At 58.5% G+C, this 67,704-nt stretch overlaps 3 protein-coding genes across 4 annotated transcripts; all 3 read right to left on the bottom strand.

Moving 5' to 3' along the window:
• Nucleotides 1–25,705: 25,705 nt before the first annotated feature.
• On the bottom strand, nucleotides 25,706–29,110 carry CCDC97 (coiled-coil domain containing 97). Its single transcript, XM_075070592.1, has 5 exons — nucleotides 29,053–29,110; nucleotides 27,859–28,761; nucleotides 26,979–27,221; nucleotides 26,589–26,718; nucleotides 25,706–26,304 (listed from the first exon to the last, which is right to left on the bottom strand). Exons 1-5 carry the CDS (start codon nucleotides 29,093–29,095, stop codon nucleotides 26,118–26,120), a joined length of 1,506 nt encoding a protein of 501 aa, XP_074926693.1. The 5' UTR covers nucleotides 29,096–29,110; the 3' UTR covers nucleotides 25,706–26,117.
• Nucleotides 29,111–31,868: 2,758 nt separating this feature from the next.
• On the bottom strand, nucleotides 31,869–56,664 carry HNRNPUL1 (heterogeneous nuclear ribonucleoprotein U like 1). 2 transcript variants are annotated; one of them, XM_075070584.1, is made up of 15 exons: nucleotides 56,561–56,664; nucleotides 53,794–53,928; nucleotides 52,637–52,946; nucleotides 51,545–51,618; nucleotides 50,492–50,631; nucleotides 47,738–47,837; nucleotides 47,089–47,201; nucleotides 45,280–45,546; nucleotides 44,206–44,328; nucleotides 43,524–43,652; nucleotides 37,498–37,666; nucleotides 36,445–36,777; nucleotides 35,605–35,807; nucleotides 34,186–34,350; nucleotides 31,869–32,798 (listed from the first exon to the last, which is right to left on the bottom strand). In XM_075070584.1, exons 3-15 carry the CDS (start codon nucleotides 52,942–52,944, stop codon nucleotides 32,682–32,684), a joined length of 2,241 nt encoding a protein of 746 aa, XP_074926685.1. In that variant the 5' UTR covers nucleotides 52,945–52,946; nucleotides 53,794–53,928; nucleotides 56,561–56,664; the 3' UTR covers nucleotides 31,869–32,681. The 2 variants fall into 2 exon arrangements, with proteins under 2 accessions (XP_074926685.1, XP_032651548.1); XM_032795657.2 differs by lacking the exon at nucleotides 56,561–56,664 and adding an exon at nucleotides 54,841–55,212.
• Nucleotides 56,665–59,340: 2,676 nt separating this feature from the next.
• LOC116833883 (olfactomedin-4-like) lies at nucleotides 59,341–66,371 on the bottom strand. Its single transcript, XM_032795661.2, has 4 exons — nucleotides 66,139–66,371; nucleotides 64,766–64,978; nucleotides 60,839–60,986; nucleotides 59,341–60,134 (listed from the first exon to the last, which is right to left on the bottom strand). Exons 1-4 carry the CDS (start codon nucleotides 66,265–66,267, stop codon nucleotides 59,341–59,343), a joined length of 1,284 nt encoding a protein of 427 aa, XP_032651552.1. The 5' UTR covers nucleotides 66,268–66,371.
• Nucleotides 66,372–67,704: the final 1,333 nt, after the last annotated feature.

Below are 67,704 nucleotides of genomic sequence, written 5' to 3'. Positions count from 1 at the left end.
CTTGTGGCGGATAGATAGCAAATAGATAGATAGCTGGTGAAGGCTGTGTGGGATATGATAGAATAGCCAGCAGGTTCCCTGTAGAGAGATAGATTAAGATAATACAGGGGCTGTGGGGGGGATACGATAGATAGATACAGGTTGTGTATGTCGGTAGATTAGGATAATACAGGATGGCGCTGTGGTAATAGATAGATGAGAACGGGTGTGTTGGCTAGATAATAGATGCGGGACAGGGGTAGTAGATCAGATAGATCATAGATTACAGGGGGTATGTGTCAGGGATATAGAGAGATCGAGCGAGTGTCTGTGGGAGTATAGATAGATACATGTTGCGATACGAGTATTGGAGGCTGTGAGGATAGATAGATACGCTAGATACAGGGTGCTGCGGATAGATAGATTATGGGAGAGCTGTGCTGGATGATAGATAGATAACTGCGTAAGGGAATGTGGTGAGTAGATAGATTACATGCTGGATTGTGTTCAAGACATAAGAAAAGATACATACAGAGTGTGTAGGGATAGAAGAATAGAATAACAGGGGGTGTGTGGGGCGAGAAGAATAGATAAGGGGCATAGATCAGGAATAGATAGAAAAAACAGCTGGGTGTTGATAGATAGATAGAAGTAACAGAAGTGTGTGGGAAAATAAAGAGAGAAAAAAGATACAGGGGAGTCCTTGTGGAGTGTGGGGATAGATAGATAGATAGATACAGGGGGCTGTGGGGATAGATAGATAGATACAGGGTGTGTGTCAGGATAGATAGATAGATACAGGGGGCTGTGGGGATAGATAGATAAATACAGGCTGTGTGTCGGGATAGATAGATAGATACAGGGGTGTGTGGGGATAGATAGATAGATGTGTGGGGACAGACAGACAGACGGACAGAGAGGTGTGGCTGGGGATTGCCAGACAGACAGGCAGGCAGTTGCGGGTGGCGATGGATACGTAGCTGGCTTGCTGGAGTCTCTATGGGGAGAGCCAGGCCCCAGGCTGACCTGAGGGGGACTTCCCTGCCCAGGGGCTCCCCAGCAGCAGGCTCTGGCTGTCTCACCCCGGGGCCAGCGGGCTGGGAACTCAGCAGCTGCCATGGACAGGAGCAGAGGGCAGGGAGGGGGCAGATGGGGACGCCAAGGGCCTGGGCACCAGAGTGTTGGTGCTGCGGGCAGGGGAGCGGGGCTGGCCCGTTCTGGGCACGTGGGACCCAGACCTGCCCTGCAGCCCCCTGGCAGCGTGAGCTGCCCACATTGGCTGGGGCCCGGCAAGAAGTTAGCTCCGCTCGCTGTCAATTATTCTGCTCCTCGGCCCATCCCTGGGGGGGGGCACATGACACAGCCCCTACCAGCAGCCCCCTCCCAGGCCTGCTGCCCCACAGCACATGTGGGGCACTGGCTGAGCAGTTCCAGGCTGGGTGGGGGCTGGAAAGTGGAATCCCCTCTCACCTTGAGGGGATACTGAGTCACACCCATGGGGTCACACGGGGGGGATCCACACTCCTGGGCCCCCCTGCGGGATTCCCAGTGAGGTCCCTTCGCCCTGCCCAGGCGTGTCAGGGTCGGACAGGCCGGCGCATGTCCCGTGAGTCACCGATGGGACCATCCTGCGCCCACCCCCGCACCTGCATCACGCTGGGGAATTTGGCCTCGGGGGGCAAGCGGGGCTGAGCCGAGACAGCCCAGGATCGGGCCCTGGGAGCGTCCGGTGCCCCAAAGCCCAGCACAGAGACGGGCCTCGTGCCAGCATATAGGCCCGAGGGGCCGTGGGGTCCAGGACACGCCATGGGCATGGGCAGGCCGGGAATGGGGGTGGGATTTCCACACCATGTGGGACCTTTTCATCAGCATTGCCCCCCGCCCCCCCGGCTGAATACCCTCCCCTCACCAGCTGCTGAAAGCCTGGGGGAGCAGAGCCATCCCCACTGGGAGGACGGGGGGGACACGGGCCTGGCTGTGAGCTAGGAACTGGCCCCGCAACCTCCCCCACCCCAGAGATTTAGGGCATGGAAGGGGAGAGGCCGGCATGTCACAGGGAGCTGGGGGCAGGGGGACTGGGAGCGAGAAAGATGAGTGGGCTAGAAAAGCTGGATGGAAACAAATAGATGGATGGGGAAGGTGAGAAAGTGTCTGGGGTGGGCTGGGCAGAGGATGTCTGGCGATGGATGGCTAAGGGGGGGTCCGGGGACAGGCGGAGGGATCGAGGGACGTCTGGGGATGGCCGGAAGGATAAGGGGGGGTCCAGGGACAGGTGGAGGGATCGAGGGGTGTCTGGGGATGGCTGGAAGGAGAAGGGGGGGTCCGGGGACAGGCGGAGAGATCGGAGGGGTGTTCCTGGCGGCCATGGCCGGAAGGATACAGGGGGGTCGCGGGCAGGGTGGAGGGATCGAGGGTGTCTGGGGGATGGCCGGAAGGAAAGGGGGGGTCGTGGGGACCGGCGAGAGATCGAGGGGTGTCTGGGATGCCGGAAGGATAAGGGGGGGGTCCGGGACAGGCGGAGGGATCGAGGGACGGGCTGGGGATGGCCGGAAGGATAAGGGGGGGTCCAGGGACAGGCGGAGGGATCGAGGGTGTCTGGGGATGGCCGGAAGGCGGGGGGTCCGGGACAGGCGGAGGGATCGAGGGACGTCTGGCGGATGGCCGGAAGGATTAGGGGGGTCTGGGGACAGGTGGCGGGATCGAGGGGTGCTCTGGGGATGGCCGGAAGGAGAAGGGGGGTCCCGGGGACAGGCGGATGGATGATCGGAGGGGTGTCTGGGGATGGCCGGAAGGAGAAGGGGGGTCCGGGGACAGGCGGAGGGATGAGGGACCGTCTGGGGATGGCCGGAAGGATAACGGGGGGTCCAGGGGACAGGCGGAGGGATCGAGGGGCGTCTGGGGATGGCCGGAGGATAAGGGGGGTCCGGGGACAGCGGAGGGATCGAGGGACGTCTGGGGATGGCGGAAGATAAGGGGGGTCCGGGGACAGGCGGAGGGATCGAGGGGTGTCTGGGATGGCTGGAAGGATAAGGGGGGGTGCCGGGACAGGCGGCGGGATCGAGGCGTGTCTGGGATGGCCGGAAGGATAACGGGGGGTCTGGGGACAGGCAGAGGGAACGAGGAGTGTCTGGGAATGCGGAGGATAAGGGGGGGTCCGGGGACAAGGCGAGGGATCGAGGGGTGTCTGGGAATGGCCGGAAGGATAAGGGGGGTCCGGGGACAGGCGGAGGGATCGAGGGGTGTCTGGGAATGGCCGGAAGGATAGGGGTGTCCGGGGACAGGCGGAGGGATGAGGGGTTGTCTGGGGATGGCCGGAAGGATAACGGGGGGTCTGGGGACAGGCAGAGGCATCGAGGGAGTTCTGGAATGGCCGGAGGATAAGGGGGGGTCCGGGACAGGCGATGGGATCGAGGGTGTCTGGGATGGCCGGAAGGATAAGGGGGGGGTCCGGGGACAGGCGGAGGGAGTGAGGGTGTCTGGGATGGCCGGAAGGATAAGGGGGTCTGGGGACAGTGGGGGATCGAAGGGGTGTCTGGGATGGCGCGAAGGATAAGGGGGGTCCGGGGACAGTTGGAGGGATCGAGGGGTGTTGGGGATGGCTGGAAGGATAAGGGGGGGTGTCCGGGACAGGCGGAGGGTTGAGGGTGTCTGGGAATTGGCCGGAAGGATAAGGGGGCTCTGGGGACAGGCGGAGGGTCGAGGGGTCGGGGATGGCCGGAAGGATAGGGGGGGGTCCGGGACAGGCGGAGGGATGGGGGTGTCTGGGAATGGCCGAAGGATAAGGGGGGGTCCGGGGACAGCGGCAGGATCGAGGGGTGTCTGGAAATGCCGGAAGGATAAGGGGGGTCCGGGACAGGCAAGCAGTCGGGGTGTCTGGGGATGGCTGGAAGGATAAGGGGGGGTGTCCGGGGACAGGCGAGGGATCGAGGGGTGTCTGGGGATGGCTGGAAGGAAAGGGGGGGGTGCGGGGACAGGGGAGGGATCGAGGGGTGTTGGGGATGGCCGGAAGGATAACGGGGGGTCTGGGGACAGGCAGAGGGAACGAGGGGTGTCTGGGGATGGCTGAAGGGATAGGGGGCACTCCGGGGACAGGCGGAGGGATCGAGGGGTGTCTGGGGATGGCTGGAAGGATAAGGGGGGGGTGTCCGGGGACAGGTGGAGGGATCGAGGGGTGTCTGGGGATGGCCGGAAGGATAACGGGGGGTCTGGGGACAGGCAGAGGGATCGAGGGGTGTCTGGGGATGGCCGGAAGGATAAGGGGGTGTCCAGGGACAGGCGGAGGGATCGAGGGGTGTCTGGGAATGGCCGGAAGGATAAGGGGGGCTCTGGGGACAGGACGGACAGAGGGTGTCTGGAGACCGATGGATGCTGCCTAGGGACGGATGTACAGACATCGGCTGGCAGAGGGTGGAAGGGGCTGGACAGACAGACAACTGAGGCCTGCCTGCAGTCCCCGGACACCTGGGTCCCCTCTGACTCAGCCTGGGCTCTGGGCTGTCAATCAGCTGGACTGAGTGGTGGGTGCCGCCTGCCTGTTATTCTTTCCCTGACTCACCCGCCCAGGCCCGTCTCGGGGCGACTCCCTTATATTCCTCCCCCGGCACTGACACAGTGACGGGCCTGTTCGGGGCAAGCAGCTGCTGGGTGGCCTGGTGGGGCCTGTGCCACGCGGGCGGGTGGGGTCCCGGCTGCTGGGGCCGGTGCCAGTGGGGTGGAGACGGGCTCTGGGAACCTCCCCTTCCCCCAGGGGCTCCCGGCGCCCTTTGCCCGCATGGCAAGTGAGCAAAGGACCCAGTGGGCCTGAGCCAGGTGGCTCCCGGGGCCCGGATTTGAACCCAGGACACAAGACTGAAACATTCGTCCTTCAGAACCGTGTGAGGGGTCCCTGTCTGACCAGTCGCCCCATCCCAGAGACAGTCACATCTCAGGGCTGGGTATGGGAGCCCTGTATAACCCCCACCCCAAGTCCTCACCCGGAGCTGGCGCCTCTGGGGTAGGGCACAGGGGCTGGTTCTCCAGGGACCTCTCGCCTGGGGCTGAGCTGCAGCCACCTCTGGGGTGGGGCACGTGGGCTGGTTTTACAGGGACCTTTCAGCCAGCACTGAGCTGCAGCCACCTCTGGGGTGGGGCGCAGGCGCTGAGTTTACAGGCAGTGTTTTTTAAAGGCCCCCACAGAAGAAGAGGGGTGAAGGCCTTTCTGGACCCTGCTCGGGTCAAGCCCTGCAGACCCACAGACCCTGGGGGCTGGGGTGGCAGGGGAGGACTCAATCTCTGCTCAGTTCCCCGGCCGCCCAGTATTGCCACTGGCTAACGACCCCTCAGTGATTAAGATGCCAAATGCACCAGGGTCTTTCAAGCCCTAATGAGCTTTGTCCTCCTTCCGTGGGGCTAACCCAGCCCTGAGCTGAGCAGGAGCCCTAACCGGGTGAGTGGCGCCCCCCTAGAGGGGACGGGCCCCGGGACCCATTCCCTGCCCCCCCTGAGCCAGCCCGTCCCCACCCCGTTACTGGCGCCCCCTAGAGGGGACGGGCCCCGGGCCCCATTCCCCTCCCCCCGAGCCAGTCCGTCCCCACCCCGTTACTGGCGCCCCCTAGAGGGGACGGGCCCCGGGCCCCATTCCCTGCCCCCCGAGCCAGTCCGTCCCCACCCCGTTACTGGCGCCCCTAGAGGGGACGGGCCCGGGACCCATTCCCTGCCCCCCGAGCCAGTCCGTCCCCACCCTGTTACTGGCGCCCCCTAGAGGGGACGGGCCCCGGGCCCCATTCCCTGCCCCCCGAGCCAGTCCGTCCCCACCCCGTTACTGGCGCCCCTAGAGGGGACGGGCCCGGGACCCATTCCCTGCCCCCCGAGCCAGTCCGTCCCCACGCCTGTTTACCTGGCGCCCCGCTAGGGGGACGGGCCCCGGGGCCCCAGTTTCCCCTCCCCCCGAGCCAGTCTGGTCCCCACCTGTTTACTGGCGCCCCCCTAGATGGGACGGGCCCCGGGCCCCATCCCCGCCCCATGCCGGGATGCTGGATGTCTGTCCAGCAAGGGGGACGAGGCCGGCCCAAACGTAAAGCAGGCGCTTGTTTCTTATGGTATGGGGACGGGGAGGGGGCACCAGTGACTCACGACCTGGTGCGGGGAGGGGGGGGCGAGGCTAGACCAGGCCATCCAGGTTGCTACCGCCCTGGTGGGGCTACGGGGGGAAGCCCTATGGATTACCACTCTGCGAATCTGCCCACAGGCTGGGAAAGGCACCGGCGGTGGGGCTGAACCGGCCATGGGGGCCCAGTGGCGGCCCCTGGGGATTCCATCATGCCAGGGGTGAACCAGGACACCTGCGGGCGAGCGGGGGGCTGGGGAAGCCCAGAAGAGGGGGGCAAGGGCGGTGGGTTGTAAGAATATTGGAAGATCATGGGCGGTAGGCAGAAGGTGGGGCCCAGTGGTTAGAGGGTGGTGGGAGGTGGAGCCAGAGGCCTCAAGGGGAGAGTGGTGCGGGGACCATAGGCGATCATTCTTCCATTGCGATGCCCTGTTTCCCATATCTTAGCCGCTGACCCTGCCAATCCGCGATTGATTGCAGTGTAGGCGTCCCGCTCGCTGTGTGGGCCATTGGCCCCAGGTGTTAGTCTGGCAATTTTGACTCCCTGCTGGTAGCGTCCTGCCACTAGAAATAGCAGTGCTGGAATTGATGCGTCCTGGGCTCGCCGAGGGGCCCCGATCGGGAATAGTCCGCACGCGCGCTAGGCCCTCCAGGCGGCCAGAGTAGGACGGTGCCGCTGGCACGCCCGGTGGCCAGCTCCGTCCCTCAGCCAACAAGTTACAGTAAACGTAATTGACCTAATGACTCCTATCTTAGCCTGGCTTCCCGGTCCGCGCCCTCCCTGGTTTAGCCTGACCATTATTGTCGTGGTCCTGGTCCCATTTGTAACCTGGCATAGGTAGGCAGGGTGAGCCTAGAAAGAGGTACTCATGGGTGATAACTGCTTATTGTCCTGCCTTCCGGCTTCTCGAGCCGTGTCGATGGAGGTGATCTGGCGCGTAGCAAGCTACGAACAAGCACGCTCTGCACGGAGGACAAGCCAGGCAGGCTAGTATCTCGCAGCTGCGTTAGAATGCATCCAGGATGACGGCGGTTATGAGCCTCAGGTCGCGTCAGAACAAACCGTAGCCCACCTCATCTAAGAGCGGTCCGTGTTTCACCACAAAGCACCTTGATGCTGAAAACGGGGTCCTGTAAACTACTTGCTACATGGTACTCCCAAGCTATCATTTGGAGCCCACGTACTCTCCTTGGTAGAGCATGGTTAAATCCGATGTGTACTTCCACACCATGTACATCAGACCTCGCAAGCGAGAAGATCGATCTGAGATTCTCTGCAAATGTGAACGAAGGTGGTACTGCTGCGCCAAGGGTGGGGTAGAGAAGAAAAGGTGCAATTGCATCGTTGAAGTCCTGCCCATGATACCCCGGGATACTTCACCCCACTCAAATTCAGTTCACATGTGGCGAAGTCTCTGCCCACCCATATACGGAATTTCCACTTAATGAATCTGCCTCCTGCCTGCCAGTGTGGAGAGAGAGACAGATGATAATGGTATGGAAGGGGCACAGTCCCCCCCTAAGTGGACTAGTCCCCAAGGTATCTGATGAGGGGTGGCACTCGCCCCAACCCTCGTCTCTACGCGGTTCTATTTCGCGCAGTCGAGAGCCTCCTGTCCCGATAGGAGCAGGTGTCTTCATTGAAGGAGGGGCAGCCTAATCTAAGTACATACTCCTCGGCCCTCTGCCCTGTGAGTCGAAGGTGGCGGATGCTCTCAGGGACATGGCAGCATGGCTGCGTGCGGACAAGAGTGTATATCCTGGTCCTGTCGTTCAGAATGGACAAGGCTACAAGCACATAACATGCGTGTAGGGCTAAATGGCCCATCATCATCAGCCCACCTGCCTGTCTTCGAGCCAGGTGAGCATGCCAAGGACCTTCACTGTAAACTGTCGACCGTACGAGGCACAGATGCGAGAAGGAATACGCGATGTGTCACACGTTTCGGTCCCTGTGCGAGCGTGACTCGGAGATCCATGCGTGTGAGGCGAAGAATTCACATTTCTACAGTGCATTTCTCGACTTCAAATGCGGTCGTCATCACACCTGGTTGTTCTGCGCTCGACGAAGGTTCCTGTCGCTACAAACCTAGGTGAGTGTCCGGGTCAGACCTCATTTCTCCAGTATCCAAGGTTTCACTCATCTACTCTTGAAACAGGTACTCTGGATTTCCTTTTATTTTTCAACACCTCACTACCATTGCTGCTAGTTCAACTTTAAAAACATAAAACACATAGCAAAGCGTTCTCGCAGAGTCTGATCACATCTGCTATGAACTGCTCCTGTGCGAAACATTAATATAAGATATTGCTAATAAAAAGCTGCAAACATCTGGATGTTAAACTGATAGAGATTTAAACGGCGGACAGCAGGATAGATGGTGCCAGATTCTGTGCAGCTTGACACTCTTAAGTAGGTGCAGCATAAACTGCGACAAGCTCAGGGACGAGGGGCGGAGGGAATGCTAAAGTGCGGTTGAAGATGCTTTCTGTGGTCCCACAAGCCGCATATTTAGCTCTCTTGGGGTCTACATTACGACAGCCTCCTGGGGCATGGCCCTAATAGGTACCAATGCGGATCTGAAATCTCTGAGTGCCTTAAAATCTTCCTATCCTACTCCAGCCAACGCACGCGATCCACTCCCTACACACGAGCTTATGGGCCAGTCCCTGGTGCCTGCACCTAGGGCGACTCCTACCCCAGGAACACAGCGCTATGCTGCATCGGACATATTATTTCAATTTACTACAGCCGGGGCAAGAGCACAGCTGCGCGAATCTCACCCCAGGCTTCCTGCTTGCAGCCCACTCCCTTTCTTTCCAAGCTGTGACCAACTCCTGCATGCATTTGCCTCGACGAGCTATTCCGCCTAGCTATTTTATTGCGCTTGGTTTCTTTGTCTGACTTCAGTAGGGGCCAAGGATTCCACCTCTCTTTAGTGAAAGCCAGCTGCATTTATATACAGGAACCAAATATCTTTACTAATGAGCTTTTCATTCCTTATGCGTACTAACAAGTTAGCTGGGTAAAAACTGAGTGAGTGGAGCTCTGGCTCTAGCTCTTGGTTTGTGTATATTCCCTGCCTGTTTCAGTCCGCACGCTATGTGCCCTACTCATCTTGGATTGTCCTGAAGAAGCATGCAGGAGAGGACACAGGACAATAACTCAGGAAAAGAAGCTCTACTTGCCCTTCCCACATACCTGCCCCTCTAATATTTTACCACAGTTCCTGAGGAAAATCAGTGACTGTTCAGCTTCTTCCCCCACTTTCTGGCCCCAGAAGACTGCTGTGCCTAATCTTGAAACTAGTACCCAAGAGGAGCAAGAAGGGCAACAAGAAACAATGGTGACTTCATAACGCAGATAGCTCAGATCCGGAAAAGTGCTGGGGGCCGTGGGGGGGGGGGGGGAGTGAGGAGAGACGAGCAGCGAGGAGAGAGAGAGACGCCCTGCTCGTCAGTATTGCTTGGTGCCAGGAATGGGGCCTGATCTTCTGCAGCAACGATGCCAGCAGCCGCGTTTTGTCAGTTTCTGCGGCAGGGGGAAACTCCTGCGCACCTTTACTCAGTTATCTCCTCAGCGAAGTCCTATTTCAGCCAGTGACCTTGCAAACAAGGGGCCCTGACCTTGCTGCTGCCCCAGGTGCATGCACTACAAATAAAAAGTTAAATACCATGATAAGAGTTATGCCTGCCATTAAAGACTGCCAGGACTTAGGAAATCATAGAAGATATAGGTTGAAGAGACCTCAGGAGGTCATCTAGTCCAAACCCACTGCTAGAAACAGGACCAACTCCAACTACAAATTCATCCCAGCCAGCGGTTTGTCAAGCCCGGCGCTTCAAAAATCCTCTGAGACTGAGATTGCGACCTTCAATTAACTTTCATTTATGTGCTAGCTGTGTCTTAACTTGTTTTCCATAAACCTTATCACCTCTTTTGCCACTATTTTAATTGTCAGCCTTACTCAAGCACCTCAACAGGCTGGGACATGAATGGCTTATCACTATCCCGCATCATGCTTGCTTTCCAAAGGAAGTGGCTTTTGATGCCTATCAGAGTACAGGACTGGTCCTCAGGGAGACCTGGGTTCTAGTCCCAGCTCTGCCACTAGCCTAATGAGCGGGTGACCCGTGGGCAAGTCACTCTATCTCAGTTCTACCTCTGATTTCCCTCCTCTGTAACAATGCCGTCGCTGACGATGCTTCATCTCCACTGACATGCCTTAGCGGGGTGGGGGGGGGCGAGGAGCTGACCAGGCCATCTGGGTTGCTACCGCCCTGGGGGCTACGGGTGGGAGCCCTGAGGATACCACTCTGGAATCTGCCCCCACAGGCTGGGAAAGGCACCGGGGTGGGGCTGAGCCGGCCATGGGGCCAGTGGGCGGCCCCTGGGGATCTCAGGGGCCAGGGTGAACAGTGACACCCTGCAGGGCGAGGGGGGGCTGGGGAGAGCCCCAGAGAGGGGGCAGGGTGGGGTGTAAGATATGAGATCATGGCGGGTAGCAGAGGTGGGGCCCAGTGGTTAGAGGGGTGGGGTGGGGGCTGGGAGCCAGGCCTCTTGAGTCCTATTCCCACCCCTCCCTGAATCACGACATAGCAGCTGGCTCTGTGGGGTTGCAGGATCTGGCACTGGGCTCATGGCCAGCGTGTTCCTAATGAAGTGAGGGGCTGGGGGGCCATGGATGCGAGCCAGGCCCTGGCCGGGGGCGGGAGCTGGACCCCGTAATGGGCCACAGGCTCAGAGCTGCTTCCCCAGCCCTGGGAGCGGCTGCGGCAGGGCCGTGGCTGGCAGTGGGAGGGACAGGAGCTGGCTCGCTTCGCCCTGGGCTAGGGGTGGGTCGATCACCCAAGGCAGGCTGGTACGGCTGGCACCGTGTCCCTGGTAGACACCAGGGGAACAGCAGCCGCGAGCACCTCAAAGGCGCTTTTCACCACAAAGCACCTGATGCTGAAACGCAGCCACCTCTGGGGGGCAGCACGGCTGCTGTTAACACACGAGGTCAGACCCGGAGCTCCGAATCCTGCATGTGACCGAGGGGTGCAGGATGGAGTCACATGACTGGGCCAGAGCCGGGATTCACCCACAACTCCTGGGGAGCCAGCCAGGAACTTTCAATGCCCAGCACGTGGAGTATGGAAAATGGGGCACAGTGCCCCCTAGTGCTGCCAGGGAGGGTGCCCCCCACCCCACAGCGCTGTGCCCGGGGCTCCGTCCGTGGGGCAGGCTGAGAGGGAGCAGGTTCCTGTGGCTGGGGTGGGGACTTTGGAGCCAGGCCCATGGCCTCCTGCTCCAGGGACTGCTCCTGGAGTGAGGCAGGGCCATGCAGAGGGGAGGCCCAGACACCCCCCTGCTCTGACCACCAGCCCCGACTCCCTTCCCAGAGCTGGGGACAGAACCCAGGAGTCCTGGTTTCCGCCCCCGCCTCTGGCCAGCACCAACATCTGGAGACCACAGCCTGCCCCTGTTCTGAGCCCCTGCTGCCCACCCGGTCCCACTGCGGTCGGGGTGAGCAGGGCCGGAGCCCCGGCCCGCCTGTGGGGGCCTCACAGACCAGCACAGGGAGGCCGACGGCGGAGGATCCTGAGCGCCCCCACAATCCAACGGCTGTTCAACTTTACTGGGGGCACCATCCAGGCTCACAATGGGCCACAGAGACTGAGCCCCCCCCCGCCCCTGAGGGGGGCAACCTGGAGTGGGCCCTTTGGGTGACGCTATGACCCTGGGCGCCCCCTTCACCCCCCCCGGCCCCACTCTGCGTTCCAGCCCTGGGACCCGCTGCCACGTTGGCACATAACCACCCCCTGCAAAGCTGGCTTCATCCCTCCCTCCTGGCTGGCCGGCCGGCGCTGCTCCAGGCCTGCAATTATCCTGCCCCGCCCTCGCCAGCCTGCACAACTCACTGCCCCCGGGGAAGCCGGGCAGCGCTGGCACTATGGGCGTGGGGGGGCTTGTGGGTTTAATCACAGGTCCTTCTTCCCCTGGCGCTGACTGATACCAGCGGCTTCAGGGGAAGGGGTTTCCCGCGTGACCCCAGTCAATCACTGCCTGGCCCTGTGCCTCAGTTTCCCCATTTGCAAATGGGGATAATCACCTTGCCACCCTTGTGTGTTTAGACTGGAAGAGTTTAGGAGCCAGGACTGGTTCACACTCAGTCTGGGCAGCGCCCGGCACGATGGGGCCTTGATCTCGGCCGGGGTCTGGGCAATGCCCGGCCTGACAGGGCCCCGATCTTGGTCGGGGTCTAGGCAGCGTCCGGCATGACGGGGTCCTGATCTCGGCCGAGGTCTGGGCGGTGCCCAGCGCAATGGGGCCTGATCTCAGTCGGGGTCTGGGCAGCTCCCAGCCTGTTGGGGCTTGATCTCAGCTGGGGTCTCGGCGGCGCCTGGCCCGACAGTGCCCTGATCTCGGCTGGGGTCTGGGCAGCTCCCAGCCTGATGGGGCCTGATCTCAGCTGGGGTCTGGGTGGCGCCCGGCGCAATGGGGTCTGATCTCAGCTGGGGTCTTGGCGGTGCCCAGCGCAATGGGGCCTGATCTCAGCTGGGGTCTGGGTGGCGCCCGGCGCAATGGGGTCTGATCTCAGCTGGGGTCTCGGCGGTGCCCGGCGCAATGGGGCCTGATCTCAGCTGGGGTCTGGGCAGCTCCCAGCCTGATGGGGCCTGATCTCAGCTGGGATCTCGGCGGTGCCCGGCGCAATGGGGCCTGATCTCGGCTGGGGTCTGGGCGGTGCCTGGCGCAATGGGGCCTGATCTCGGCTGGGGTCTGGGCGGTGCCCGGCGCAATGGGGTCTGATCTCAGCTGGGGTCTCGGCGGTGCCCGGCGCAATGGGGCCTGATCTCAGCTGGGGTCTGGGTGGCGCCTGGCGCAATGGGGTCTGATCTCGGCTGGGGTCTGGGCAGCTCCCAGCCTGATGGGGCCTGATCTCAGCTGGGGTCTCGGCGGTGCCCGGCGCAATGGGGCCTGATCTCGGCTGGGGTCTGGGCGGTGCCTGGTGCAATGGGGCCTGATCTCGGCTGGGGTCTGGGCAGTGCCCGGCGCAATGGGGTCTGATCTCAGCTGGGGTCTCGGAGGTGCCCGGCGCAATGGGGCCTGATCTCAGCTGGGGTCTGGGTGGCGCCCGGCGCAATGGGGTCTGATCTCGGCTGGGGTCTGGGCGGCTCCCGGCCCGACGGGGCCCCGATCTCGGCTGGGGTCCGGGTGGTGCCTGGCCCGACGGGGCCGTGACCTGGGTTGGGGCCTGTGGCTGCTCCCATAACGCACTGAGCAGGTGAATACAGACGAACCCGTGGTTGTTACATCTGTCCTGGTGGGTGGCCTCAGACATGGACCCTTTCAATCCCTTTTGGCTGCTCCTGACCCAGGTCAGATCCCAATTGGCCCTGTGTCCATCACTGGGGTATCTGAGCCCCTCAGGCCTCTGGGGGGCAGTGCCACCCTCTGCCAGATGGGGAAACTGAGGCTAGAAGCAGGGAGTCCTGGCTCTATCCACTAGACCCCGGTCAGAGCCAGCCCTGGCACCCAGCAGCATGGCTGAGGCTGGGGGGGGTCGCTGGTGTGAGGAGCCCCCTCCAGAGCCCAGGTCTCTGCCGCTCCCAGGCTGCTGACCCATGTTGCAGGCATTTCCTGCAGCTCGCGCCATGGGAGGCCGGGGGAGGCGGGAGGCGAAGGCAGAAGTTCAAAGCCGGCCCCAACCGCAAGGCAGCTTTCCCAGGGCTGAGGGAGGCCCAGGAGCCTGCCCAGCTGTGAGCGAGCCAGGCCCCGTCCTAGCAGCAGGGTCCCCCACCACGGGGTGGGGGCAATAGTGAGGGCCTCCCCCCAGGCAGGACCCTGCTGCCCCCCAGGTTCTGGGGCTAAATCCAAATCCAAACTCAGGGTGCTGGGAATCTTTCAAGGGCTGCAAATAGAACCCAGGAGTCCTGGCTCCCAGCCCCGCCCCCCTCTAACCACTATCCTCCACTCCCCTCCCAGAGCTGGGATAGAACCCAGGAGTCCTGGCTCCCAGCCCCCCTGCTCTAGTGCCCCCACCCTCCAACCCTCCCAGAGCTGGGATAGAACCCAGGAGTCCTGGCTCCCAGCCTCCCTGCTCTAACCACTATCCCTCACTCCCCTCCCAGAGCCAGGAGAGAACCCAGGAGTCCTGGCTCCCAGCCCCCCCCCCGCTCTAACACACTATCCCCCACTCCCCTCCCAGAGCTGGAGAGAACCCAGAGTCCGGATTCCAGCCCCCCCCCCGATCTAACCACTACCCAAGTGGCTTTCCACCCCAAGAACTCCGGCTCCCAAAGGTGAAGTCACTGCCGCGGTCAGGGTGTGGGCTGGCCGTGCCTGCCCCCGGGAGCCGCGTGCGGGTCCTGAGAGCTGGGTCAGCCCTAGGCGTAGGCTAGGCCTCCCCGCCTCCTCTCTGGACTGGGCCAGGAGCCCTGTCCGGAGCCCCGCACACTCTTGGGTGGCTGCTGGCCGGTGAGCCTGGCCCAGTGGGCCCACGCGCCTTCAGACCGATGCCAGGTGGCTCCAAGCAGGTGCAGGGGGAGGGCTGGGAGCCAGGACTCCTGGGTTCTCTCCCAGCTCTGGGAGGGCAGTGGGGGATAGTGGTTAGAGCAGGGGGGCTGGGAGCCAGGGCTCCTGGGTTCTGTCCCCAGCTCTCAGAGGGGACTGGGGGATAGTGGTTAGAGCAGGGGGGCTGGGAGCCAGGGCTCCTGGGTTCTGTCCCCGGCTCTGGGAGGAGAGTGGGGGCTGGTGGATAGAACAGGGGGGCTGGGAGCCAGGACTCCTGGGTTCTCTCCCAGCTCGGGGAGGGGCGTGCGGGGGTCTCACTTCAGTCTCCCTGCAATGGCCCAGGCCCAGTCATGCTTGCCAGACAGGCTCAGACAGACGGGCTGGGGGGAGGAACCCCGCCAGGGCCTGACTCGTCCCCCCAGGACACGAGTAACCCCGGCGGGAAGTGAGTGGGCTGGACGCTGCTCATCTCCCGGGGGTGGTAGGACCCAGCCGGGCTGGGGGCGGGGGGCGAGCCAGGGGCCTGGACAGGACTCGGCCCTGGGGGTACAGACGAGTGGGTGGGGGACGCAGGCCGGGGGCTGTGGGAATCACAGTGACGCCAGAGCAGCTGACCCAGATGTTTGGGTATTTGTGGAGCCCAGAGTCTCGCCCAGGGCACCCCCCTCCCCTGGGCGGGCCCCTGTGCCAGGCCGGGCGGGGGTTCCCCACAGGCCCTGCAGCCGAACGGACCAGACAGACCCGCCTGGGGTGGGCGGGAGCCGCAGAGGAGGAGCCTGGGAACGGTTCCTGCCACAGTCCCAGGATTTCACTGCTGAGGGGCTGTCCCCTCAACATGACCCAGCTGCGAGGCTGGAACTGCCTCCCAGCTCTGGGAGAGAACCCAGGAGTCCGGGCTCCCAGCCCCCTCCCCTGTCACTGGCAATTCCTGCGTCACTCCCCGTTTTACCCACCTTTACAGAAGTTGCAGGACGTCTAGTGGGGCGGGGCGGGGGGGGCGGAGTGCCTTGGGGCAGCTGCTGGGACCCACCCAAGGAGGCCCATGGGAGCGCAGCCCGAGGAGTCTCTCCACCAGCTGGTAGCAGTAGTGGGTTGTTATCCTCCCTGTGACCAACTACTAGATGGCAGAACAGGGCTCAACTTTCACAGACGGATCAGGGCCCCTCAGAGGGGACAGGCCCCCTGCCCCTCCCAGCCAGCCAGCCAGTCCCTGCCATGGGGCCGGATCGGGCCCAGCGCGAAAAGCCCCAAGCTCCCCATCCCCAGGCCAGCCCGTCACCCTCAGGCCTTATGTTCCCCTCCCCCTGAGCAGCCCAGGGTGAGAAAGGCCCCCGGGGAGACCCCCCCCGCAGCGTCAGGCCGCGTGTGCAGGGGCCAGGGCCTGGGAACGGCCTGGTTTCCATCAGCCTGCGGCCAGGGAAAGTGGAGGCAGCAGGAGCCTCAGACACTGACCAAGGGGGAAAGAATGTGTCAGGTCTTGGGGGAGGGGGGGGCTCCTTGGGTCCTCCCCTCCTCACACGCCTGCCCCCCAGCTGAATTCCCTTTCTCCTCCATCACACACATCCCGTCCCCTCAGCTGACCCAAGGTCACACAGTGAGTCAGGGCAAAGCCAGGGATAGAACCCAGGAGTCCTGGCTCCCAGCCCCCCCTCTAACCACTAGACCCCACTCCCCTCCCAGAGCCGGGAGAAACCGGAAGCCTGGCTCCCAGCCCCCCCCTCTAACCACTAGGACCCATCCCCTCCCAGAGCCAGGGACAGAAGCCCAGGAGTGCTGCTCCCATCCCCCCCCGCCTCTAACCACTAGACCCACACCCCTCCCAGAGCAGGACAGAACCCCGGAGTCCTGGCCTCCCAGCCCCCCCCCTGCTGTAACCACTGGACCCCACTCCCCTCCCAGAGCTAGGGAAGGAACCCAGGAGTCCTGGGTCATTGTTAGACTTTCAATTTGCTGGGGCAGGGACTGGATTGGTCTGTGGAGCACTCAGCGTATTGGGGCCCTGCACCTGGCTGGGAGCCCCCAGGGCAAGTGAGTGGAGGGAACGAGATGCAGGTGTGCAAGGAGCGGTGGGTGGGTGTTTCCGTGTGCATTTGTGCACCCATGTGTGTCTGTGTCTATGCCGTATATATGTATCTATAGGTAGCTTTGCACACCACTCACTGCCCTCTAGAGCCCGCATCCAGCACTGCAAGTTGTGTGTCATATCCCCTACACTGCTCACCCAGAGGAGTGAGTCTCCTTTCACACAGAGGACTGGGCTATATGATCAGGGGTCCCTGGGTCATATCCCTGAGGCTGCTGCCCAGTTGTACGTCCCTGCACCAGGACAGTTAACCGATGCTCCAAGATGTCCCTGGATGCTAATCGCCCCCACTCACATGCCCAGTGACATCCTAGAAGGGCTAGAACCAGTGAGAGCCGCAGGCATTAACAGAGTCATGCCAGGCATTGCTCGGAGGGGCGAACGCTCATACCCACCCTCTCAGCTGGGCAGCCGCGCGGCTCCATTTCAAATAGCTGGAATTCCTGGCATCCTGAACAGACAGTTCCCTGGGGATGCCGGGCCGGGTTTGCTTCCTGTGGGGTGGTGCACTCACGAGATCCCGCGTCAGGGGCTTTCCCAGCGGCCGGCCAGGCCTGTGCCCTGGGTCTCTGCTCTGGCAGCCCAGGATCTGGTCTAAGCTTCCAGCTTCTGGGGCCAGGGACAAAAAAGCTCAAAAATGTGACGCTAGGTGTCTGCAGGGAGCCTGAGCCCATCGCTGGGTGGGGGAAGCTGCCCCGAGTGTGAGTGTGAGTTATGCTGCCTGGATCTGCAGGGAGCCTGAGTCCGTTGCTGGGTGGGGGGAGCTGTCCCGAGTGTGAGTGACGCAGCGACGCTGCCTGGGTCTGCAGGGAGCCTGAGTCCGTTGCTGGGTGGGGGGAGCTGTCCCAAGTGTGAGTGACGCAGCGACGCTGCCTGGGTCTGCAGGGAGCCTGAGTCCGTTGCTGGGTGGGGGGAGCTGTCCCGAGTGTGAGTGACGCAGCGACGCTGCCTGGGTCTGCAGGGAGCCTGAGTCCGTTGCTGGGTGGGGGGAGCTGTCCCAAGTGTGAGTGACGCAGCGACGCTGCCTGGGTCTGCAGGGAGCCTGAGTCCGTTGCTGGGTGGGGGGAGCTGTCCCGAGTGTGAGTGACGCAGCGACGCTGCCTGGGTCTGCAGGGAGCCTGAGTCCGTTGCTGGGTGGGGGGAGCTGTCCCAAGTGTGAGTGACGCAGCGACGCTGCCTGGGTCTGCAGGGAGCCTGAGTCCGTTGCTGGGTGGGGGGAGCTGTCCCGAGTGTGAGTGACGCAGCGACGCTGCCTGGGTCTGCAGGGAGCCTGAGTCCGTTGCTGGGTGGGGGGAGCTGTCCCAAGTGTGAGTGACGCAGCGACGCTGCCTGGGTCTGCAGGGAGCCTGAGTCCGTTGCTGGGTGGGGGGAGCTGTCCCGAGTGTGAGTGACGCAGCGACGCTGCCTGGGTCTGCAGGGAGCCTGAGTCCGTTGCTGGGTGGGGGGAGCTGTCCCAAGTGTGAGTGACGCAGCGACGCTGCCTGGGTCTGCAGGGAGCCTGAGTCCGTTGCTGGGTGGGGGGAGCTGTCCCGAGTGTGAGTGACGCAGCGACGCTGCCTGGGTCTGCAGGGAGCCTGAGTCCGTTGCTGGGTGGGGGGAGCTGTCCCAAGTGTGAGTGACGCAGCGACGCTGCCTGGGTCTGCAGGGAGCCTGAGTCCGTTGCTGGGTGGGGGGAGCTGTCCCGAGTGTGAGTGACGCAGCGACGCTGCCTGGGTCTGCAGGGAGCCTGAGTCCGTTGCTGGGTGGGGGGAGCTGTCCCAAGTGTGAGTGACGCAGCGACGCTGCCTGGGTCTGCAGGGAGCCTGAGTCCGTTGCTGGGTGGGGGGAGCTGTCCCGAGTGTGAGTGACGCAGCGACGCTGCCTGGGTCTGCAGGGAGCCTGAGTCCGTTGCTGGGTGGGGGGAGCTGTCCCAAGTGTGAGTGACGCAGCGACGCTGCCTGGGTCTGCAGGGAGCCTGAGTCCGTTGCTGGGTGGGGGGAGCTGTCCCGAGTGTGAGTGACGCAGCGACGCTGCCTGGGTCTGCAGGGAGCCTGAGTCCGTTGCTGGGTGGGGGGAGCTGTCCCAAGTGTGAGTGACGCAGCGACGCTGCCTGGGTCTGCAGGGAGCCTGAGTCCGTTGCTGGGTGGGGGGAGCTGTCCCGAGTGTGAGTGACGCAGCGACGCTGCCTGGGTCTGCAGGGAGCCTGAGTCCGTTGCTGGGTGGGGGGAGCTGTCCCAAGTGTGAGTGACGCAGCGACGCTGCCTGGGTCTGCAGGGAGCCTGAGTCCGTTGCTGGGTGGGGGGAGCTGTCCCGAGTGTGAGTGACGCAGCGACGCTGCCTGGGTCTGCAGGGAGCCTGAGTCCGTTGCTGGGTGGGGGGAGCTGTCCCAAGTGTGAGTGACGCAGCGACGCTGCCTGGGTCTGCAGGGAGCCTGAGTCCGTTGCTGGGTGGGGGGAGCTGTCCCGAGTGTGAGTGACGCAGCGACGCTGCCTGGGTCTGCAGGGAGCCTGAGTCCGTTGCTGGGTGGGGGGAGCTGTCCCAAGTGTGAGTGACGCAGCGACGCTGCCTGGGTCTGCAGGGAGCCTGAGTCCGTTGCTGGGTGGGGGGAGCTGTCCCGAGTGTGAGTGACGCAGCGACGCTGCCTGGGTCTGCAGGGAGCCTGAGTCCGTTGCTGGGTGGGGGGAGCTGTCCCAAGTGTGAGTGACGCAGCGACGCTGCCTGGGTCTGCAGGGAGCCTGAGTCCGTTGCTGGGTGGGGGGAGCTGTCCCAAGTGTGAGTGACGCAGCGACGCTGCCTGGGTCTGCAGGGAGCCTGAGTCCGTTGCTGGGTGGGGGGAGCTGTCCCAAGTGTGAGTGACGCAGCGACGCTGCCTGGGTCTGCAGGGAGCCTGAGTCCGTTGCTGGGTGGGGGGAGCTGTCCCGAGTGTGAGTGACGCAGCGACGCTGCCTGGGTCTGCAGGGAGCCTGAGCCCATCGCTGAGAATGGGAGATCTTCCCCGAGTGTGAGTGATGCAGGGTCGCTGCCTGTATGTGCAGAGAGCCTGAGCTCTTTTCCCAGGCATCTCAAGGGAGGGGTTAACCTCCTGCCCCACGGCTCTGGGGGCCCTGCCAAGCACCGCTGGGGGATCAGGGTGCGGCCAGAGCCATCTCTCTTGCTGGCCCACTACTGCCCTTCTGCCTCACTGCCCCACAGAGGCATTAGGCAGGGCCTGGGCCCTAGATCACACCACAAACAGGGCCCCAGAACACAGCCCCTCCGGGGGGTCTGACGACATTTGGAGTCTGGCGCTGCCGGAGAATCGAGTCCCTGTGCCCCCGCCGGTGGCTTGGGGCCCCCTCGGCGTGACCGGGTCCTAGCGTGGCAGGGAAGGGTATCGGCCAGGCTGGTGTGAGTCCCAGGAGCTGCCGGGGGCCTTGGAGGGGCAGGAAGAAAATGGGGAAAAGCCCTTGGATGCGTGACCCTCACCAAGCGACTAAGGAACCTCATCCCCCCTCCCCATCGATCGGTCTTTAAAATGCTCTGGGGTGGCAGAAGGGGGGCTGCTGACACCGGCCGGGGCATCTGGGGTATGGGGGGGCCCAGCTCCACTGGCATCCAAATCCCCCCAGGCTGAGACAGCACCAGGGGGCTCTGCATGCGCACGCACACACAGAGGACACGCACACACACACATGCACACTCACACACACACACACTCGCCCGGTGCTGAGATGCAACCATCTTTGGGGTGGGATGTGGGAGCTGGTTATTCGGGGATCCCTCGCCTGGCACCGAGATGCAGCCACCTCTGGGGTGGGACGCAGGGGCTGATTACCTAGGGATCCCTTGTAGAGATGCAGCCAGCTCTGGGGTGGGACATGGGGGCTGCTTATCCGGGAATCCCTCGCCCGGTGCCAAGATGCAGCCAGCTCTGGGGTGGGACGTGGGGGCTGGTGATCCAGGAATCCCTCACCTGGCGCCCAGATGCAGCCAGCTCTGGGGTGGGACGTGGGGGCTGGTTACCCAGGGATCACTTGCCGAGATGCAGCCAGCTCTGGGGTGGGACGTGGGGGCTGGTGATCCAGGGATCCCTCACCTGGCGCCCAGATGCAGCCAGCTCTGGGGTGGGATGTGGGGGCTGGTTACCCAGGGATCACTTGCCGAGATGCAGCCAGCACTGTGGTGGGACGCGGGGGCTGGTTACCCACGGACCCCTCGCCAAGATGCAGCCAGCTCTGGGGTGGGACAGCCCCGTCTCAGCAGAGCGGTTGCAGAGGTCATGAGGGCACGTGGAAAGCAGCTGTGCTCGTGGCCACAGGTCCTGGGGCTTCTCCCAGAGTCGGCGCCGCACAACTGGGCCAAGCACCTGCCACAGCACCCTCAGGGGACCAATAGCAGCAGCTGCTGCTGGAGCAAGAAGATTTGGGGCCCCATGGGGCGCTGGGCTGCAGGGAACGGGGAGGGGGGCTCGACGGGAGGCGCTGTGGGGCACGAAGCAGGGCAGGCGCAGCAGGGGGCTCTTTCCCTGGCAGGCAGATCTGGCCCCAGGGCAGCGCTAGGGGTCGCTGTGGGGCAGAGAGTGGAGTGGGGGACTCAGGAGGGGGCACTGTGGGCAGGGAGCAGGGTGGGGGAAGCAGGAGGCGCTGTGGGGCAGGGTAGGGGCAGTAGAGGGCGCTGTGGGGCAGAGAGTGGGGCTGGGAGCTCAGCAGGGGGCATTGAGGGGCAGGGGGCTCAGCAGGGGACGCTGTGGGGCACAGAGTAGGGGGTGGGAGCTCAGCAGGGGGTGCTGTGGGGCAGGAAGCAGAGCAGGAGCAGCAGGGGGTGCTGTGGGGCAGGAAGCAGGGCGGGAGGGCTCAGCAGGGGGCGCTGCAGAGCAGAGAGCAGGGCAGGGGAGCTCAACAGGGGGCGCTGTGGGGCACAGAGTAGGGGAGGGAACTCAGCAGGGGGCCTTCTGGGGTGGGGGAGCTCACAGGGGCGCTGTGGGGCACAGAGTAGGGGAGGGAACTCAGCAGGGCCCTATCTGGGTGGGGAGCTCAGCAGGGGGCGCTGTGGGGCACAGAGTAGGGGAGGGAGCTCAGCAGGGGCCTGGGGGCAGGGGGCTCAGCAGGGGGTGCTGTGGGGCACAGAGTAGGGGAGGGAGCTCAGCGGGGGGCATTTCTGTGGGGCAAGGGGGCTCACAGGCGTGGGGCAAGAGCTAGGGGAGGAGCCGCAGGGGCACTGCTCGGGGCAGGAAGACGAAGCGGGGCACGGGGGCGCTGGGGGCACGGAGCACGTGAGTGGAGGCCCCTGTGGTCATTTCAGGCTGGGCCACCACAGGGGCAAGCAGGGTGATGTGTGGGGACGCCCAGCCCCCGCGGCCAAGGAGCTGGGGGGATCAAAGGCGGGGCGGGCCGAGACGTTAGAAAAGTTTCCAAAACTCGCTCCCAGCGAGAGGAGCTCCGGAATTTCCATGGAAATGCCCCTGGGGGGGTGAGTCACTGCCGGAGGCCCCGCAGCCAAAGTCCATCCCCACCCCCTGCAGTGGCGTGCCTGGGGCAGAGACTTGTGGGGCTGGCAGCCCTGGAGGAGACTGATATAAACTGGGCTAGTCCCTGCTCCCCTGGTGGCCCTCACTCCGGACCCGCAGAACCCCTGCTAGCCCAGCCCTGTCCCCAGCACTGCCGCTGCCCTTGCCGACCGCAGCCCCCTGCTAGCCCAGCCCTGGCCCCGACCAGCCCTGCCGGTGCCCCTCACTCCCGACCCGCAGCCCGGGGCTCCCCACTCTCCGCGGTGCCCTCGTGGGCTAGCCGGGAGCAGTCGCTGACAAAGCCGCGCTGGCAGCACCTGAATTACCCAGTGCTGGGGACAGGAATAGCCCAGCCGTCCCCCCACCCGGCCCTGACAGGAGCCCCAGGGACCCCCCTGTGCTACCACCCCTTGTGCTTCCCCTCAGAACAGCCCTGCTGCGGCTGCCAGCCCCCACCCGAGAGCTGGGGCTCTCCCAGCACCTCCGCACCTGGCTGGGGGAGATCAGGGCCCCGCCACGCCGGGCGCTGCACAGACAGAGGCAGGGGGCTCCCCCAGATCCTCCAGCACATCACTGATAAAGCAGGAGATAACCCAGGAGTCCTGGCTCCCAGCCCCCTGCTCTAACCAATAGACTCCCCTCCCCTCCCAGAGCCGGGAAAGAACCCAGGAGTCCTGGCTCCCAGCCCTGACTCTGCTCCCTGCTCACCCTGCCCCCCAGCTCTAACCACTACACCCCATGCCCCTCCAAATGGTTTGTGGGAGCGGTTGCAGTGGTGGCGTGTGGATGGCTGGAGCCGAGATGGGGTGTGTGTGTGTGTGGGGGGCAGCTGTGGTGCAGGCAGGGCCCAATCCTGGCAGGAGCCTGCGATCGGGGCTAGGTCCCCACAGCCGAGCTGGTGGGGGCTCCCCGGAGCACAGGGAAAGAGCGAGGTAAGGAGGGACCAGTGGGACAAGCTCCCTCCTCCTGTCCCTCCTGTGCCAACTCTGCCCCCCAGCTCCTGCCATGCAGCACCTGTGCTGAGCCCCGGCAAACTCGTCGCAGGCAGAAGCCCCCCAGGGCCAACAGGATCAGCAGCCCCCTGCAGCTGGGTCCGGGCAGAGGGCTCCCTGCTGAGCGCTGACCTCAGAGATCCTCGCAACCGGGCGCCCCACAAACATGCAGCCCCTGGGGGCGGGATCCACGGCAGCAAAGAGCCAGGGCAGGGTCCTCGTGTTTCGCACCAGGGATGGGGATGGGGACAGGGCCTGGCCTCTCTCGGGGGTGCTGGCCAGGGTGTAAGAGTCCCAGCCACTCCCCAGGGCACAGACTCAGCAAAGGGGGCCCAGGGGCCGAGTGACCCCAGTGATCTGCCACGTGCCCTGCTGCCCCCGCCCCCCGTTCTCCCACAGTCTCTGCTTCGACCCTGGGGCCAAGCGGGGCCAGAGCCAGCCCCGGGCACCCAAAACACGAGGGCAGAGATGTGTCTGTGTGTGTGTGTCGGGGGGGGGGGTGAGACCCACATAGGTGGGCAGAGATCACCCCCCCACATCCCCCAGCATCCGGCTGGCGCTCACTCCAAGCTGACGGAGGCGGCAGTACCGAGCTGACCCCCCGCCCTGAGTGCGGCCGGGCGGTGAGAATCACCCACTGCTCGCTCCTTCCCCAGGGGGCCCCACCTCTCCCCGCTGCCAACGCCGGGTCTGATCTAGCGGCGGTGAGTTCCACGGGACAGCTGGGGTGAGGAGTCAGGCCCCTGAGAATCTCCTCACACGGGGTCACCCCGGCTAAGGGGCAGAGCAGGGGTGTGGCACTGTGGTTATTCTCTGCCCCCAGGGGCGGATCTCAGATGCTGGGGTGCCCTGCCCCCAGGGGGGTAGGGGGAGCAGAACTGAGAGCAGCTCTGAGGCTGCTGTAATTGACACAAGGGGCCAGGCCTGTGACGCAGGCCCCAGACAAGGAATCCCGGGCAGGGACCGAGCTGGGCCTGCCCTGGGGAACTGGCTTCCCTTCCTGAAGAGGAACCTGGCTGGGGCAGGTATTTCCTGCCCAGGCTCCGCACCCCTGAGCAGTCAGCTGAGCGGCAGCACCCCCACCTGCCGGTGGAATTTCCCACAGGGAAGCTGGGACGGGATCGAAAACCCCAAAAGGAAGTGAAACCGGTGAGGGAAAGTGAGTCACCTGCAGGGATCAGGAGGCTCGATCAGGAGGCTCAGCTCCCCCGCCGGCTAGCGGCACGGCGCCTGATGGCAAATCCCCTGGTGGAAGGTCCCTGCGCTGGCCCCGGCCCCCCTCCCCCAAAAACAGCAGAATCAAGCAGAGCCTGGGGCTGCCTGGCAGGAGCTTGGCAGGGCGCTGAGGCTTGGAGCTTCCTGACCACTCAACAGAGACTGACTAGCACCTGGGGGAAGGGAAACTGAGGCACGGAGAGGCAAAGTAACTCATCACAGAGCGAGGGGCCAGGAGCCCAACCCGGTTCCAGCAAACCCAGTGGTGATGCTTAGGCAGTGCTCCCCTGGCACAGCCAGGAACAGACCCGCCCCTCCTGCTCTACTCACTAGACCTGACTCCCCTCCCAGAGCTGGGAGAGAACCCAGCAGTCCTGGCTCCCAGCCCCCCTGTTCTAACGCACCAGACTCCCCTCCCCTCCTAGAGCCGGGGATAGAACCCAAGAGTCCTGGCTCCCAGGCCCCCTACCACCTGCTCTAACCACCAGACCTCACTCCCCTCCTAAGAGCTGGGAGAGAACCCAGGAGTCCTGGCTCCCAACCCCCTGCTCTAACCACTAGACCCCACTCCCCTCCCAGAGCTGGGAGAGAACCCAGGAGTCCTGGCTCCCAGCCCCCCTGCTCCAACCACTAGACATCACCCCCCTTCTCAGAGCCAGAAGAGAACCCAGGAGTCCTGGTCCCCAGCCCCTCCCGCTCTAACTACTAGACCCCACTCTCCTCCCAGAGCAAGGACAGAACCCAGGAATCCTGGCTCCCAGCCCCTCTGCTCTAACCACCAGGTCCCACTCCCCTCCCAGAGCCGGGATAGAACACAGGAGTCCCAGCCCCCTACCCTCTGCTCTAACCATTAGTCTCCACTTCTCAGCCTGCAGAGATCCCCCATTGGCAGGGCTGCTGTCTCTCACCCACTCTGTCCTTAGCCTCTGCCATGGCAGCCTGTGTGGGGGGCAGCTGGCACCAGCTGGGCTGACATGGCCAGGTCATGCTCAAGCAGCCTCCAGCCAGGGCACCCAGCAGGCACCAACCTACCCGCCCTGCAGCACAGCGCCAGCAGAGCTATCCTGTGCGCTCACCCAGTGCCTTGGCCTGTGCTGCCCCCTGCTGGCACCCGGCAGTGCATGTAACCGGGAGAGAACCCAGGAGTCCTGGCTCTCGGCCCCCCCTGCTCTAACCACTAGCCTCCACTTCTCTCCCAGAGCTGGGGAGAGAACGCAGGAGTCCTGGCTCTCGCACCCCCCCCTGCTCTAACCACTAGCCCCCATTCCTCTCCTAGAGCTGGGGAGAGAACCCAGGAGTCCTGGCTCTCGGCCCCTGCACTACCTGGTGCCCCAGCTCAAGCTGCAGGATTTTCAAGCCGAAAGGACCAAACTGCTGCTGTTGCAAAACCTGTTATTGAAAAGCTTTAATTGTGACCATGCTCTGCTGCTGCCCACCCCCCTCTCCAGGCCTGCCCCCGCCCCACAGGCCCCTGCCCCAGGCCAGCCCCAGCAAGGGGGGGGCCGTTCCCCTGAGTGGCTGCTTCCCGGTGCAGCCCTGGGCCTGGCCACGCGGCTGGGACACTTCTCGCCCTGGGGGCCCGGAGGCTCAGAGACAGGGCCAGGGCAGAATCTGGGCTGCCCCGAGAGCCATGGATGTGGGACTCACACAGCCCATGGGGGTGGGGGTGCCCCAGTCCTGGAGAGAAGGGGGCAGGGACCCCCCTGACATAAAGGTACCTGTCTGGACTGGCTCACAGGTCAGGAGCAACCTGGGGCGAGCATATGGGGAAAGGATCCCAGGTCACAGACTAGGAGTCTGGGTTACTGCACATGAGTTGCGTCCCGCCCTCCAATCAGGGTGCCAGGCTTTGGGGGGGGCGGGCAGGGGACCCCGTACTCTGCCTCCATCTCCTCCGCCTCCTCGGACTCCTCGCCGTCAAAGTAACGCTCCTCCTCGTCCCGCGACACAATGTCCAGATTGTCGAACTCCGGGTTCTCGTCCACCTCGCTGGGAGAAAACGAGCCCAGAGCTGTGACCTCGGGGACAGAACCCAGGTGTCCTGGCTCCCAGCCCCCCTGCTCTGACCAGTACACCCCACTCCCCTCCCAGACCCAGGACAGAACCCAGGTGTCCTGGCTCCCAGCGCCCCACCCACCCGGTCTAACCACTAGACCTCTCTCCCTCCTAGAGCTGGGACAGATACAGATTGCCCCCCTCCCACCAGCCCCACTTCTGCTGTCCCCCCCCGGGCAGTGGCCCAGTGAGTGACACCCGGCACCCGCCCCCCTCACCTGTAATCAAAGTCACCGTCCTTGCCGTCCAGGAAGCGCTGGTGCATGCGGCTGGTGAACTCCTCCCGCAGGAAGGCCTTCTCCTCTGTGTCAGGGACCCAGGCGTCCGAGGCTGAGCTGGACTCCTCACCTGACAAGGAGAGAGGGCACGATCAGCAAGGAGGGGACGGATACCAGCCACAGAGCCAGTGACGGGATGGCAGATCTCACTCCCCTCCCAGAGTGAGGAGGGAACTCAGAGGAGTCCTGGCTCCCAGCCTCCCCCATCTCTAACCACTAGACCCCACTCCCCTCCCAGAGCCAGGGAGAGAACCCAGGAGTCCAGGCACCAAGCCCCCTGCTCTAACCACTAGACCCCACTCCCCTCGCCCAGCCAGACTACATACTGACCTTCGTCGTCATCCTCCTCCTCCTCCATGCAGGCGTCCTCCTGCTCCTGCTGGATGTGCAGCCGCAGCTGGAGCATCTGCTCCTGGTAGGAGTCGAGCAGGACGCCGGAGAGGGAGCAGGGGCTGGCCAGTGGCTGGTTGCCCAGGGCCAGCAGCTCCTCGTCGCTCAGGTACTGCCCGATGTACTGCTCATAGAGCAGGGGCTCCCGCGCTCGCATCTGCTCGTCGCTGAAATACTCCCCCCCTGCAAGGCAAAGAGAGCGTGGAGGGGCCGGAGCCACGGCACCAGGGCTGGGGGGCTTCTGGGGCACTCCAGGGTAGATGCAGCTCCCACTCCCTTCCCAGAGCTGGGGACAGAACCCAGGAGTCCTGGCTCCTGCTCTAACCATCAGCCCCCACTCCCCTCCCAGAGCCGGGATGGAACCTGGGAGTCCTGGCTCCTAGAAACCCCTGCTCTAACCACCAGCCCCTGCTCCCCTCCCAGAGCTGGGGAGAGACCCCAGGAATCCTGGCTCCCAGCCCCTCCCCCCCCCGCTCTAACCACTAGACTCCACTGCTCAGCCTGCAGAGATCCCCCACAGACAGGGCTGCTGTCTCTAACCCACTCTATCCTTAGCCTCTACCATGGCAGCCTGTGCCGGGGCAGCTGCGCTGACATGGCCAGGTTGTGCTCAGACAGCCTCCAGCCAGGGCACGCAGTGGGCACCGACCTACCCCCCCGCAGCACAGCGCCCCCTAGCGCTGCCGCGGGGCATTGGAGTCAGCACCGACTGCCAGGGGAGGGCACCCCCTGCTGGTCCGTGCCCCATAGCATCAGGACCAGCGTGCCACTGCCTGTGAGCAGAGCCCCCCAGTGCAGGGAGGGGCAGGCGGCCCCGTACCTTTGATGAGCTGCTGCAGGGCGGCGTACCTCTTGTTGCGCACCCGGGTGTGGCCGGCCTTGCCGCGGGCGGCCCGGTGCACCTCATCGCAGTAGAAGCGCACTTCGTAGCGGGCGGCCAGGTGGGCGAAGCAGCCCAGGTGCTCGACGCGCAGGGCCCGCCGGAAGCGCTCCAGGAAGACCACGGGCTTGTCCCGATACAGGGCCCGCAGGATGGCCAGCTTCTCCTCCGCTGTCAGATCCGGCTCGTCCTTCTGCTGGCTGCGCACCGGCAGCGGGCTGTCGGCCACGGCCATCAGCATGGCCAGCAGGGCCTGCTCGCCCACCTCGGGGGGACCCACCGGCTCCTGGGCCCCGGACTCCTTCTGAGCCAAACCCGCAGCATGGCTGGGCTCCGGCATCCCTCTCCCCCACTGGGACGGGTGCTGCGGCCGTTCACCGAGCCGACTGCTGTCGGGTGAATGGTCACCTAAGGCTGGCAACGCCTGCATCCCTTCCCCCCAGCGCGATGGGTGCCGGGGCGGGTCGGTGACCTCGGTGTTCTTTGGGGGCCGGTCCTGTGGGACTGGGCTCGCCGGCACCTCCTCCCCCCAGTGCCACGTCTGCCGAGGGGAGTCAGTGACCCCATTCCTCCTGGGGGGATGGTCCCCCAGGGCTGGGCTGTCCATCATCCCTTCCCCCCAGTGCGACGTGTGCCGGGGCGGGTCGGTGACCCTGTTGGCACTGGGGGGAGGGTCCTGTGGGGCTGGCCTGTCCATCATCCCTTCCCCCCAGTGCGACGTGTGCCGGGGCGGGTCGGTGACCCTGTTGGCACTGGGGGGAGGGTCCTGTGGGGCTGGGCTCTCTGCCAACGACGGGGGAGGCACAGCCTCCGGCTCCTGCTGCTCCTGGGCGCCGGCGCTACCTGCAGATGAGACCCGGAATTAACGCTGGGCCGCCGGGCTCCCCCAGGGGGGTTCAGGGCTGACCTGGGGCGGGGGGGTGGGGGGAAGGGACCCCACAACCAGCCTGATCCCCTCACAGTAATGGGGGGGCTGCTGGGGCCATGTGGGCCCCACATCCAGCCCCGCCCCCAGATGACGGGGGCCCCGCGGGGGGGGGTCAGGGCAGATCTCGGGGCCCCAGGGCCGCCCCCAGGTCGGCGCAGGGTCCCGGGGGACCTCTTTGGCCGTGACACCCCTGCCCGGCTTCTCACCCGGCGGGGGCGGCCGCGCCTGGCCCCCCACTTCCGCCTCCATCCCGCGCGCCGCTCCAGGCCAAACCGGAACTTCCGGGTCGCAGGTCCGCGGCCAAAAGGTCCCCCCCGCAGGGAGGAGGGAACGCGACCCGGCCACGTTAGTTCCGGGCCACGTCCGTTCCGCTAGGGGTGGGGAAGGGTCATTGTTTGTGCTCGAGGCTCATTCAAAAGGGGGAGATTGGGGGGCAGCCCCCACCCCCACATCATCCGCCCAGGGGCAGCTGCAGCTGCCAGGGGACTCCCTGCAGATACAGAGGGAAATCTTGCTGCAGGGGGACTTGGTCCCAGGCAGTGCAGGGATCTGATATTTCATGGGGTGGGGGGCTCCCCCCGGCCTCACACCTGCCACTGGCTGAAAGCCTGGCAGAAGGTAAATTAACCACTGGAACAACTTACCAAGGGGTTGTGGCTTTTACATCAAGCCAGGATTGGTCCCCCCCCAAAAGATCTGCTCAGGTTCAGACAGGAATTAATGCCAGGATGTTCTCTGGCTTGTTGTACAGGAGGCGAGACCACCGCAGTAGGCCCAGTCCCCTCAGGCTTTGTAATCTGTGAAATGCCAGGGAAAATACACCAAGGTGGTAGTACAAACTCCAGAAGCCAGCTGAAAAATCCATTCAGAGTAGACTGGGAGGTAGCATGCATTCAATCAAGGGCTAATAGCTAAGAGGGTCAGGGACACAGTCCCAGGCCCTGGCTGCTTCTAAACCTCGGACTGCCAAAAGCTAAGAGTGGACAACAGGGGATGGATCATGCTGTTGCCCTGCTCCGTTCATTGCCTTTGGAGCATCTGGGAACGGTCGTTATCAGAAGACAGGACCCTGGGCTAGATGGGGTTCAGATGCTGCTGCATGGGGAAGCGAGCTAGTGGTCCAGCAGGGTGTCGGAGGGAAAAGAGCAGAGGGATCTATACTTTTTGGTGGACAGGTTACCCACCAAAGGCTTTGCTGAGTGAACAGGCTTCCCTGGAGATGCACATTTTATTCCCCTTAAAGGTGACAAGCTACCACCGATCTCTTAGACCATGCTTTTCACATCAGTAGCTCTCTGTGCTGTACCAGGGAGGTGTCAAAACGCACCTCCATTCTGAGACAGCAAGTGCAGAGTGCATTGCCAGAGGGGCAGGGAGATTTTCACATCCAGGGCATCTTATCCAGCTCAGCTCTGGTTAGTGCCTCCATCACATCATATTATCCTGGTTGGAATGATTGCATGGCCTGTTCCAGCTCTGCACACAAGGAACCTTCCCAGAAGACTTTGTCCTCCCCATGTTTCATAAACTTCACTCATTTAGCAAGAGCAGGGCTCACTGCAGCTTGGTCTGCCTCCCTCACCTCCCCCAGGAAGGGAGCTGTTTCAACAACGAGAGGGGTATGACTGCTGCCTAGTGGTGTAGGCTCGGAAGGAGCAGATCACTGCCAAAGGTCAATTTCACTGCACACACCCACTACCAAAAAATATTTCCATCAATAAAAATGTACAGCTAGGCAAGAAAGAAAAATGCTGCTTGACAACGTGGAATCTGATTCAAGGAATTTACTTTGTATATTCTGACAATTTGTTTTAACGGTTACACAGCGCTAACCTCCATGGCTCTCCTTCAGTAACTGTCTGACCCTCCCTCCAGCATTTCCCCAAACAGTGAAAATCTACATCACTAAAAACAGAAAAAAGTGCTTTCAAATAAACAGCCATCTGTTGAAATCATTAAAAAAAACCCAATTCTGCCAAGTTTATATACACGCTAGATTCCTTACGGTACCTCCATGCAGCTCTTGTCCAATCTGTGGTCTCGGCCTTGTCTTGGACTGTCACATTTGGTATGCTAAAGGAAGTACGGCTTTTCCTCCGTTCTAAGAGTGTGAATCTGCACAGGGCCCCGTCCCACCCCCAGCACAGTTACAATGCCAGGCTCAAGCTCTGAATCCGTCTGATGCCACTGGGGCTGCTCACAAGCTCTTGGCAGAGCAGCTGTGCAAGAAACCCAGGTCTCACTCCATGGCTGAGCTGCACAGCTTGGGTGATCATTTACCCCAGTGGCAAGAGGCCAAGGGAAAACGGGAACGCTGCACTGGTAAGTGACAAAACAAGTAGGGTGGTGGTGAATTGAGCCTCTGGTGTCCAAAAGCACTGGGTGGCTTTTACTGAAGGATTTGAAAACGGATGCAAATCAATTTAAAATTCCTGGGCCAAACCAACTGGGGATCTGGCCCCACATTTTGAGAGAGAGAGAGAGAGAGAGAGACCGAGACCCTTACCTATTAAAAACAAGGACATTTAAAAATCTAGTTAACTTTCCCCTGTTTATGCCACGTAGTTTGCATTTCACTAAGCCTAGGTAATGAACAGATGTGTCAAATTTCACATTAGCTTATGAACAAGCCAAGGAGATGGAGCTAATCAATTTCTCTCTCTCTGGGAAACAGCCAGGGAAGGTGCTGTCTTGAAAAACAAACTTTCTTTGAAAAAGCTTTTTCCAAAACTCTCCCTGGATATATTTCTGAGTGACATTACAGTTTTGTAAAGAGCTGCTTTGAAGAGACACTTTTCATGCATAAATCAGCTGAAGTGTTCGTCTGATTGAAGTTTAGATGGCTTAGCAGCAGCTAGTACACAAGAGCTGTGGCAGACAGATAATGGGATCCATTAGCTATACACTGCCTGCTATTTTCCATAAAGTGGAGGCTTAGGATGGGATATGTTAACGATCAAATGGATTTTTTTAAACCCCCCCAGAGGATTTATGAAAGGGGGGAAAGAAAAACACCAAGACATTAAAGTTCAATATTCACTCTTTCTCCAAATACAAAAAGCTGTTACAATTCAACTCAAAACAAAGCATGTGCAAAGTTACAGAAACTTAGACATTGTATAAAAAGTTACACATTTAAGATGGTTTCTTTTATTTCTCACCTGGATTGAGCAAAGAAATTGTTATCTTGATGAAATATTAACAGCTGCTGACCCACCCTAAAAAGTTACATAAAATCTAAAAAAAAGCATAATTACCATAAAACAGCCATCTCCCCTCCCTCTTTATTTTAAAAACCTTTTGCAGAATAGATGAATAAAACACCTCCAGGAAAGATTGACACTGAACTGCTGTGAAGTCTTGGAAGCTTGGAAGTTCTCACTAGCACAATTGTCTAGCATAGGGGAGAAGGGAGAAGGCTATCAGGGGCCAGAGCTGGCCCTTCGCTATTGTAGATTTTAGACAAGGAGAGTCCTGGCCTGGGAGTACAGTACCTAGAACAGGGGAGCTGGTTAAGATCCTACCATTTTTAGAGTCAAAAAATAGAAAGGAGATGGTTTTAAACACATGGAGAGAAATAATGCAACTTTCTTATAGGGTAGGAAGAAGGGAGCATGCCATTGTCTGTTGAGAGTGTACAAGGAAACGCATTCATCGTCAAAACTACAGAGAGAAAACAAGGGGTGGAAGTCCCACTTCCCCTGCCTGTTTCCAAAGATGATCAGGAAGCGCTCTGACGGAGCCGCTGAGTGAAAACGCGGAGGTTTCCCGAGGGGTTGCAGGCCGCTCCCAGAGAAAGACGCAGGGGTGTGATCTCCTTAGCTCCTGCTGGCCTTCACTGAGCGCTGGAGCCTCCCTGGGAGCTGCCCGAATAGCTCCCGTAGTCGTAGCTGCCGTAATATGGAGGCCACTGGCTCTGGTTCTGATAGTACTGGCTCCACTGCTGGGCGTACTGGGGGGAGATGACAGAGTTAGTGCTGGGCAGTGTGCCGGTGAGGCAGGCAGCCCCCAGCACCACCAGACCGTGTTTCTCCCGAGGATTTACCCAATTCAGACACAAGACTCTACAAGTGAGGGTATAGCCCAGTGGTTTGAGCACTGACTGGGTGACTGTAGGAAAGTCCCTTCTTACCTCTGCTAGCCATGGGGACGGCCAGACTGACCTCCTTCGGCCAGTGCTTTGAGATCCGCTATGTACTAGAGAAGAGCTGTTCTTATTCTCCACTACTCACCTAGCGCACTATGCAACGTGACTAACTTGTGTTGCATGTCGGTCTCTCCCGGGGGAAGCGGGTAGTGGAGCGTTTTGACAGGGACTTTCTACAGATCTGCGCTGCTGTCTTTCTATGGGAGAGGTAGGTTGGAGAAGCGTGCCCGGCACTGGGAGTGGAAGGGTTGATCCTTAGTCCTTGGGGCGTTTGTTCCCCAGTCTGGGAACGCACCAAGGATGCTCTCTCTTCTGCACCGAAGGGCTCACCCTGATGGCAGAGCCCCACGCTGCGCCCAAGGAGGGGCGTTGCTGACCAACCTTTTCGTCCTGGAGCTGCAGGCTCTGAGATGCGCTCTGCAGATGTGGCATCCGCAGCACCGGCACACTGGCCTTTGAGACTGGCACACCCTCTGGCATGCACAGGGCTGTAAGCCCAGAGGGGCCTGGCCTGGCCTTCAGGTGCTGCTGCAATACTCTGCTCCACAGCAACGAACCCTTCGTGCAGCCTGGCCATCCCGTTGTAAGGTGGGATCTGTAGGGGTGCTGCTTACCCTGCCCAGGAGTGCGGTAAAGTCCATTGAGTCAGAGAGCACCTTCGCCCGGCCACGGTGAACATCGGCCATGGGCCTCAAGGCTAATCTCTCTGGGGCAGACGCCCCTGGGTTTAGATTATCTTCTGTGAAGTACAATTAGCACGCACACGCTCTACATGACTAGCCAGAGCACAAGGGCATCTCACATGGATCCTCAGGCACCAGGAAGGAGTTTGGGAAGCCAACAGATCAGTATCGATGCTGATTTCTACAATCAGCTTCGAGACAGAATTACAGCCTAGGACGACTGCTGCTGGAAGTCACCTGCCTGAGCTCTCCCGGGGACACCGCAAACATCACACTGATCCTCAACTTCTCCGCTAACCGCAAGGAGGTGAAGGGAAGTTCTGTGACTGGCCCACGCTCATAGCAAACCAGTCAGAGCCAGGGTGAAACATGGAAACTTCCTTCCCTCAGTCCTATGCATGGGCCACTCCTCCTTCCCTACAAGCATCAATTCGTCCTATGGTCAGATACACCCTTAGCTTACCCTCCAGCCAGGTCATCGCTTGGCCAAGAGCCTGTCTCCCACCTACCTGTTGGTATTGGTTGTAGTTCTGCTGATTGTAGGTCTGTGCTGTCGGCGGTGGAGGCTGGGTGTAGCTTTGGCTATAACCACTGTAGCTTCCATAGCTGTAGCTGGGAGTGTACCCTCCTCCTTGGGTGTAGCTTGCCTGGGTGTAGGGCTGAGGGTAACTTGGCTGTAACGAAAGACATAGGATTATTACTGTGCGGCATGGTTCACTGACAACCATTCGCAGGCGCTCTCCACGCTGCCCAGCAGCGGCATCCTACAGGGAATGGGTCAACTGCTGAGCTGCCCTGAGGTGAACAGGCAGGAAACATTCCCCCCGGGCAGGCTCAGGGTGACCCCAGCATGCACCCACTCTCTTTGTGGGGACTGTGCGTTCACGGGGCTCGGCATTCACGGCCGCCCGCTGGAGAAGCCAGGGAAGAGAGAGCAGAACCAGCCAAGAAAGGAAATGTCAATTTCACTCCAGGGGGAAAAATGAAAAATTCAGAAGAAATCCAGAAGGGGCCGTTCCTGACCTGCAGTCCCACCATGTGTTCCCGCCCAGCCTGACAATTCCAGGATTCATGCAGGCCAGCCAACCTCCCCCAGAGCCCCCATCACGCCCACAACTTGTCTGACTTCTGACGTCTCAAAATGAAAAGCTTTCACATTTCTGGGGTCTTGCCCCACTGAAAAAAACCCCTTCCTTTTTACCCGCCCTGAGAAAAGGGGGAAAGTGGTAAAAACAAGAGAAGGCAGGAGAGCATTTCACTTCCTACTTTCAGCAACTAGAAAAATGTGAGGGAAAGTTGAGAGGGAAACCTGACTTCTCCAAGATATTCCCAAAGCTGTGGTGGTGGTGTTTTTTTTTTTTGTTTTTTTTGGGGGGGGGGGGTGTTACTCACCCCCGCTCCGTGAGCCATACCAGGGGGGAAAGTGTAGAACAACAGATGAAAGAGCAGGAGCGCTTAATTTCACCTTACTAGTGTTCGAGCAACTAGATAAACAATGTGGGAGGGAAAGTTAGGAGAGGGGGACAACCTCTAGACCTTCTTCCGAAGATATTCCAAAGCTGTGGGCGGTGGTTGGTGTTTTTTTTTTGTATTTTTTGGCGGGGGGGGGGGGGGGGAAGAGGCCCAAGATGGAAACAAGATGGAGGCTCTATGGAAAGGGGGTGGGATGCAGGTTCTCCAGGATGGCCTGTGCACATTCCTGCTCCTGGGATGCGCCACCTCAAAGAACTCCAGCTTAATGATCTTAATTTCTCTGGCCAGCCAAACACAGAGCAGCGCTCAAGCACCCTCCCAAGCCTGCTCCATTGGTATGATCCTTCCTGGGGAGAGGCTGAGAGAAAGCAACAAGCCAGCCATGACCGACGTCAGCCAGGTAGGTGGGTGGGGAAGGTGCCCAGAGCCCCTGGGACCGAGGGCAGTTCTCTGACCTGCTGCTGCTGACTGTAGCTGCTGGGGGTGCTGCTGGGGGTGGGGGGCGTGCTGCTGGGAGGCTTGTAGCTACTCTGGTTGCGAGCGGGGCTGTAGCTGCTCTGCGGCTGGGTGTTCCGGCTGTAGCTGCCCCGGGGGCTGGAGTTGTTGTCTCTGGTGCCGCTTGTCCAGCGATTCTGGGTGTAGCTGCCCCGGTTGAAGCCTGGCAGAGAAAGCAGGGGCTGTCAACAGAAATCTCCCCTACACCCAAGAGGAACATGTCTCACTGATAAACCCTTGTGGCTGTTTATGCGATGGGGCCCAGCACTCGAAAACCACCCCTCAGGGCAGTTCTTCAAAAGCAGCGCAGCCCACTCTCCCCAAGGAGTGAAGATCAGACCCCTTCGCACCTAAAGGCTTTGATGAGGACCCCTGTCATTGGGCTGGGGGCTGCACAGACACCCACAGAGACTGACCCCCCTGCATTGTACTGGTGGGGTTGCAAAGATCCTGACTGAGCCTGCCTCCCCGTCCACAGGGTGCGGGGTTGCACAGGCAGACACTCCCTGCCCCAAAGAGTTTACAGTCTCACTAGACATGGGGTGGATAAAAGGATCAGCACCCCATGCTGCGCAGATGGGACGTGAGCCCCTAAGCCCTGCGGCACCTTGGAGACCCCACCCTCTGAGCACTGCCCGGGAGCACACAGACGCTCTGTGGCAAACGTGGGAACCAAACTCAGCTCTCCATAGGACCCGCCTCCGGCCGCCGTGTCGGCCTAGCTCCGTGCTCAGACTTCCCCCACCAACAGCTCTGACCCTGGGCTCTGAAGCGCAGGTGGGGAACAGGTGAGATTCTACCTCCTCCTCCTCCGCCGCCGCCACCACTTCCTCCGCTGCTTCCTCCCCCGCCGCCCCGGAAGCCACCTCCGCTGCCCCCTCGGTTCTGGAAGCCACCGCGACTGCCTCCTTGCGGGCCGCTGCCCCCCCCGCGGTTGTCGAAGCGTTGGAAGCCGCCCCCGCGGCCCCGGAAGCTGCCGCCGCCCCGGTTGTCAAAGCGTTTCTCCGGTGGGGGCCCGGCTTTCTTGCCCTCCTCATTGTACTGCTTCACCAGCGTCTCAGCCTCGTCCCGCTGCAGCTCAATGTAGATCACCGCGTCCAGGAAGTCACCAGCCTCCGGCAGTGTGAAGTTGGCTGTATTGCGGGCCCGGCGAGAGGGTGAAGGGGAGAAGAAAAGAGACGTGAGCTAGGTGGAAGAAGTCTGGCAGGGGGACAAATGCTGCAGTGGATGGGAGCCCAGCTTTGCGCCACGATGTCAGACCACCAGAAAGGAGGCGAGAGACAGGAAGGCAAAAGTGAACAGGAAGGGAAGAGACACCATAAACCACAAAAATGATGTAAGCATGATGTCATCCCCCCCCAGCCAATGACGGGGAGAGACACACACTGGTCTCCACTGCATCCAAGTACCAGTCACCTCTCCTGCCCCCTTGTGTCCAGCTGCGAGAAATGCAGCCACAGGGGAACCAGACAGTCACTTTCATCTGGACAGAATCATGATCTCGGGGGAAAGACTTTTTTCCTGTTGTTGTGGGAGAGGAAAGAAACAACCCCCAGCCTTGCTCTGATTATTGGTTTCTGGGAGGATAACATGAAAGACACATAACATTTTCCCCACTGGAACAAAGTCAGCTTGGGTTTATAGCATCTCTTGTCAAGGACAGAGGAGAAGCACGGGGGAAGAACAGATGGAAGATGACGACCAGTGAGACAAAAGGATGGGAGGACAGAAGATCAATCGCAGGATCAGCATTTCAAACCAAAAATGAGTCTCTTTCCAGCTCTTAAACAACACAACAGGTGTTTTGGCCGCATGTGGTTTGTGGATCGGTTTGTTCATTTCTAGGATCCTACCTTTCATTTCTAACACTGCATGATCTGGCACATCCTTCCCCTCCTCATCAGTGCGCTTTATTGTTCGATCTTTTAAATCCTCATCCGTGGGACAAATTACAATGGCCTTGCGTTGGAAACCTTCAAAAGGACGCATTTTCCGTCTCTGGGCAGATCCATAAACATTTGTCTAGCAATGGTGACAAAGAAGAGGCAAAAACCGTTCATTATTTGGCGTTCTCTTTTCCAACAGAGCATTGTGGCCTGCAATGGTGAAAGAAGCCATGGTGCCCCCGCCCCCATGCATGTAGATGGTTGTGAAGTACCCTGGACAGCTAACCTACCTTTTTAGGTGCAGAAGCCAGGTTTGTGTGTGTGTGGTAATGTTAGAACGTCCACATTTGGTACTTTCTGCAATTCAAATGAGATCTTTCATTGCTTCCCTCCCCAAAGAGAGAACCATGAAGACAAGGGTTTGTGCTTTGCTTTCTTCAGAAACAAGCGAGTGATTTACACTTTAAGTGGGAAGCCGGACAGGTTAAATGCAAACCTGTGAACTGAAAGGAATGTTTGTGTGTGACTCATGGGAATTCAGTGTTAATGTTTAAGCACCTGAGAGGCAGGGTTGCTAGCACCTGAGATCTAGATGTGACTTTGACTTCCCTTGTGCCCCTCATTTTCCCCGTCTAAACTGGGGTTAACCTCTGTATCACAAGGCTGGCTAGGAGTATTCAACTGATTTTAAATCTTTTTAGAGATTAAAAAGGTTATTTTGAGGACAGAAGGAGCGATTCCATTTCACTGGACACTGGCAAGGCCTCAGCTGCAGGACTATCCTGTACTTTGGAGCATCCTGCTTTAAGAAAGACATGGACAATCTGGAGAAAATCCAGAGAACAAAAATAAGAGGTTTAGAAAATATGACCTACGAGGAAAGGCTGAACCAATTGGGCTATTTTGTCTAATGAGAAGGTTGGGGGGAGGCAGAGGGGGTATGGGACATGGTCACAGGTTGTTGTAAAGAAGATGTCGGCAATCAATCATACTCTATGCCCCTGGAGGATGAGAGAAGAAGTGTAATTGGCTTAATCTGTAGCAAGGGAGATTCAGGTTAGATATTAGGGAAAACTTTCGAACTTGAAGGATAGTTTAGGCCCGGAACAGGTGACCTAGGGAGGTTGTGGAATCCCCGTCACTGGAGGTGTTTTAAAGAAAAACATCTGTCAAGGATGGTCTAGGTTTGCTTAATCCTACATCAGCTGGAGACGGGGGATTGACTCTTGAGATCCCTTCCAGCCCCATGTTCCTTTTATTCTACTCTGTGACAGTGCAGATCAGATGCTAGAGACATCCCTTCCCCCGGCTTGTTTTCACCAACTGGATTCTCTGCCATGACTGCCGAGGAGCGGGAAAGATTCACACTCCCGCAGGCTGGCTGTTTTAAGAATGACAGAGGAAGCGAAGGGGAAACAGGCACATTACACAGGAATCAGAGGCTGGTGATGGAGGCAGCTTTGAGCCATCTAACCCAGCACTCACACAGCTAGACTACCCAGCTGCTAGGATTTTCTCACATATGCTGTTTTAAGGGAGGATCCTAACCGATGCTTTCTTCCCTGGGAGGACGGCCATGACAGCGCGGGCACCACTCAGTACACAGGCATCTCAGATTCAAAGGTGGGAACAAATAATGAACTGGGAAACTGAAGCCTCACGTTTTAACTTTATTCCTATTAAAAACTGACATTTAGGTGGACTTCAACCTATGGCTTTGTTAAGCCAAAATCATTTCGTTCTCATTGGTTTAATGAGACTATTTGTTACATGTTTGTCACAATGCACATTTCCCACCACAACATCTGGATTTGCTTTGAGCCTCAGTTTTAGTTCTAATATAAAATGGGATTAACCATCTCCTCCTCGGCGATTTCACACGCTACATTAACACTCTGTCTGAGGTGTACAATGGTTCTCAACAGACAGATGCAAGCCTTGATTGTTGTAATGCAAGTATCTAGTCAGTTAAAATTCCTCAGGTGATTAAGATCTTCACGACAGGCCAGTTAAACCCAGAGGTATGTGCGTTGCTGAAACACTGATGCTTCGGTTTCCTTCAGCATCTACTGTACGTGCTCAAGGGTGGTGATGAGCTGGAAACAACATTTCACACAAGTGCCCATCCCAGACCAGGCCCAACTGCTCCCAAAGCGGGAAAGAATATCCACAGCCGGAAAAACCTCTGCAGCTACTGCTACAGCAGAGATCCAAGGTAAGGACACAGAATACTGCAGCAAAACAGCGTCAGCTCACAGCCAGACCAGCAAGCTCTTACCAAGCCCTGCTGAAGCTGAGCATCTAGTAAGCCAGTGCACGACATCCAACCACTCCAGCTTCGCACAGCATGGCCACCTCCCGCCCTCGGCAGACTAACAGAACTGGAGCCAGTGGGAGCCTAGGTCGTACGTACTAAACACGTTCTAAGTTTTTGGCATTCTCTCAAGACCAAGTGGCACCTAAAGTGAAGCTCTCACCCTCTGCTGTCAGTTCCAGGCAGCGAGGTTACTCCTCAGCACTCCAGGGGAGGTCCAGGCCTACCAGATGGCCCAGCAGAAAGGGCAAAGCCCACCCCCGACTGACGGGAGGGCCACAGAACTGGGGATCGACAAAGGAAGGAGTGAGTCCGAGGTGCAGAAGGGGACCCTGAGACCACAGCTCAGCCAGGTGAGGGACTGACACAGCACACAGTGTCCTTGCTGCTCTCCCTGGTCCCCAGGAAACGGGCTGATGCCAGCAGCACGGCAAGCGGCACATCCCTCAAACACAACACGGGCTGGTACAATACTGAACCCCACGGGGCGCAGCCTGGAGAACACCAGAAAGGGATAAGGGGCGTGTTCTTATTAAGCTACTTTTCCTGATGCTCAGTGTGAACCAGCGCTTTGGAGCTATGCTCTGGCTCCGCTCCAGCTCCAGGCAAAAACCTGTAGCTCCACTGCTCTGGAGCTGCTCCGCGCTCCAGCTCTGGGCTCCGCTCCAAAGCCCTGGTGTGAACACCCAGGAACCCAGATACCTGGCTTCACTTCCTACCTGGGGATTTGCTTCCGCCACCCCATGCTCTGCTGATTATCTTGCAAGAGGCAGGGTGACAGCTGCGAATGGCCCGAGGTCAGTCACAAGCAGGGGTGCAGAGACTAGTTTTAAGCCAATCACAGAGACCTGTTTGCCCTTAAATCTGAGAAATGCAGCTGAGAATCTCTGCTCCCTGAGGACTCAGCTCTGTCCATTAACTGGTTACCTTTCAGGGCCCAGGGCTTCGGGTCTTACTCATACTTTTGGAGCGGGGTTTTCCAGATGATCTGGGGATCCCATTCTTTGCACAATGCACTAGATCTAGCCATGGAACTTGGGTTTCAATGATTTGGGCCAGATCCTCCCTTGGTCTAAGGCAGCGAGCTCCATCAGCATCTAGTGAGCGGCACTGTTCTACAACACCTGAGGACCTGCCCTGAATCTCTTACATGGCTACAGTACCACTCACTGGAATTCCAACAAAATAAACATCAGCAACGCGTTCATTCTCAGAGCACTGATGCTTCCTTCCCTTAGCTGTATCTCCGCCCCCCGGCAGGGCACGCACGATGCTAGCATGGCCCAAAGGAAGGCTAGCTCAAACTCAAAGCAAAAACGAGGCACCAGTCGGCTTGGCCAGCCAGATTTCTGACAATCTTTTGGCTGGCTGCAGCTTGGACTGTGCTTCCACCAGCTCTCCGAAGTCGGCACATAGCTGGACGTCTCCCCTAACTTCCGCAAGAAGCGTGATAATGGGCCACGTTATTTTCTCAGAGCCAGTCTGTTACCACGGTGCAAAAGGGCACTGTGCTAACCAAGGCACGGAGCCCACCCAGAGGCTCTAGCCATATATACGCAGCGAGGAGTCCACAACACTTTCAGCAAAATACACGACACCCTTTGGGACAGAAAAGCACAAAACGTCCCAAAACAACAGCGCAATATTTTGGAGGGACTGTTACCAGTTTCAGATCATTGTGGTCGTTGTATATGGCAAACTGATGCAACTCACAGCCATTTAGCAAGTAGGGCACCTTCAAATGTTAACAAGCAAGGCTTCTCAGCTACTGCCAGACACCCTGGAAGTTTTACAGAGCGAACACAGCAAATAGAGATCACGGCAGCTTTCCTGAATCCTCTGTCTTTAAAAGTTTTAAAAAAATATTAAACTCTCATCTATATGATAGATACACAGTCAATTTGTAAACGCACTTCTGCAAAGGAGTTTGCCTTGAAGCACAGCAGCTTACATAAAATCACAGCATCTGTACAGAAACGTGTAGCAGCTTACTGAAAGACGTGTACATGGACAATCTTTTTGGCTTTGTTCTTCAGATACAAGAAGGTCAGAAACCACCTCTTTGCAGTTTTACAGTTAAAACAGGTCAGTGACTAACACTTCATCTTAATTAAACCTTGCAAAAAGCTACAGCCCAAGAAAACCATGAGAAAACAGACGGACAAAGCCTGAGAAGCATATGCCAAACCTAGAGCTGTCAAAAGAGTAAAAGATCTTGGACCATAACAGAGTTCACAGACGACGCTGTTACAGTCTAAACTCCATACTGAGCTACCTAAACATTTTAGAATCAACAGCAGCTGAGGAAAAATATTCTCTCTTCTTCAAGAAAGCAGCCAGCTGTATTGGAAACATGCTTAAACCTCTAACACAACCTCAAACTCTCGCTGCATTCACCTCTGTATCATATTAAAACCAGCAGGAGCTAATTCCAAACCTTCCAGACACCCACATACTCAACTCTCCAGCCCCAAGTGGGGAAGATGCTTCCTCACTCCACATACGATCGACAGTTTGCTTGGCACCCAGATCTCACTTGTAGGCTCAAGGCATATTTAATCAACATTATACAAGGAGAGTACCAGGGTTCAGAATTTTAGACGGATGAAGCAAAGATAGGTCTCATTTGTGCACCTTTTAGGCCAAACTGGGTATTCATTAGTTTTTTTAAATTCTCAGACACTAATCCTACATTTCAGGGTTATTGTTCAGGTTCAGGGTTCAATATACAGAACTGACAGACGTGTGTGGGTCAGTTACACGTATGCCCTAGTTAACAGGGACAGACTAAATCGAGTGCTGCCATCAAATACGGCTGGCGCTGATGTGCCTTAATAAAGGGAAGACACTAAATGCTATCCGCATCCTCTGATCTCCGAGACAACCGCATCAGCAGTAAACAGTGCCTTCCTTTGGCCACCCTGCCTTTAAGCCTTAACCCAAAGCAAGGGTTTGCATTCAGCGTGCTGACAGGGAACCCCACATGGGCACATAATGAGCTGTACGGATTGCCGGGAAAGCTATCAGCTAGATGATGAAGATCCAGAGCTGCTGGGCTCTTCAGAACAGGGTTCTTTCAAAGCCTCCTAGGGGCATGAGATGCTCAATTCCCATTAAAGCTAAATGACTTTGAAATGCAGCCATGAGGTTTAAGCCTGCACACGTAACGGGAGGGAAGTCTGGTTTCCTATAACCCTGAGTGATGCCAGCCTGGCTGTGACTCACCTGGGCTTACCTGTTCTTCTCAGGACATCCATCCCAACAAAAAACAAACTACTCACCAGTGGTACTTATGGATCCCTAGGGCACTCTAGGAAACGTCCAGAGACCAGCACTTACCTTAGCCTATCTTCCCTGACCTGAAAAGCCAGTATTTAGTTGCACGGCCACTTATCTGGATACACTTTAAACAGAACAATCAATTCAGTTCCAAAAGCTCTCTAAATATTTGGAACTGCGTGTGGTTAAGCTAAGGGGGCGCTTCCTATTACTCACCACGGAATGTTTGAACCCTCATTTCTCTGGTGTGCCGTTTACAATGGGAGTTTTCCTTCAGCCCCAGACATACAACAGGGGTATATGTATGTGCACATGGTTAACACTTCTGCAGTGCACTGGGTAAGCCTGGTCACACGCACAGGCGGACGCCAGGGAGGTGGCTGGGTGAAGGACTCTGTACCTGATCCAGGATGTAGTTGCGTTTCTTCCGGGCGGCGATCTGGATCAGGCGGTTCAGGCACTGCGTCGCTTGCTGGATGAGGACGTCCCAGCGGCCCGCGTAGTTGCGCTGGCGGCGAAGTCCCATCACCTTGAAGGAAAATATGGTACAGGATTACAGTGCGGGGTCTGCGAACTGCTGCAGGGGTGGGATCCTCAGCACCTCATGTGGTACTACTGGGAGTAGGGTCTAGTGGTTACAGCACAGGACGAAGTCAGGACTCCTGGGTTCCAGTCTCTGCTCTGGGAGGGGAGTGGGGTTTAGTGGTTGGAGCAGGGGGCTGGGAGCCAGGATTTCTTGGGATTGTTTTCTGAGTTGTGGCAATGACCCCTGGGAAAGCCAATTACTTTCGATATATCATTTCTCTAATTTACATAACGAGGACAATACCCATTTCACTGTGCAGGGCGTATAGGTCAACTCACGTGTATGAACCACTTAAAGGTTCTTGAATTAAAGGAGCGAACAATCTGCTCTAAGAAAAGGCTGAGTCGGGACTGGGAGTAAGAAAGGTGCAGCGCTCCCCTGTCACATCTAATACAAGAGTGACAGCTTTCCAACAGAACAATCCTCTCTGATCATCGAAAGAGGAGCAATCCACAGCAGTGGGAGACTTAGCTATTGACAAGGGCTCATCTCTTACCCTCATCTTATCCATGATGGCATTTGTTCCCAGAATGTTGTATTTCTTCGCTGGATTGGCAGCCGCATGTTTTATGGCCCACGTGGTCTTGCCAGCAGCAGGTAACCCCACCATCATGAGGATCTGAAACACACACACAGAGTGTCTTTGTCCTTTCCACGCACTAAGTCCAAGACCTCCTCTGACACAGACAGACACTCGCTCTTACACGGGGCAAACTGAGGCAGGGGAGTGACTCTACTCAAGGTCATGGAATGACTTTTGATTCCCAGTTTGGCACCATAACCACAAGCCCATGCTACTTTACCCTCCCCCTCCTATCTGTCCATCCAGGTATTCAGAGCGTGCTCATTATTGTGGTATCTGAGGTGCTGCAGCTGCCACGCACCAAGAGAGCTGCCCTGAGTCTGGTTTAGAACCCCGGAGCTCCTGATTCCCAGCCGTGTGCTCAGACAGCTACACCATGCTGGAGAATTGTCATTCCTCCAGCTGACCAGAGCTGTGGTGCCCTTAAAACAAGGCAATGTTTCCTAAAATCCAACACTCCTGCTTGTCTCCCGTCTAGTGGCGCGACAGAGCTACCACTGGATGAGATGCACACTAGCCTGAGGAACTCATTGCCACAAGGGGTCACTGAATCCAATGGTTAGCAGAACTGAGAGCAGGACTGGAGATTTATATGGAGAATGAGAACAGTAATTTAAACAAGACTGGTGGATGGAATCTAAAGCCTCCGGTCCCCCACTAGAGGTTCCTGCCCCAAGTTCTGAAGCAGCAGATGCTGGCCACTGGAGGCAGGATACTTGGGGAGATGGACCCCAGCTCAGATCTTTGGTCACAGGAACTGCAGGCAGTAAAAGGCCATCACACACTATTCTCCTCCAAACACCCTCTGATCTTCCCCTCTGCCCAGGAGACACTTGATGGCAGGCAGCCAGGTGCTGTTTGGTGCTGTTTTCACGCTGATGGGAACGGTTCAGTGTTAGCCCCAGTAGTCTCTAGCCTTACCCTCGGATTGTAAATGCCTCATGGCAGAAAGCATGTGGATTATACAGCGCAATGCAAAACACCCACCTCACACTCTGCTTTACTCTTTGGTCCTATAGTCCCACGGATGCGCTCGGCCAGCGGAACATGCTGAATGAAGGTGAAGCCCGGGGGGACGGGGAAGTAGGTGTCTTCCCGCTGCCCAAAGTTGAACTCGATGGCGCAGTTCTTCACCAGGACGTGGGGGAAGAGCGCCTGGCCGCCCAGCGCTTCCTTTCGTGCCCGATAAGCCACGCCCAGCCACTTCCCGTTCTTCATGAAGGACATCTCCACCTCCTCCCCACACTCAAAGTCCTAGTTACAGAGGAAGAGAGTCAGTGCAAATGCAGGGCCAGAGAGAGGGGCAAACAGAACTAGTTACTGGCTGAACACCACACCCTGGGGCACTATGCAAACGTGTTAACATCACAGCCCCCCACTGAGACAGCATCCCCAGTGTCCTGGGGAAGATCCTGCCACTGCTGGCCCCGGCTCTGAGCTGTTTGCAAGCACAGTGCTGGCAAGATAACCTGCTCCAAGGTCAGCCAGCACAGAGTGAGCAACTGACAGCTCCAGCGTGGAAGCCCAGTGCCGAGGGAGGTAGTTACCGCATGGTCTGAGTAACTGTCAGGTGCTTTCTGACTCTGCCCCTAACTGAACTAGTGTGTGACTGGACATCCAGGAGGGCAGGAAGGTGGGCGTGCGGAGATACGAATTCCCAGCACAACTTTGCAAGGAAACCCTTACCTATAGCAGGGGTTCTCCCCTACCACCACCTACGATAACACTCCTGGGGGTGAATGCAGCAGCGAGCTCGGTGTCATATCTGACACTACCTGCCTCATCAGAATCTCAGGGTTTTAAGCTGCTTCTCTTCCCCTGGGGATCTTGCAGAGGGGACAGAGGAAGTGGGCTGACTTCACAGTGAAAATGACCAGACACAGAGTGCAGTCGAACGCACAAAGCAAACAGTCTGGAAGCAGAATGCGAAGCTCCTCCCTATGCACTGAGTTAGTCTCAGGAGCGGGCAAAACGCAGCAGACAGAAGCTCCCTCTAGCGAAGGGATCGGCAGCCTTTTAGCAGTGCTGTGCTGAGTCTTCATTTATTCACTCTACTTTAAGGTTGTGTGTGCCAGTCATACATGTTAACGTTTTTAGTAGGTCTCTTTCTATAAGTCTATAATATAGAACTAAACTTTTGTTGTATGTAAAGTAAATAAGGTTTTTTCACATTTTTTAACATGCTTCATTTAAAATTAAATTAAAATGCAGAGCCCCCTGGATCAGTGGCCAGGACCCAGGCAGCGTGAGTGCCACTGAAAATCAGCTCATGTGCTGCCTTTGGCATGCATGAAGTAGGTTGCCTCTCCCTGCGCAGAAGCAAACTCCTAGAGACCCAGTCCTTTATCTCCTGCTCACTGGTTTTAGATCCCGAGGGCGCAGATTCAACCCAGCCACGGCCATGGTTACACAGACACGATCAGGGAGCCACCCCATAACAGTGGCAGTGGCCGAACAACCCAGCTACATCTGAAGCAACCCAAGAGCTGTAGAAAATACCCTTGTGAGCAGTTAGTGAGGTGCTGGCAGGGTACATTGTATTTAAGAATATCACTGTAGGGGAGGGAAGGGGGTGGGGTTGCTGCAGTGGCTCAGAAAGATTGAGCAGAGACTATGGAAATGAAGAGACTGAATACACTTTGAAGAGTGGCTCTGGGGCTGCGACTGGTGGAATGCTCGGCCAGCAGGTCAGTTTCCACGCCAGGACGCACTGGAAGTGGTGCCTACAGGGGTGGATGGGGGACCCTGGAAGCACAAGGGGGGGGTCCCCTCGAAGCAGCGAGAGCCCATACTCACAACAAGGCAGGCGATGACGTCGTTCTCCGAGAACGTTTCGCCATAGTTCTCGAATTTGCAGCTGCTGGATTTCTTCCCGGTGCCTCCGTAACCATAGGAAAAGGGCTCTTCCCCTGAGGAGAGAGTCCAAGGGGCTTGCTTGGTCATGGCCAATTCAAACATAGGGTTGCACATGCCACTTCCTTAACCGAAGGCTAATGGAAAGGATACAGGCCCTGCCCTCCCCTCCCCTCTCAGGGTAACTGCTAGCCCTGGCTAGCTGCATATGGCTACAACGCTCCCAGCTTCATAGCCCTCTTTCAGAGGAAACAGAAGAGTCTCTGGGGCTAGGGCATTTTCAGTGGACGGAAAGGGCTAAGCAAGCCCCATCTCTGAGCAAGCCACCCCCTAACACTGGCAGCAGCTGAATGGCCCGGCTATGTCTGGAGCACACCAAGAGCTGAAGAAAACACCTTCATAAGCAGTTAGTGAGGGGTTGGCAGGGTACTGGCCTCCCACCCCATATAGGGACATGAGCACCTGGGTGCCATGGCGACGGGTACCCAGGCAATAAGTGACAGCAAAGACTTTACAAACATTTCAGTGCATCACAGAAGTAACACGATGTGTCTATTTGGCATCGCATATGAAAAGCTGCAGCAGCCCTTACCTAACTGAGTGCTGCAAGAGTCCAGGGACCAGCCAATGCGCACGACGTGAGGATCGGGTTCTGTGGAAGGAAGGTGTTTTACAGAGATTTCTTCATTGATCTGGGGACAGAAAATAAGATTTAAATGACCTTCATGCCCAGACAACCAGAGTGTTCACAAAAAACCTTTTACATTTTAAAGTCAACGCCTAGAGTGGTCTGTGCAAGAACCAGGGACAGACACTTCAGAGAAGTAAATTACCAGCCTAAAAACCCTGTCTCATCTACAGCCATGCAGTAAAACGTGGCCCCAAATTCAGGGTCCGTAAAAATCAGTGTTTCCACAAAGTTGGGGGTAGGGATAGCTCAGTGGTTTGAGCATTGGCCTGCTAAACCCAGGGTTGAGAGTTCAGTCATTGAGGGGGCCGTTTGGGGATTGAGTTGAGGACTGGTCCTGCTTTGAGCAAAGAGTTGGACTAGATGACCTCCTGAGGTCCCTTCCAACCCTGATCAGCTACGATCCTCAGAGTAACAACTTTGAATCACTGGTTGCCCCAGACCACCTGCAATGGGATCACTCAACCATTGTGCTAGTACTCGGTTTCTCCACCCATGGGTTGCAAGCCCCAAGGCACTGAACGTTTTATTACAATCCAAAGCAAAGAAAATCTCACCCACGCACCACACTCTGATTTTTCAAGGTGATGGGTTCTGGGTCAAGCCCTCTAAACACTAAAACGGGGGCTGGAAGGGACCTCAAGAGGACATCTGGTCCAGCCCCACACCAGTATAACTAGAATCGTTGTCACAGATGCTCTTATGGTAAATGCAATGGGTGTGTGTGAAAACTGACTGAGAACAAAGGGTTGTGGATGTGAAAAGACTGAAAAACAAGGTACTAGTGCAACAGAGCCTAATAGTAAAACAGAAATGAACGAGAAACTGACACGGCCATTTTCACAGCCCAAGCTGAGACGCACCAGATGAAATGCCGAACGCTTTCTAAAAGCCATGGGTTTGCTACATAACATTGGTGAGGAAATCTGAACCCATCTTAGTGCCACAGTAAGCAACATTTTGCAACTGTACTTTTAAAAAAAGCTTCATAACTCTCTCAGCTCTGGGAGAAGTTCCTATTAGCCTCGTCTGTAAGTGACAGAGCTGAGATTAAAAGCCAGGTGTCCTAGCTCCTTGTACTCATGATCTCTTCCCTAGATTTCTGTTAAGAAGCTTTAACAGACCACAGCTGAGAGAGGCCAGCAGCCTGGATTACCAGAAAGAATTTTCTGTGTTACATGAAGCAGCACTAAGGAACTGGCTAAAGGCATGACTTGAGTTAAGCTGATGTTTGTAAGTTTCCAGTTTACTAATTGGAAGTTTTCTGCCCAGCTCCAGACTGTGTGACAAATGGGGGGACCGTGCTGTGTGTTACTGCTAAGACTCATGAAATCAGCTACCAAGGGTGACGGGAAATGACACCACCCTGTAGGTAACTGGGCACGGTGTTTTCCTCCTGTTTCAATTCCCCAATCCCAGTGCAGATAGTCTGGGCTGGCAGATCGCACACGACATTCCTGAGTGAGTGTGGGGAGGTACGGGTGTATGCACAGCTCTTCTGGGGAAGATTCTTGTTTCCTGCTCCAACCAGTTTTAGAGGTGTTTGCTTCCAGCTGTGTGGTGTGTAACTACGCAGAGCCCGAAAGTGAAAAGAGAGCTCTGCTACAGAAGTGGTCTGGTAGCCCAATCAATCAGGGGATTGGAAAGAGCACCAAAGCATTCCCATGTTACAAACACAATCCAAAGGCTGTCCACTTATGACCCAAAACACGAGGCCAGATTGGACAGGTCTTCAGCCGGCCATCCCTCCCCATGCACACATGCTATGATCTGCAGAGAAAGTCAGCACTGATATTCAGTGCATCACCTCTAGGCATCAGAGTTAACACCAAGCCAAAATGAACGAAGACTGTCATCTCTTTAAAGCTACTGCTTCAGGCTCTCTGCCCACGTCTGAAGACTGCCCTGCACTGATTTACATTTTAGTCATGTTAAGTGCTAAGCAACTTACACTTTAATTTTTTTTTCAGAAACTTTAAAAAATGAAGCTATAGATTCAGGAGGACAAGATACAGCTACCAGGGAAAGAAACCAAGGCCACCAAGCCATTGCAGGCTGACCCAATTGACCTCTGCCTGAGGGATACGGCTAGACTGAAGTCACTAGCCCTACAACAGGAGTGGAGGGATTTTGGTCTGACCATCTTACAAAGGAAGCCAACTTTGCTGATTATGCCACTTGTGAGGAAAAAAGAGGGTTTGCCGCTTCAGCTGATAAAAAAAAAAGAGGATTTAATGGTCACCCTCGGTGAATCGGGCACCTCCACGGAAAAAGGAGACCCGGGTTAAAGGACAGACATTCCTCTCTAACCGGAAGGAGGTGAATTAAATCTGTGTTGTTACTCCACAGTCCCTATCTCTCCTCAGAAGGAAGGCTACGTAGGCGGCAATGAAAACAGGCATGAAATGTACACGTGGAGATTGATTCCATCTCACTCTTTCCCCTTGGTGAAGCTGGATATTCAGACGAGTCGTTAGGAACCTATTTGCTGTTAGTCCAGTTAACAACCAGACCTCCTTCATGGCTAAGCCCTGTTTCCTGTTGGAAATGCTCCCAAATCCAGCTCTCTTTCCCCACTGGAAGATCCCTAGCACATGAAAGGTGAAGTTACCATTCACGGTGACTTACACGTTGCTAGCGGCAACATGCTGCTCTTACCTTCATCTCGTAGCAGACTCGCCCTTGCCTCACGCCGTAGGTAGCTCGGGCGCCTGACCACAAATAAGCGAAGCCTTCTATGGTCAGCGGGTAGCCGCTGTATCGGTCCCTGGCTACTTTGAAATGCAGGTCACAATTATCTAGAGGACAAGGAGGTCTAGTTGTTAACTGGAACAATATGGAGGTGATCAGTGCACTAGACTGGCTAAGAACCGCACGCCACCTCCTATGCCTACAGCCCCTTGCACAATGAGATTTTAGGCATTACCATAATACAGTAAAAGCCCTGTTCTTGGCGTTCCCCCGCTCCCCGACCTGCCTGTCTCTCTCATCCACTTGTTACACCTTGTCTTGGCACAAAGAGCAGCTTGGGTTATAAATTATGTGGGGCAGGAACCACCATTTACTCTAAGTTTGCAGCATGCCTAGCACAGCTTGGGGTCCCAGTTCAATTCCCAGCTCCGGCACAAGTTGTTTTGTCTCTCTCCACCTCAGCTCCCGTCTGTAAGACGGGGAGAACAGAAGGGCCTATCCCTATATTGCACCCCCCACCTCACTGGACTGGTGGGGGGATCAATACACTGCAGAACATGAGACGCTCAGGTACTACCATGATAGGGGCCAGATAAGGACAAGAGACGAAAACATCGCCGGGGGCTGAAAAATAAACAAGAGAGCAGGAAAGACCTTCAGTCAGATGTAAAACCTGTGTTCATTAACACTTTTAAATTAAAACAGGAAGGAATTCGGGGAAGTCCTCAGACTACATGACCACAGCTGTCCCTTCTGGCCTTAGACTCTATGAATTCCAATGCGGAAGCATTACAGAGAAAGGCAGTCTGTGTTAAAGGCACATTAGCCCTGCCCCCAAGTTATGGGGACAGAAAGCTGCCAGTATCTCTCTGGGCCTCCCTGAGAGTCCTCCCTTCAAACTAGAGAAGTCTACTCTTGCTGTCCTGGATAATTTTCAAGTTGAGAAGAGGCAGGAAGGAGACCACCAGGTAAAGGTATTTGGGGTGCAGGGTGCCACCATTCTCTGCCCCCTGCACTCACATGTATCAATGGCAACTAGTGTCTCATCAAACTCTTCTTCGTCATCTTCTGCAGGAGGCTGAGGCGATCGGCCCCTAGAGCAAAAACACCAAGGCACCAATGTTACTCATGTGTCAACCAGCAAGGCAGAGCTCTGGGGACAAAGAGCGGGAAGAAGGCCTGGAAGGATTTCAGAACGGTCAGACTTTCACTGGGACAGATCAGTGTGGATTTCCAACCAGAGACTCCTACTAGAAAAGCAAAGGTGAAGAGGCTCTCCGGGAACATTTGACAGTGACCACTGAAAGCTTCCATCACGGGATGTTACCTCAGGCCCTGCATCTGGTACAGTTATTGACCCTGTGCAAACTGCTTGTAACAAACCTCCGGAGCAGAATGGTGAAACTGCCACTTGCCAATAACAGGCTGTGGGGAACACAGAACCAGACCTGTTCTTAAAACACACATGACTCTGACTAAGACTGGATGGAAAAAATTTCATAAGGAAAATCACTTTCTTAAATACAAGCAGGCTTGGCAGAACTGGATTTTTATTGTTTATCATACTGACGGATAATATAGTTGCTTTTAACTTTTTAATGTATTTAAATTTTCACAGTTCAAAGAAATTCTGGAGGGTCAGACAACAGGGGCATCAGACGATTATTTAACAGCAGCAGACATGGAGATGCAAAAAGTTAAAGCTTTTATAAAGTTATACTTTTATTGTCAAAATATACCCAAGAAACAACCCGAAATCAAACGAGTAGGTTCTCAAGCAGTGTTTTTCTCACTCTGCCCATCTTGATTACCAATGGACCTTTCTTTGCCCATCTGTGTGTGTTCGATGAAATTGATCTTTACCAACTTTTACTGATAAAAATCTAATCCTTCCAAGCCTAAATACGAAGGAGAACCTGCCACAAACCAGGAAGAGCCAAAAGCTCTAAGAGGAGATACCACCTTATAATTCTTATTTCGACAGACGCAAGTTACGCTCCCAGCGCTTTCCAAACTCAGCTTCCAGGACTCTCCTTAGCTCCTGGCTCAGGAATAAACGTCCTTAACTGCCACAAACCAGAGACTCATTCAGGTTTCCCTCCGCGAGCTCACCTCTTATCTTCCCGGTGTTCGTAATACCCTCGCCCTCGCTGCTCTTCATAAGGCCTCTTGCGGCCCTGTGGCTGCTGCTGCTGTCTGGGCTGAGATGGATCAGGTGCATTGTAGCCCGAGGGAGGCACATTGTAGCCAGGAGTGGGGGCACTGTAGCCAGAGCTGGGGGCACTGTAACTGGAGGTGTTGTAGCCAGAGGAGGGTGCATTGTAGCTAGGGGCGTTGTAGCCAGGAGCCGGCATGTTATAGCCAGGAGCTGGCATGTTATAACCAGGAGCCGGTTCTTCTTGCTTTACTTCTGTCTTCATCTCTGCATTTAAAACAGGCAGTGAGATTAAAATATTCTAGTCACCCATGACAAGACAGGGACTCCTCTGCCTTTACTGAGAGCTGCTCAATGCTGCTAACAACCCCATCACCCCTCCCCGGGGTATTTTTGCTATGATAACTCATCCTTTTCCCCCAGTGTGATTAAAAGGGATTAGTTTACAGGGCTCCATTTTTTCCCTATTCCTAATCACATGTTCACGACCGTCCTTGGCAGGCTACTGGTCTCCAATTATTTCTAGCCCTATTAGGCTGCAAAATACTGCAACCATGGGGGATGACAGGAAGCAAGCTGGGGATCAGAGAGATGTCATTTTAAGGTCCGATGTCTTGTGATCTTTTTGGCAACAATACATTCAGCTGCTGTATCCCAGTGGGAATCAAAATCACAGCTTTTCCAGGGGATGCAGAAATTGTTCCTAGCCTTGAACAACCACAAAACACTGGACCATAAATGCACAACTGATCTATACGTAGGGTTTTGGAGAGCTGTCTAAGAACAGGCTATTTCAAGTCTCAGGCGTCAGATCAGTGTAGCTTCCGTCCCTCGATGCTGCCTTTTGAGTGCTTGTCAGACTGAAACCAGTTCTTTGATCACACGACACAATGGGGCAATACAACTGCAAACCCCTATCAAAGGCTCACATAGCATGGGGAAGGGAGGGGAAGAGAACCACAGAAAGCTTCCTCCTTCTGGTAGGGACTGATCCACCAGCAAAGGAGAGCACCGGGCACCACAGCGACTTAAGGCAGTAATTACATGCCCATTCGTTATAATCTTACTTTTCAAAGAGTTTTGCTGACAAGGCCGACTTTAAAATGAACGTTACCTGAGTGTAAGACCGGACGCTCGTGGTCTAGAGATCTCCTCTCGTACTTGGATTCGTTCTCCTGTTTAATATTGCAGTGCTCGAAGGACTGATAACCCTGGGGGTCATTCTGATGAGTATTGTTGTCAACACCATCTTCAAATAGAAACAGGCATTAAGGCCGTTACTTACAACGGACTGTAACTAGAATGTGCAGAAGAAAACGGAGCTTCAACATTTTATCACCAGGGAACTGGTCCCTGCACCTTTTGGGACCTATGCACTGAAGACTAACAGGCCTGGCACCCAGCACTCTCAGAAACTTATCAGGAAGGCAAAGAAGTCAACCACTTGTTCACTGCAAAAAAGGCATGTGTTTCAGTCACAAAACTTTTCCAAAGGAAACAACCCAGTTTCCACTAAAAACAACCAAACTCTGAAATCCCAGAGTAAGGCGAGTCTCCTGACCAACACTCCAGCAAACAATGACAGACACAACACTTTCCACACGTGCAGTATTGACCTGCGACCCTCATGTCTAGCCATGGAACCAACAGGACTGATAACTTGCCATTTACTTTCCAAGATCCACAAAAAGCAAAAGTGAAAGTGGCAAGGGAGGCACCATCACCTTCCAGGGGAAATGCAGAACAGCCAATTTTGGTGATCTGCTCAGAGGCCTCAAACAAATTAGCAATGATATAGGAAGAGCATCTCAGTGCAGAACCTAAGCAAACCAGTGTCCTCTAGTGAAATATTGCCTGGGGGCTCATTCCCTTTCACAGCACGATGAGGTAGCTTAGCAAGTTACACGGAAATACCGCATGCCAGAGCAGCACAGAACCTGTGCAAGATGCACCATTTATGCCTCAAAGAGCCGTTAGCAAGCAAACATGCTGCCCAGGGAGACATGCTTCCAGGCACCAGAGATTTAGGGTGGTTTGAAGTGTAATATAGTAAAATGGTAAGATGACTAGCAAGTCCAGACCCGTACATATGCCCAATGCCGAACCCCAAGGGGCAGTTCAGTTTCTGTCTGTATAAAACAGAACTGATCAAATATATTACCCAGACATCTGCGCACTTGCACATGTAGCTCCTCCAGCCAGCCAGTCACACCGTGTAGAAACATTATGCCAGCAAAAAACAGTGGAGACACTGCTCTGCATCACCTGCCAACACCAATTCTACGACCAAAGCAGACCCTAACCCCCTGGTGAATGGGGGGAAGCTGACAGAAGTCAAGATGGGCTGGCAGGATTCCCATCTGCCAAAATCCATCAACAAGAAAAAACGAGGAACTACTCTGGCAAGGAGCTGACCCCGCTCTGGACCAAAATAAAAGCAATCACGTGGTGCAACAAGCAAGCACCTGCAGCTGGCAGAAGGATGCAATGTTTCCTCATTAGGGACACGGAGGTCTGTCAGGTAGATCTACACACACTTTCTATGCCTACACCCCCACCTCAGTACAAGATGGGTGGGACTTGCTCGTTGTGCCAGAGTTGGGACTAGAACCCAGGAGTCCCGACTTGCTGTCGCCATGGCCCCTGCTCTAACCCCTAGGCCACACGCCCTGGGGCTGGGTCAGCACATCACGCCTGCCAAGGGGGACGCCCCTCGTGACAAGAGGAGCCCGGGGAGAACACGCGTGGTCCCAACAGCCGCAGTGGAGATGCCTGGCCCATTGCGGAGACCAAACCAAGGCCCAATGCAGCTCTCCCGGCTGTGACCTCAGCTGACGCCAGTCTCACCAGCGGGGCCTCGGGACTCCGATGCGACATGTTCCCGGTGAGGTCCCCTGGGGACAGGGTGACCAGATGTCCCACTTTCTGGGTCTTTTTCTTATATAGGCTCCTATTATCCCCCCTCCTGATTATTGACACTTGATGTCTGGTCACCCTACCCGGGGACTCCAGTAACCGGCTGCCTGCACCCGACAGCGACACAATCAGCGTGGGCCAGGCCCTGGACTCGGGGTGCCTGTTACCCCACCGACCCCCTGGACTCCCACGTTACCCCACCGACCCCCACATACCCTCCACTGACCCCCCGCAGCCCCCTGGACCCCCACCGTTACCCTCCACGACTCCGGACCCCCACCGTTACCTGGCACCACCAGACCCCCACATCACGCCCCACTGACCCCGGCCAGCCCCCACATCAACCGCCACATTACCACCACCTCAGACCCTGGATCCCCTTACCGGCCTGTCCTTGCGACACCCGACATCACCCCCCCGCCCCGCCCGCACTCACCCACTGACACGGCCCCCAGCCCCCCCGCATCACCCACCCCAGCCCCACGTTACCCCACCGACCCCCACTGACCCCCCCCCAGCCCCACATCACCCCACTGAACCCCTCCCAGTCCACATCACCCTGCCAACCCCCACCGACCCAGTTACGCCCACCCTCTGGGCCCCACATCCCCCCCCCGACTCCAACAGCCCCATGTTACCTCCCCTGAACCCGCTCATCCCTCCAGGCCCCGCGTTACCCCACCGACCAGCCCCCGTTATCCCGCCAACACCGCATCACCCCGCCCAGCCCCGGGAGCGGGCCGGGCCGGCCGTTCTGACACGCGGGCGGGGCGGGGCGGGGCCTCCCCCCCGCCGGGCCCCCGCGCCGCGCCCCGCCCTCACCGTCCGTCGGCCCTGGTCCGCCGCCGGCCCCGGCCCCGCCGGGCCCCTCGGCCTCCAGCGCCGCCTGCAGCGCTCGGCGAGCTCGGCCTTCAGCCCGCGCGTGTCCAGGCCGCGGCGGCCCAGCTCCTCCTTCAGCTCTTCACCGCAGCCGCCGCACGTCCATGGCGCGCTCCCCGCCCCGCGCTGGGCCGGCCGCCGGCCTTTCAAAATGGTCCCCCGCCATCGCCCTCTGCCCGGCCCGCGCCGCGCCGCCGTGCCACGGGGGCGCTGATTGGCCGAGCGCGCCGCGCCGCGATGCAAGGCTGCTTCTCATTGGGTAACAGCCTCCCCGCCCCTCTCACCTCCCTTGCCGCCCGTCTCCCGCTCACGCTTAGTTTGTGAGGAGAGCTCCCATTGGCCAAAGATAGCGACGACGTTGTAACAAGTCTTACCATTGGCGGCAGGCCGCTTCCCGTGTGAGTCAATCAAACAGAGCCTCGAGGGTGTGAAGGGTGAACTTGATGGACAGCTGAAGGGGTGGGAGGGGTCAGACCGCCTATGGACCAATCACAACGGCGCCCCATAATTTCCTGTTGAGTATCTCATTGGCTGAGCCCTGGGTTTGTTTGTTTTCTGTGTATTTCCCATTCGCTGAGCCTGAGAGGGAGGGTGTGAGCTTGTCTGCCATTGGCTGACCCCGGGGGATATTTTGTTTCTTTGGAGAAGGGATTATTTTATTAGTGCATTTTCCATTGGCTGAGCCCAGGGTGGGAGTGTTGCAGGTGCATTTCCCATTGGCTGGGCCCTGGAAGTGGAGGGAGTTGTATGTGCATTTTCCATTGGCTGGGCCCCAGGGAGGGAGATTGTAGGTGCATTTCCCATTGGCTGGGCCCAGGGTTGGTGGTGTTTATTGTGAGTGCATTTCCCATTGGCCAAGCCCCGGGGGGGAGGGGGCAGAATTTATTCTTAGTGCATTTCCCATTGGCCGAGCCCTGGGGGATTTATTCTTAGTCCATTTCCCATTGGCCGAGCCCCGGGGGGATTTATTCTTAATCCATTTCCCATTGGCCGAGCCCTGGGGGATTTATTCTTAGTCCATTTCCCATTGGCCGAGCCCCGGGGGGATTTATTCTTAGTCCATTTCCCATTGGCCGAGCCCCGGGGGGGTTTATTGTCAGTGCTGATCCAGGGTGTGCGTGGTTTGCTCATGCAATGCAGCCCTGCACGACTCAACGCGCCGCCTGGCCCAGTGGCAGGACTCCCAGTAGCTTGAACACGACCCGGCCCCATGCTGGGCAGCGAGGGGCACTGGCCTGCGCTGTGCGCGGGACGCAGGGACCCTCCCTCCCCGGCCCTGGGCGCGGCGCTCGGTTACTGCTCGGAGTGACACCAACAAACGGGGGCTGCGGTCACATGATCACGTTTATTCGCTACCGGGAAGTTCTAAGCAAAATCAGGCTCCGGTGGGGCCTCAGAAAATGCAAGAGAAGCGGAATCGCTGACCCCCAATCCCGGGAGCCGAACTGGTCCTGGCTGTAACGCCAGTGAGGCAATGGGATGAATGGAAACCCAAGAGAACAATGACCCAGAAACCCCAAAGGTCTGATTGTCCGTTCTGGTCCCTTTGCCCCAATCCAGCCATGGGCAGCGGACTTAGGGTAAAGGGGGACCAGGAGCCGAGATCGCAGCCCCACCCGCGCTTGCACTGCATGGGGTGGCAGAAACCCGATCAGGGCAGGAGGCAGAGTCCGGGAGATGGGAGGGGGAATCTCCCTTGGCCCTTGAGCAAACTTAGTTCTAGCCGAGAGGTTTAAGAGAAAAAAATCACATTGGTTGGCTCTAGTGATGCAGCTGGAGGTGGGAGAGGAGGAAGCTGGGCAGTGGCTGGGGAAGAGGGCAGGAGGGAGTGAAAGGATCCGGGGAGCAAGGGGCAGGGAAGGGGGGAAAGGAGATGGGGGGAAAGGGAAGAGGTGGACGGGAGCTTGCGAGTGAATGGAAGGGGGGAAAGGAGGCAGGGTGGGGATGGAGGAACGGAGAAGGCTGAGCCAGAGGAGGCAGAGGGGGATGGAGGAACGGAGGAGGTGGAATGGGGATGGAGGAATGGAGGAGGCTGGGCTGGAGGAGGCAGAGGGGGATGGAGGAACAGAGGAGGTGGAGAAAGATGGAGGAACGGAGAAGGCGGAATGGGGATGGAGGAACGGAGGAGGCAGAGGGGGATGGAGGAAAGGAGGAGGTGGAGGGGGATGGAGGAACAGAGGAGGCGGAGAGGGATGGAGGAACGGAGAAGGCTGGCCCGGAGGAGGCAGAGGGGGATGGAGGAACAGAGGAGGCGGAATGGGGATGGAGGAACGGAGGAGGCGAGGCAGAGGGATGGAGCAAAGGGGGGGATGGAGGAACGGAGGAGGCGGAGGGGGGATGAGGAACGGAGAGGGCTGAGCCGGAGGAGGCAGAGGGGGATGGAGGAACAGAGGAGGGCGGAAGAAAGATGGAGGAACGGAGAAGGTGGAATGGGGATAGAGGAACGGAGAAGGCGGAATGGGGATAGAGGAAAGGAGGAGGCAGAGGGATGGAGGAAAGGAGGAGGTGGAGGGGATGGAGGAACGGAGGAGGCGTAGAGGGATGAAACGGAGAAGGCTGGCCCGGAGGAGGCAGAGGGGGATGGAGGAACAGAGGAGGCGGAATGGGGATGGAGGAACGGAGGAGGCAGAGGGGGATGGAGGAAAGGGGGGGATGGAGGAACGGAGGAGGCGGAGGGGGATGGAGGAACGGAGAGGGCTGGGCTGGAGGAGGCAGAGGGGGATGGAGGAACGGAGGAGGTGGAGAGGGATGGAGGAACAGAGAAGGCTGGGCCGGAGGAGGCAGAGGGGGATGGAGGAATGGAGGAGGCTGGGCCGGCGGAGGCGGAAGGCCGACCCGCGCCGGGAGCTGGCCGTGTGGCCGGGCACTAGGGCCGGAAGAGGACGTCGTAGCGAAGCAGGTAGCCATCGCTGAACATGTAGAGCTTGTGGTCAGTGGGGTTGTAGCTCAGCGACCGCACGACGTCCGTCACCTTGTCCAGCGGCAGGCTGAGGCGGCTCTCCTGGCCGGTGTGGGTGTCGTAGGCGTAGAAGATCTCCTCGCGGCGGGTGCTGACCGCCCGGGTGGCATACAGCACCCCGCACACCATGAAGGCGTTGGTGGCCGCTGGCTTGTACTGGGAGGTCTGCCAGGTCTTCTCCGGGGCCAGCGAGCCGGGGCCGAGGCGGCCGATAACAATGTCGCCCTCGCTGCGCTCGGTGGCGTAGAGCACCCACAGCCCGCTCTCATCGGCGGCCAGGTCGAGGCCTTGCCAGCTGGTGCCCGCGTAGGAGAAGCGGTTGTTGAAGGTGGCGTTGGGCACCGCCTTGCGGTCGACAGCCCCACTCTCCAGGTCCAGGCGGCAGAGGTCCCGCGCGTTGTAGCAGTTGTAGTAGAAGGAGCCATTGTAGAGCACCGGCCCGGCCCCCTGCCCGAAGCCCGTGATCAGCTGGTCCGTGGAGTTCCGGGCCAGCAGCAGGTCCTGGTAGGAGCCGTAGAGACGCACCGAGTCCAGCCGCCGGCCGTCCAGGTTCAGGGGGGCCACCCAGTAGCGCTCCTTCCGCCTGGCACGCAGGGCTGACTCCTTGCCCCAGGCCCCAGCCTTGTAGCTCGCGCCCCGCCAGTTCAGCTGCACCACCGTGGGCTTGCCGATGCGCCAGATCCCCTGGTGGTTGCACATGCCTGGGGGGATGGGGAGTCACAAGGGTGAGATGGCGGGGGGGGTCCAGTGGTGAGAGTGGGGTGGGGAACCAGGACTCCTGGGTTCTCTCCCCAGCTCTGGGAGGAGAGTGGAGTCTAGTGGTTAGAGGGAGTGAGGTCTGGGAGCCAGGACTCCTGGGTTCTCTCCCCGGCTCTGGGAGGGGAGTGGGGGCTGGTGGATCAGAGCGGGGGGGCTGGGAGCCAGGACTCCTGGGTTCTCTCCCCGGCTCTGGGAGGGGAGTGGGGTCTAGTGGTTGGAGCAGGGAGCTAGGACTTCTGGGTTCTCTGCCAGCTCTGACAGGAGGGGGATTCAGGCCAACCAGTGGGTGAAACGATTCAGAGGAAACCAGCCTCCCCTGCTGGCACCCGAGCCGTGTCTGAAAGCCCTGGATTTGCTGACACTATCCCTGCCTCCCTTCATCTCCGCCCTCCTCTTTCCGTCTGGCCCCCAGCCCCTCAGCATCTGAGCCCCTCACAGCCTTCCCCTGGGGGGGCAGCCAGGGCTGCTAGCCCCACTTCTCAGACGAGACCCTGAGGCACAGAGTGACGCGGTACCTTGTAGGTCACACAGGGGGGCTCTGGGGCAGCGCTGGGGCCCAAGCCAAGAGCCCTAACCATGGGGCTGTTCTTCCCCTCAAGGGGCCCTGGAACCACCAGCCCAGCGAGCACCCCTGGGAGGGACTCACCGATCGGCGGCTGCCGTCCCAGCAGGGGCTTGTCCTTCTGACACTCCGCCAAGCGCTGCCTGAGCGTGGTCAGCTCCTGCCTCATGGCCACCACGTGGTTCTTGTCATAGGACTCCAGGGCGCTCACGGTGACCGACATGTTCTGGAGCTGCAAGGAACAGAGCAAGCGTCAGCCCTTCCCCACGGGGCCTGGGCGCCCCTCTCCGGCGGAAGCAGGGCTCCAGGCACCCCCTCGCTGGATCCCCCTGGTGTCCAGCCTCCCACCCTGCCCGATGCCAAAGCAGGGCCTCTGCACCCTTAGCCATCCAGCTCCGTCGGACGCCCCCGCCCCAGAGCAGTTTTCCACCCAGCCAAATGTCACCAAAAATGTCCTGTCCCCGGCACTGTCGATTAGCCAATAATTTCAGGTCACGCTCCAGGACACGATCTAGATAGTCGCCCTCCAGCGTCTCGTGGCCACGTCCTCCCCCACCTCTGAAGCACAGGGAACAGAGAAACCCAGCCTGGAGACAAGGTGGGAAGGCATCTAGTGGGCCAAGCCCCCTGGCTGGAGTAAGGCCCAGCCTGTGGCTCAAATAACCACAAGAGCTGGGGGGGAAATTGGGTCCCAAACTTTTCTAGGGAAAAAAGGCAGATTTGGCAACATGCCAAAACGTTTCATGAATTTGCATCAGTTTTGCCAAATTGTTTCAGCTGGAAACCGCCCCAACCCCAAAACAATTCCAAGCCGCCCGGACTGGGTCGTGTTTGGGGGTTTCAACAGGCTTCTCTGTTTAGAACCAGCCTTCGCTCTAACTTACCCACGCCCCACAGCAAAGGATTAAAAAGGCCCCAAATCAAAATGAAAGGGTAACAAGCAAAACGTTTCATTCAGCCCCAAATAAATCCCCCCCACACACAACTTTTCGATGCACCAAACAGCACAAAACTCTTTGTTTTTGGTTCGACGCAAAACAATTGTTCTTCAGAGAACCAAAATATCCGTTATTTGCACAGCTCGGCCCTGGTGCTGTCCCTGGTGCTGTGCTGGCGGGCGTTCCCGCCCGGCCAGGTGTTCCCAGGACCGTCCCGGAGGTAGGTGTCCCGGGAAATCTGTCCGGGTGCTCAGCCCACGCTGGCTGCTGTGACGGGCGATGGGTGATCCCCGTTTTATGGCCCTCCCTCCGCTGGGGTCCCACGCATGTTTTAGTATGTCCCGCCTGAGGCTCGGAAATGAACTCGTCCAGTGAGACCACGGAAGATGGTGAAATAAAAACGTTTTTATTGCAGTTCGTTTCTTTAGCAGCGACTAAGGGGACAGTGGGACGGCGCCAGGGGACATGCAGGCAGTGGGGGGGGGCAGAGCATGCAGGGAAATACAAGGGAGCAGGGGCAGTTTCACTGGGAAGGACGCCTTGGGGCTGCGTTTATCCCTGGCGGAAGGGGGCCAGGCCCCGGCTGGGTGTAGCCCACGACAGGATCATCCAGCGCTGGGACTCCTGGGTGAGTTCGGGATTTCAGTGGCAGCTGGACCCCGGCAGTGGGGTCACGTTTCCCCGCTGCAGCCAGGCCCGGGGAACAACTTCGCGACTGCCTGGGAATTGCCAGAGCCTGCCAAGCCTTGGGGTGTGGCCAAAACTATGCCACGCCCACTGGGGGTGGGGCAAAGGGAGCAGCAAATGTCAATCACTGGCACCGATTAACCCTTCCTGGATTTCCAGGGCCGGATGCCACAGAACCAGACGGGGAGAGCGGGTGGCGTGAAGCTCCAGTTGACGAGATCGGCAGCAGATTCCCAGGGTGTCCGAGCCTGTGTGCGGGTGGCCGATGGCCTCCGGGGGGGCAAGGATCCCAGTCCCCGTGTCCCAGCCTCACCCTTCCGCCCCGGGACCCGGCTGGCTGGCGCTTACTGTGGCTTCCAGCAGGCGAAGGACCTCTTGTGAGACCTCCTGTCCCAGCGCCGGGGGGCCAGGATGACGTAGTCCTCCTTGGGCTCGCCCCGCCACTGGGGAGCATCCAGGAGCTCGCACGCCCGGGCTCGCTGGGTCCTGCGCAGGAGGTAGATGAGGGGGCAGTTCCAGCGCCGGTCGATGAGGGACTTGCCCTGGATGTTGACGAAGGGCAGGATGTAGTTGGTGGGGCGGCAGAAAGTCACAAAGAGCTGAAAGACCAAGATATGGGGTGGGAGTCAAGGGCGCCCGGGCTCCTGGCGAGGGGGCTGCAGGGTGCAGGGTTTGCCGGCGTCTGGCTGGAGACGTCTGCGGGGAGGGGGCAGAGCTGGGTCAAAGCAGTGCAGGCCCCACCGGGCCACGGAAGGGTCTGTTGGGGAGGCTGTCGAAAGGGCAGGAATCCTGCCGGGTCCCAGCAATGCCCTGCCATAGGGCCGCCACGCTCCGGCAAACGGCCCCTCCAATGCGTTTCTCGTTATCGTTAGCAGCAAGACTTTGTGTGGCCCGTCACTGGAGAAACAGGACTTCTCCTCCCAACAGCCACAGAGCAAACTCCGGCCTGGCCCGGTCCCAGCAGAGCTTTCCCACCGCGCACGAACACCAGACACTCGCCCCAAAGGGGACAGGTGCTTAGAAACGGGGTCGCCTGCAGAGGGGGCTCCCCAGCCGGCAAGGCAGGATCGTCAGCCAGGCTCTTTGAACGTGGACCTGACCCCGATGAGGAATGAATCAGGTACGCGGAGGTTAACCCTTTATTGTAACTTTGTCGGTCTGTGGCGGGGTGGGGGTGGGAATTACATTGCTAACCCTGGCGCTTGCGAGGAAAAGTTTGAAAATGTGACTTGAGCAGAACCAACGGAGCAACACTGCCCGGGTCTGCAGGGAGCCTGAGCCTGTCACTGGGTGGGGGGAGCTGCCCCGAGTGTGAGTGACGCAGCCTGGGTCTGCAGAGAGCCTGAGCCCATCGCTGGGTGGGGGGAGCTGTCCCGAGTGTGAGTGATGCAGCGATGCTGCCTGGGTCTGCAGGGAGCCTGAGCCCATCACTGGGTGGGGGGAGCTGCCCCGAGTGTGAGTGACGCTGCCTGGGTCTGCAGGGAGCCTGAGCCCATTGCTGGGTGGGGGGAGCTGCCCCAGGTGTGAGTGACACAGCGATGCTGCCTGGGTCTGCAGGGAGCCTGAGCCCATCACTGGGTGGGGGGAGCTGCCCCGAGTGTGAGTGACGCTGCCTGGGTCTGCAGGGAGCCTGAGCCCATTGCTGGGTGGGGGGAGCTGCCCCAGGTGTGAGTGACACAGCGATGCTGCCTGGGTCTGCAGGGAGCCTGAGCCCGTCGCTGGGAGACAGGAGCTGCCCTGAGCATGAGCGACATGGTGATGCTGCCTGGGTCTGCAGGGAGCCTGAGCCCATCACTGGGAGCAGATGTTGACCCGTGTGTGTGCAGGCGACAGCATGGCTCTGGTGGGGGCAGATGGGGGCCCCACACATGCAGGGACAGGCAGGGGCTGAGATCTCCCTGCTGCGGGCGGGACCGAAACCCTGCTGAAGCCCAGAGAAGCCCGGCCTGGCAGTGGGCCCTGTGCCAGCCCCCAGGAGGGTGGGGGTCAAGTTTGCGGGCACTTCACGGCCTGAGTCCCACCCTGACAGGGGCGGCTCTGGAGTGGGACCCTCTCCTGGGGCGGGGCTTACAGGGATTATCCCCTGGGGGCGTGGCTTGTGTCAGGAAAGGAAGCAATTGGCTGCAGAAGAGGAGTGAGAGAGTGACACGCAGCCTTCCCAGCTTGCAATTGGCTGGTTCTTCCTGCCACTCCATGGAGCGAGGAACCCCTCCGCCCCCCAACACGAGGGTCAGCCGGGGGTCTGAGCGCAGGTGGGAATCGGGGGTCGCCCCGAATGCCCCCACAGTCCGTCTTTCACCCCCGGGCCAGCCTGTGTCTGATCCACATGGGATCTGAGCCCAGCCCTGCCAGGGGGGCCCGGGCCCTTCCTGCCAGAGACGCTCACCTCCCGGTGCACCACCTCCACCGTGGTGTCGCTCCCGTTGAGGGAGGAGCGGAGGTGGCCCACGAAGGACTCCATCTCGCCGATCTCCTTCCGCAGCTCCTGGAAGTCCAGCTCCGTGGGGGTCAGGTCACCTGCCTCCAGCAGCTGCAGCCGGTGGCTGGCGTTCTGCAGCTTAGCCTCGTACCACGCTAGGCGCTGCCCGTATTCCTGGAGCTGCCGGGGGGAGGAAGTAAAGACCCGGGGAGAGGGTGTCAGACCTCATCTGGTGTAAATCCACATTACTCCTCTGGGCCAGAATGAGCCCTGACCACACTGCAGTCAAGGATGACTCCGGATTAACACTGGAGCAGCTGAGATCAGAACCAGCTCCGACCCCACTGCAGTCAGGGGTGACTCCGGATTAACACTGAGGCAGTTGAGATCAGAACCAGACCCCGACCCCACTGCAGTCAGGGGTGACTCTGGATTAACATTGGAGCAGCTGAGATCAGAACCCAGCTCCAACCCCACTGAAGTTGGGGGTGACTCTGGATTCACACCGGTGTTACTCCCTGTGGTGGGGCTGGACGTGGGATGAGCTCCTTGCCCGTCTCGGTCACACCCACCGGTTGGGCAGCAGAAATCCCTTCCCCTGAACATTTCACAGTCTGGGGAACCAAGAAACAAAGCCCAGATTCCCCTGGAGCGGGGACAGTCAGAGGCGAGATCCCCAGGGAGGGAGTTCGGTGGAAAGGTTCCCTTCTGTGCCTGGGTCAGTTTCACTAATGACATTGACGAGAACCGTCCAGTGGCCTCTCCCCAGCGCCGGAACAGGGGGCGCCCGGAGCTGGGGGGGCAGGGCTGAGACTGATGGGGCCGGGGGGATGTCTCACTCGGGTGGGCTGAGTCTGGGCCCCGGCGAGTCCCGGGACGTCGTCGTTAGTTGTTCCCTTGGCCTTGGCCTTGGCACTGAGACGCTGGGAGCCGAGAGCCCTGGGGAGGGGGGAGAGCGGGAGCAGGGGATGCTTGTTTGGCGAGTGATTCGCTAGTGGCAAGAAATGGGCTAAAATTGGCCCTTGGCGGCCAGGGCTGGGGGCGTCCCCCCCCAGACGGTGCTGAGAGCCAGGCCAGCAGAGGGCAGCTGTGCCACATGCAACCTAGGCCTTGCACCAGGGCTGAGTACCCCGAGAATGGCTGCCCCGGAGGCTGATTGGCTGCTCAAAGGCGGCTCTGTCGGCCCCCAGCCTGCAGCCCCCCCTTGCGTAGCCTGCCCTGACCAGGACCAGCCCTGGTGCTGATGCTGCCCTGGCCCAGGGGGGAAGGAATTTGCCTGAGGTCACACAGAGCCGGGGCCCCTGACCCCTCGGTTCTCCCCGTCTCCTCCCCAGCCTCACCTTCTCCATCTCCCGCTGCACACGGAGGGTCAGGTTGTGGGCTGACGACTCCAGCAGCTCGATCCGCCGCAGGGGGAAGGTGTCGTCGGGCAGGATGACGGTGCAGACGCAGTGACCGCTGGCGTCCATCACGCTGCTCAGATTCTGGACAGCCTGGAAGGGGGAGCGGGGAGCAGGCACAACCCGTTACCGAAGCGTCATGTCTCACGTCCCCTCCCCGAAGCACCACGGGTATGCAGCCACTTCTGGGGAGCAGCGTGTCAGAGGGTGCAGCAGCCAGGGCAAAGGGGCAAGTATGTGCAAAGGGGATTGGAGCGGGCAGAGGGGAAACCCAGGGGACATTTCATGAGCACGCAGCACAGACAGGCCTGGAATCGCCAGTCACCTCAGCAGGATTTCACCCATGTCCAAGGCGGGGAGGTGATTTCAACCTCCGGGCTGCCCTGGCCCTGGCAAAGCGGCACATGGGCCAAGATACTCACGGAGGCAGCCATCCAGTGCAGGAGCGGACAGCCCGCCAGGAACAGGGCTAGCACGATGGTGGCCATGGCCCGTCCGTGTCAGCCCCCGGCACCTCCAGGTGCTTTATATCGGCAGCGGAAGGTGCCGCAGGCCCACGCGTGATGGAGGGACGGGCTGATAATAGCCACTCACTAGCCGGGTGACCTGACACTGATCCCTAAATTGGCTGGTTTCAGGTTGATTTGTTCAGCTCAGTGATTGATGGGCTGCCTGTGCCAGCGAGATAGTGGAGCAGGGGGATTAATGGGCAGGGGGGTGTCTCATGCCCAAGCAAGAGAGGCCAGAGCCCTGGGGGTGACCTAATGGGAACCGGGGGTGGGGCGCTGCAGGGGGTGCTAAGGAGCCAAGGCTGGAGCGGGCTAGCAGGGGGCTGCGGGTCAGGAGTGAGGGGCACCAGCAGAGCTGCAGGGGGCAGGATTGGGTTAGCAGGGGCTGTGGGTCAGGAGTAAGGGGCACTGGCAGGGCTGGGGGGAGCCCAGGGCTGGGCTAGCAGGGGCTGCGGGTCGGGAGTGAGGGGCACTGGCAGAGCTGGGGGGACCAGGGCTAGGCTAGCAGGGGCTATGAGTCGGGAGTGAGGGGCACTGCAGATCTGAGTGCAGGGGGGAAGCCAGGGCTGGGGGAGCAGGGGGCTGTGGGTCGGGAGTGAGGAGCACAGAACCCAGAGCTGATGATGGGGAGGGTGATGGGGGGAATTGCTGTAAATCCCATTGTGTAACCAGGCCCTGCAGAAACTTGGCAGGTTTGCGCCACCCTCCGCCCCCATATCAGTTTGCGGAACAGCCCCCAGAGCAAAGGGGGAGGATTGTCCTTCTCTGATGGGCCTCCACCCCCCAATTGCAAAATGTCTTAATCCCCCCTGATAAGGGGAGCCTTGGCAGCGAGGCACTGGGGAGTCTTTGTTCTCAGCTGGGCAAACGGAAACCAGCCCCTGTCATATCAGGGCTCCAGAGCTGGGGGCTCAGTGCCCTGGGGCAAGACAGGCCACAACTCCCCAGATCTCAGAGCCAGCGCTCAGAGGCACAGGGTTAGCAGGGGGCTGCAGGT

The sequence above is a fragment of the Chelonoidis abingdonii genome, chromosome 11 (assembly GCF_003597395.2).
Source record: "Chelonoidis abingdonii isolate Lonesome George chromosome 11, CheloAbing_2.0, whole genome shotgun sequence".
Lineage (NCBI taxonomy): Eukaryota > Metazoa > Chordata > Testudines > Testudinidae > Chelonoidis > Chelonoidis abingdonii.
This window is presented reverse-complemented; position numbering and strand designations above follow the sequence as displayed.

What these genes read in the sequence shown, in the direction of transcription:
- CCDC97 (XM_075070592.1), bottom strand. Translation starts at nt 29,095, where the DNA reads ATGGAGGCGGAAGTGGGGGGCCAGGCGCGGCCGCCCCCGCCGG. An exon ending in GGCGCGGCCGCCCCCGCCGG is followed by an intron (nt 28,762 to 29,052) that starts GTGAGAAGCCGG and finishes TCTCATCTGCAG; the next exon opens with GTAGCGCCGGCGCCCAGGAG. An exon ending in CCTGCAGCAGCTCATCAAAG is followed by an intron (nt 27,222 to 27,858) that starts GTACGGGGCCGC and finishes TTTGCCTTGCAG; the next exon opens with GGGGGGAGTATTTCAGCGAC.
- HNRNPUL1 (XM_032795657.2), bottom strand. Translation starts at nt 54,904, where the DNA reads ATGTTTCTACACGGTGTGACTGGCTGGCTGGAGGAGCTACATGTGCAA. An exon ending in GAGTCTGCTACGAGATGAAG is followed by an intron (nt 47,838 to 50,491) that starts GTAAGAGCAGCA and finishes TTCTGTCCCCAG; the next exon opens with ATCAATGAAGAAATCTCTGT. An exon ending in GCTACAGTCAGCAGCAGCAG is followed by an intron (nt 34,351 to 35,604) that starts GTCAGAGAACTG and finishes CTTTCGTTACAG; the next exon opens with CCAAGTTACCCTCAGCCCTA.
- LOC116833883 (XM_032795661.2), bottom strand. Translation starts at nt 66,267, where the DNA reads ATGGACGCCAGCGGTCACTGCGTCTGCACCGTCATCCTGCCCGACGAC. An exon ending in TGCAGCGGGAGATGGAGAAG is followed by an intron (nt 64,979 to 66,138) that starts GTGAGGCTGGGG and finishes TCCCCCCGGCAG; the next exon opens with CTCCAGGAATACGGGCAGCG. An exon ending in GGGACGGCAGCCGCCGATCG is followed by an intron (nt 60,135 to 60,838) that starts GTGAGTCCCTCC and finishes CCATCCCCCCAG; the next exon opens with GCATGTGCAACCACCAGGGG.